Source organism: Salmo trutta, chromosome 4 (assembly GCF_901001165.1).
Source record: "Salmo trutta chromosome 4, fSalTru1.1, whole genome shotgun sequence".
NCBI lineage: Eukaryota > Metazoa > Chordata > Actinopteri > Salmoniformes > Salmonidae > Salmo > Salmo trutta.
In genome coordinates this window covers 43,460,542-43,532,180 of record NC_042960.1, presented here as the reverse complement: position 1 = coordinate 43,532,180, position 71,639 = coordinate 43,460,542, and the positions used below count along the sequence as shown (strand labels likewise).

The following is a 71,639-nucleotide window of genomic DNA, read 5'->3' as shown; positions in this document are numbered from 1 at the left end:
GTACCTGACTGTATATACAGTAACTCCTACCTCCAGTATGCTTGGTTGAAAGGGCTCCTGAGTTTGGCTCTGTGGGAAAGAGAATGACTGATTTCAGTCATTATTTTTATCATACTGAAATATTTCATGAAAATGCAATGTTTTCCAGAGACCCCCTGAAAGGTCCAAAGCAACTGATTAAAAGGTAAACTGCCCCACGTTGTGTGAAATTCGTATGAAATACATTTTAAATTTATATGACCTCACAATTGAGGCTAGCTAAATAACTTCCTACACCAAAGTTATTTTAGCTGAGTCTGTTTTCTGTGTAGGTAGTTATTGCCCACGACAAGAATTGCCTAATTTTCCCAGGAGGGGTTGTAACATCAAGTTGCTAACTATGAGGTCTATGCCAATACCTGCTGGTTATACCTACTTGTCATATATAAGTGAAAGATGAAAAAAATATAACCTCACCAGTCAGCCCAACATCCTGTTTCCAAACCTCCACCTTTCCTTGTTCCAGCAGCATCAGAATCACATGCTCCGTTTCTGCCTCCAGGAACACCTCAAAGCTGGCATGGTAGTTTGGGCCGTTGTCACGACAGTGACGGATGGTGGCGCCCCTCCTCGGCCGGGCGGAGCTCGGCGGTCGTCGTCGCCGGCCTACTAGCTGCCATCGATCCCTTTTTGTTTCACTTTCTGTTGGTTAGGTCTAGGTAGGCACGCACCTGTTTTGGGTTAGTCATTAGTAGGGGGGGTTATTTAGTTTAGCGTAGGATGTCTGTGCGTGATTGTGTTTCTTGTCCGGTTTTGTGCTATAGGAACGTGTACTGGTTTTTCCTCTGCCTGTGGTTTGTTTCATTGTGTACACCACCGCAGAATCATTTAAGGGCTGCGTCCCTATATTTTTGGCGACCACATCCAGTTTTCTTGAACAAAGAAGTGTGGTCAAGAACTCTCTGTCTCCTGCGCCTGACTCTACCTCTCCTGTTGTTTTTCGAGCCAGCCCGTGACAGCCGTAGTCATAGTCACACTCCTCACTCTGAAACAGATTCAACCGCAGCTGCAGAATGAGCAGCCCTGGTTTTGGAACAAGCTCTTTTAAAAGGGTTAATCCAGGATTTCGAAAAGGATGTGTTTACAAACAATGGAGTAAACCAAGCTTATATTTTTGGTTTGGATGGGGTACTACAGTTGAATAAAGCTCATGAAGGATTAAGTTATATTCTTCAAGAAATTATTGGCTAAATATAATTGATGTACCAATCCCTGAATAGCCCTTTAACATCTTACTGTAGCGTGTATGCAGTGTCATAATGGCATAACGAATGTGTATGTGTGACGTCAGTGTGTATAATAGGACTGTAAAAGGTTGATGTATACACCTCTGGTTGTATCTTTCCTCAGGAACACAGCCAAGAGTGCATCTCTGTCCAGGTGTAAGAGTACATGTGGGGCTGGTCTTGATGAATCTATCATACTGGTGCTGCGACTGCGAAGTGACCTTCAATCAAATCAGAGCTTTAGGTTGTCTGAAACAAGCCTTCTAATGTTATTACACGATTAGAACATACATTTTCAGAATAATAATTTAAAATATCTATTTTTTTAAAACACTACCTCTGGAAGTGGCCCGTTACTTGGCAGTAGAAAAACATCCAGTATGCGTTTCAGCCTGCCGGGTAGTCTGAGGAGCTGCAGGCCCTGACCACGTATTGGACAACGAAGCAATTTATGGAGCAGACCAAAGAGAGAGGGGTGACGTTCACAAGCACGTGCCAGTCACCGTCAGTGGCTTTAAGATCTCAACATTGTCTTGAGTCATATGGGCCACAGACAAGGCAGTTGCGACGGCGTCGGACGGGCTAGTTGCAACTGACGAATTGCGGCGGTGTCGGACGGGCCAGTTGCAGCGACCGAAGTTGCGGCGGCGGACGGGCCAGTTGCAGCGGCCGAAGTTGCGGCGGTGGACGGGCCAGTTGCAGCGGCCGAAGTTGCGGCGGCGGACGGGCCAGTTGCCGAAATTGCGGCGGACGGCTGAAGTTGTTGGACGGGCCAGTTGCAACTGCTGAAGTTACGGCGGCGGCGGACGGACCAGTTGCGGCGTCGGACGGGCCATTCCCTCCGTCTCCATTCGAGGTCGGTTATTCGGACACGTTGTATAAATGATTGGAGACAGCCGCAGGAATACATAGGGGGTTTTAATACTCCACCCAAACAATAAAAACGTGCCAAGAAAAGGCATGGGGGACGAAGCCCAAAACAAAACACTTATACAAAAACACAGGGATGTAACCAAACCAAAAGAGCAAGGTTAAACTTCTAATAAATACACGGGACGAGACCCGTAATAACAACGCACAGGACGAGATCCGTAAACAATGCATGGGACAAGACCCGTAATTGTAACGGCTGGCGTCGGATATAGACCAAAATGCAGCGGGGAAATGTGCACATCTTCTTTATTATATTCGGACAAGAAGGAGATCCAAAATAAACACGTACACAAAGAAAACACAACGACTATTCACAGGCTGGTAAGGCACAAGGCTATACACAGAACAATCTCCCACCAAGCACTCAAACACATACCTATATGTAGGACTCTCAATCAGAGAAAACACCTGCCTCCAATTGAGAGTCCAACCCCAATTAACAAAACCTAGAAATACAAAAGACTAGACAGAACATAGAATTACACTAACATAGAACAGTGCCCAAAAACCCCCTACTAAACAAACCACCACCCCGAACCACATAAACAAATACCCTCTGCCACGTCCTGACCAAACTACAATAACAAATAACCCCTATTACTGGTCAGGACGTGACAGTAATAACAATTGCACAATACTACACAGGACCCGTAATAGTGAGTACACAATACACACAGCACGAACGCCGAAACAAATCACATGTACTCACAAGACCAACGGACATGGTAACAATAACCGACCAAACAATGGTGAACAGAGGGCACATATATACAATTACTAATCAGGGGGAAATAGGAACCAGGTGTGTGTAATTAGACAAGACAGTTTGTGGTTGGTGGTAATGAACCAGTTCAGTGACACCTAGAAGCCGGTGACGTAGAACTCCGGAAATGGTGCACGGAATGAGCACAGAGGAGGGATCTGTGACAGTTCACCATTTTTGGCTTTGGAATTTCCATAAAAAAGCTCCAAAATCTTTGCAATGTAATTATTTCATAATGCATTTAATGTAAAAAAAAAAATGTTTTTTTATCTATGATTATTTTTTTTGTTATACAGACCTCAAAAAGCACAAATTGCTCAGCCCTAGCAATTACATTTTATTTGATTAACTATGACCTTTTATTTAGTGAAACTCCACGTTCAGAGATCCAACTCACCAGAGGGAATCTCACAACTTGGGAGGTGTAGCTGATGGACAGACCCGTAAGGACATTCAATGCTGAACAGGGGTCCTGCAGGAGTCTGGCCTGTGGCTTGCAGGAAACTGTCATTCAATTGGACAGTCCTGTAGAGCACCCCCCCCCCCCCCCCCCCCCCCCCCCCCACACACACACACACACACACATCAGAAACAACAGGCTGGTCAAACTACACTGGAACAGACCTGCACGGGCGCACTGGAGCCCACAGCAAAATAACCACAATAAAGTTGCACTTGATTTTCAAAGTAGCATACTCTTTTCCCCCAGGGTGGATGGTTTCTACTTGATTTAAAAATACACAAAACCTTAAATGTCTTCATTTTGACGTCATGTTACCTGGTTAAACGTGGCACTGAAGTTTGTTGAGCACCTTATACAAGCCTCTAGTCAATCTAGTGATGTGGTGCCTATATGGAAATGACATCATGAACATTGCAGAACTTTTGTTCGCCTGCGCTACTCAGGACTGTTCTTATACTGTGTACTCCGGTGATGAACATTAATAAAAGATAAGCTTTAAAAACATAATGTTGCTCCTCAGAATCAGGCTAAATCCTCACCTGTATGTGCGTGGAACCTCCATGAACACTTCAGGTGTGAATTCTATAAATGGAGTCTGGAATGCAGAAATGTATACAAAATAATACAATTGCAGTTTATCTTAAAGATAAACACCTTCAATCTAACTACGGAGTGAAACACTGAATGAATTAATCATTAGCCAATTAGTGTGATCTACTTACATGTCCCTCTGGTGTCTCTGTCTTAGTGGTAGACAGTGAAGGATCAAGTGGATTCAGTAGAAACACTGATTTACAGGGGATAACCTGAAAAGGACAGAAAGACATGGAAATGGCTGGAGATTCAAAGATATTACAGTGAGGCTGTTCTATTTAAGAGGTTCTGCTGCCCTCTAGTGGTTAGAGTGAGACTAACTAAACAGAGAAGAGGAAACATCAATAAATCCAACAGAACACATTAAAACACACCAATACTCAAACTGTCTGTAGGTCCAACAGAACATATTAAAACACACCAATACTAATCTAAAGTGTAGGAATGATTCCAGAAGAAAACAAATTATGAAACATTGCTACGACTCACCTTTGAATGTTTAGGTCATCTATCTGACACAGGGTCAATGAGGAGGAGGAAACCCCAAACCCAGGATAGAGCGGTTCAGTGAATGTGGTGTGTTCTGTGTGAAGGTGTGTCAGTTCAACAGGGGAGGACACACTATAGAAGGACAAAGTACCAGCTGGTCAGTCCAGATACATACCAAGTCTGTAAGAATCAGGACCAGGGATGGATCTGCTGACTCCAGCATGGTAAAAGTCATAACCACTGTCATAGCAGAGTAAACTCCAGGACTTGCTATTGTACCTGGCAGGTAGCCTAGTGGTTAGAGCGTTGGGCCAGGTTGCTGGATCGAATCCTTGCGCTGACAAGGTAAAAATCAGTCGTTCCGTCCCTGTTCCCCGGTAGGCCGTCATTTTAAGTAAGAATGGGTTCTTAACTGACTTGCCTAGTTAAATGACACACACACACACACACACACACACATCCAATCATACTGTCACGCTCCCATCCCTTCCTCGTCATTCCTTTGTACACCACACCAATGACAGTCACTCCACCTCCCAGTAATAACAATATCCAGATAAGCCTTCTCTGCAGAGAGCTTGGGGATAACTGTCAAATCTGTCTGGATGGTCTTCATAATGCCGCTCCTCTTCAAACTCTGCCATCTTCCTGTTCCCCTCAGACAGTATCAGTTTTGGGTGTGCTATATTTGGGTCCAGGGTGAGATGACAGGCATCTGTAGATAAAAGGAGAGTTTAATCATACGGTATATAAAATGTTGTTTTTGTAGGTACTGTACAACTATAGTTACTATGTCAATATAGTCCTGAATAGGTAGTTGATTAGAATTGAAGACTTACATTTTCTTGACCCTAATTTCAGCCTGCACTCTCCACCATGAACCACACTGTAGGAGAAACTGGTTATGAGCCACACTGTAGGAGAAACTGGTTATGAGCCACACTGTAGGAGAAACTGGTTATGAGCCACACTGTAGGAGAAACTGGTTATTGACTGACAAAGACCTAATAAAGCAGTAAACATTTAAACCAATTTTGTTGTGTTCTGGTGCGCTATACAAGTTCATTACTGGAGACAAACAGGTATTCTATACTAGCTATTGCACACAGAACGGGAGTACAATTACAACAGGATATCAGTGATGCAGAAGAAGAGTATGCATGTAGTGATGATGTATGCTGTGTTGGAGTGCTAAGGGGAGTAAACATCCCCTTAATTCTTAGGGCTAGGCCCCTTTTTCTCAATATCCCCCTGAATGACGTGCCCAAAGTAAACTGCCTGTTGCTCAGGCCCTGAAGCCAGGATATGCATATAATTGGTACCATTAGAAAGAAAACACGTTGAAGTTTGTAGAAATGTTAAAATAATGTAGGAGAATATAACACAATAGAAATGGTAGGAAAAAATCCAAAGAAAAACCAACCTGAATTTTGAAAATTAGCAGTCTATGTTCAAGTTTTTAGGCTTGTAACTTCCAAAACAAATAAGAAATATCAGTTTTAGTAAAGGGACACAGTCTTGGAAATTCGTGTGTGCGCGCGCCATGAAGACAGGACGCACCTGCTAAAATCAGTTTCCTATTGAACATGCTTCTTTCCATAAGAAATATTATAGTTTTATTACATTTTATGGTATCTGAGGAGTAAATAAAAACGTATTTTGATTTGTTGAAACAAACTTTAGGGGTAGATTTTCGGATTCCTTTCTCTGCATGTTGAACGAGTGGATTACTAAAATCGATGGCGCAAACTAAACAGACTTTTTGGGATATAAAGAAGGATTTTATCTAACAAAATGACACTACATGTTATAGCTGGGACCCTTTGGATGACAAATCAGAGGAAGATTTTCAAAAAGTAAGTGAATATTTAATCGTTATTTGTGAATGTATGAAACCTGTGCCGGTGGAAAAATATTTTGATGTGGGGCGTCGTCCTCAAACAATCGCATGGCATGTTTTTGCTGTAATAGCACCTGTAAATCGGACAATGCAGTTAGATAAACAAGAATTTAAGCTTTCAGCCGATATAAGACTCTTATATGTACATAAATGTTTAATATCCATAATTTTTATGATTATTTATTTGAATTGTGCGCCCTCCAGTTTCAACGGAAGTTGTCCCATTAGCGAGACGCCTATCCCTACTTAATGGCCTCATGTTACTGAGCCTACTACACCACCGCTGCTCACACAATTAGCACATTACTCTTCTGACTTCAGCTTCATCAGTTTATATGTGGGATCCACCAGAGCAGCTGAAATCAGTCCCCCTGCAGAGTCTCCTGGGTGATTGTAGCTCAGGTCCAGCTCTCTCAGGTGGGAGGGGTTTAACCTTAGAGCTGAAGACAGAGCAGCACAGCCTTTCTCTGTGACCAGACAGCCTACAGAGAGACACACACAACAACTGTCTAGGTTGGTGTACTGGTGTCAATCATCTGGTAGGACACTCATGTACTGTACAGCATACAATGTCATTCTAGATGATTCTGTACTTCCAACATTGTGGAAACAGTTTGGGGAAGGCCCTTTCCTGATTCAGCATGACAATGCCCCCGTGCACAAAGCGAGGTCCATACAGAAATGGTTTGTCGAGATCGATGTGGAAGAACTTGACTGGCCTGCCCAGAGCCCAGACCTCAACCCCGTTGAACACCTTTGGGATGAATTGGAACACCAACTGCGAGCCAGGCCTAATTGCCCAACATCAGTGCCCGACCTCACTAATGCTCTTGTGGCTTCTTGAAAGCCTTCCCAGAAGAGTGGAGGCTGTTATAGCAGCAAAGTGGGGGACTAACTTCATATTAATGCCCATGATTTTGGTATGAGATGTTCGACGAGCAGGTGTGCACATACTTTTGGTCATGTAGTGTATGTTGAAATGACGATATCGCTGTATTCATTGAAAATCAATGAATACAGCGATATTCATTGATCAATCTGGAGCTGGCAAACAGATTGAATAAATAGCCTATTACTGCAGTTTTTTTGTTGTTGTAGCCTTGTGTTATTATGCAATTATTAATGGCCATGTTTAGTTCATTAAATTGGAAGTTATCAATTGTGATCATGGTCATACAGCTCTATCGCAAATGTAACCTATCATTCTCTACATTTAATGTCAGTTGCATTGTGGACTTTTCCCTGAAATTATGTCAGGGGCTATAGGTTACCTGCATCTAGCTCAGAAAACCATGGCAAAGTTGAATTGCAATTATAAACCCATATTTTTCAGTAGCCTATGCCTATTGAAATAACAAGTCAATCTGGCAAATTTATAACGGTTTGTAGTCTTAACATCTGGCACATAATAATGGCACAATTGCCAGAAAATAGCCTAACATTACATTTTTCATCCAAGTGTTTCTTGCACAGAGATTTTGAAATCCTCTGTCCAACTTTCATCCTTTAAAATGTTGGATTTATCTATAGTTATGCACAAGCGCTAACAGGATTTATTTAAGCAATAAGGCCTGAGGGTTGCGGTATAGGGCAACATACCACAGCTAAGGGCTGTTGGAACGGCAGGTAGCCTAGTGGTTAGAGCGTTGGGACAGATTTTTACCTTGTCAGCTTGGGGATATGATCCAGCAATCTTTGGATTGAAAGATTGCTGGATCATATCCCCAAGCTGACAATGTAAAAATCTGTTGTTCTGCCCCTGAGCAAGGCAGTTAACCCACTGTTCCCCGGGTGCTGAAGACGTGGATGTTGATTAAGGCAGCCCTCCGCACCTCTCTGATTCAGAGGGGTTGGGGTTAAATGCAGAAGACACATTTCTGAAAACTAGTCCGTTTTTGGGGGGGCAGCAAGACAGGAGTTGCCACATTTATCCAATAACCTCTTTTGCCATAACGTTATCGAGCGAATTAAGAAGGAAAATCGACATAATTTGTAATGACATAGGCTAAGAAGCAAAAATCGGTTTTCCATCAAAATAATAATTCTTGGAGTTTAAGATTATGTCCCAAGAGAAAATATAATTTGCCTACTCAGTTGGACAACTGACGAGGTACCTCCCTTTCCCTTTCTTTTGCACGACGCCTGGATACAGCCCTTACCCGTGGTATATTGGCCCTATACCACAAACCTCAGAGGTGCCTTATTGCTATTATAAACTGGTTACCAATGTAATTAGAGCAGTAAAAAAAATGTTTTTGTCATACCCGTGGTATACGGTCTGATATACCATGGCTGTCAGCCAATCAACATACAATTATAAACTTGGAGGTTTGAGCCCAGTTTGGTGATTGGTGTAAAGCCGTGGTATAATCAAACTGTGTACCACGGGTATGACCAAAAAATAATGTTACTGTTCTAATTACGTTGGTAACCAGTTTCTAATAGCAATAAGGCACCTCGGGGGTTTGTGGTATATGGCTAATATACCACGGCTAAGGGCCGTGTCCCTTAGCCGGGGTATATCTACCACACCTCCCCGGGCCTTATTGCTTAATCATAGCAGTCAAGCAAGTTAAATCGACATCCATTGATGTTAAATTATCTGGTGACTAGTTTTCAGGCTTTGTGTGCGTGTTTGGATCATTTGAACCTGACCTGGTAGCCCTGCATGCAGCCAATAATCACGGAAATGTGCTGTCAATGGGCCCATAACAATAATACCCTACATCATAGCCCTGTCACCTATAACATCTCATTGGATAATATTGATTAGGCTAATCAAATCAACACCAAAATAAGCCTAGATTGGTCATTCTTAAAAGTTGAAATCAGTGATCAGAAATCAACTTTACAAATCTGCGGCTGTGATATAAATGTTGTCGTTATTTGTTTTCTGTTACTCGATACACAATTTGGACACCATAAACAAGAAAACGAGTTTCCTCTTGTTTGGCTTGCCGAGGTGAAAGGAAGGATTTTGAAGCCTTGAGACAATTGAGACATGGATTGTGAATGTGTGCCATTCAGAGGGTGAATGGGCAATAAAATATTTAAGACTGTGCTATCGCCGAGCTTGGGTAAATTACATTACTAAGCTGCTCCCGAATGTACTATGCCAGGACATGGAAATCGATTCTATCGTAGTCCATGTGGGTTTTAATGACATTATGAAGGGCAGCTCTGAACAGTTGAAACTGGATTTGAAAGAGCTGATTGACTCTCTGCTAGACACTAATAAAAGACCCATCATATCTGGCCCTGTGCCCTCTCTGAATCGTGGCATTGAACGCTTTAGCAGAATTCATTCTCTTCACAACTGGCTATCTGATTATTGCAGCTCAATGTGTGTAACTTTTGTTGACAATTTCGATTCCTTTGGATCCTTTCACAGCATTATAAGGCTGCGTTGAGACAATGACTTACAGTGCCAAAGGCCCAAACCCAACTCAGTTTATCCCTACCATTGTGTCGCTGAGTTGTCATAATGCTTCAGTAAATGTACATTGTAATATGTGCGTTGGTAGACACAATGTAAGTTACCTAATTTATGTCCCTCTAACTAACCTGAATGCCTCTGATGATCCTACAGCTGTTTTATGCAGTAATCATGTGCCTATGAAACAGTTATAATGTTATCACTGAGGCAGTGTGTCCTAGTAGGAAGTCCACTTTGTGCAGCTCACCCTGCGCTAACATAAATAACATGATCATGTCTACTTCTACTTAGCTTCCCAGTAAAGCAATGAAAACAATCAAGCATCCCAGAAAAGTGCTAGAAATAGCCCACGTTAACATATATAGCTTAAGGAACAAGGTTCATGAAATCAATAACTTGCTAGTAACAGATGACATTCATATTCTGACTATCTCTGAAATTCACTTAGATAATAACTTTTGATGATACAGTGGTAGCAATACATGGTTATAACATCTACAGAAAAGACAGAAATGCCAAAGGTGGAGGTGTTGCTGTTTAAATACAGAACCACATTCCTGTAAAGCTTAGAGAGGATATCATGCTAAATACTGTTTAAGTAATATGGCTACAGCTTCATCTGCCTCATCTAAAGCCCATTCTTGTGGGAAGCTGCCATAGACCACCAAGTGCTAACAGTCAGTATCTGGATATAATGTGTGAAATGCTTGATAATGTATGTGATATCAACAGAGAGGTATATTTTCTGGGTGATTTAAATATTGACTGGCTTTCATCAAGCTGCCCACTCAAGAAAAAGCTTCAAACTGTAACCAGAGCCTGCAACCTGGTTCAGGTTATAGGTCAACCTACCAGGGTAAATACAAACAGCACAGGAAGGCTCTGACGAAGGCCTTGAGGCCAATACATAAAGCTTATTAAAGAGCAGTGATACTATCAAGAGCAGTGTGAGGATTTCTTCTTTTTTCGCATCTTTTTTCGCAAACAGCACAGGAATGAAATCATCAACCTGTATTGATCACATCTTTACTAATGCCGCAGAAATTTGCTTTAAAGCAGTATCCAAATCCATTGGATGTAGTGATCACAATATAGTAGCCATATCTAGGAAAGGCAAAGTTCCAAAGGCTGGGCCTAATATAGTGGCAAGAGGTCATACAATAAGTTTTGTAGTGATTCCTATGTTGTTGACATAAAGAATATTTGTTGGTCTGTGGTGTGTAATGAGGAGCAACCAGACGCTGCACTTGGCACGTTTATGAAATTGCTTATTCCAGTTACTAATAAACATGCACCCATTAAGAAAATGACTGTAACAACTGATAAATCCCTGTGGATGGATGAGGAATTGAAATATTGTACAGTGGAGAGGGATGAGGCAAAATTAATAGCAAATAAGTCTAGCTACACAACCGATTGGCAAACGTACTGCAAATCGAGAAGTCATGTGACTAAACTGAATAAAAAGAAGAAACTATACTATGAAACAAAAATAAATGAAATAAAGTATGATAAAGTTTTGAAGCACCTTAAGTGAAATGTTGGGCAAAAAGGCAAATTCAGCTCTATTATTCATTGAATTAGATGGCTCATTTGTCACAAAACTCACTGATATTGCCAATTACTTTAACAACTTTTTTTATTGGCAAGATTAGCAAATTTAGGCATCACATGCCAGCAACAAACGCTGACACTACACATCCAAGTATAACTGATCAAATTATGAAAGACAAGCATTGTAGTTTTGAATTCCGTAAAGGGAGTGTGGTAGAGGTGAACAAAGTATTGTTGTCTATCAACAATGACAAGTCACCGTGGTCTGACAACTTGGATGGAAAATTACTGAGGATAATAGCGGATGATATTGCCACTCCTAATTCCATATCTTCCATCTAAACCTACTAGAAAATGTGTGCTCTCAGGCCTGGAGGGAAGCAAAAGTCATTCCGCTACCCAAGCATAGTAAAGCCCCCTTTACTGGCTCAAAAAGCCAAACAATCAGCCTGTTACCAACCTTTAGTAAACCTTTGAAAAGAATTGTGTTTGACGAGATACAATGCTATTTTACTGTAAACAAATTGACAGCAGACTTTCAGCATGCTTATAGGGAAGGACATTCAACAAGCATGGCAATTACACAAATTACTGATTGGCTGAGAGAAATTGATGATAAAAAGATTTTGAGAGCTGTTTTGTTACACTTCAGGGCGGATTTTGACATTATCGATCATAGGCTGCTGCTGGAAAAACGTATGTGTTAGGGCTTTAAACCCTGCTATATTGTGGATAAAGAATTACCTGTCTGAGAGACCACAGAGGGTTATTTAATGGAAGCCTCTCCAACATAATACAGGTAGAATCAGGAATTCCCCAGAGCAGCTGTCTAGGCCCCTTAATTTTTTCAATCTTTACTAATGACATGTATGCAGATGACTTATCTCTATACTCATCACCTACTACAGCGATTGAAATCACTGCAACACTTAAAGAGCTGCAGTTAGTTTTAGAATGGGTGGCAAGGAATAAGTTAACCCTAAATATTTCAAAAACTAAAAGCATTGTGTTTGGGACAAATCATTCACTAAACCCTAAACCTCAACTAAATCTTGGAATAAATAATGTGGAAATTGAGCAAGTTCAGGTTACTAAACCGTTTGGAGTTACCCTGTTTTGTAAACATGTTGATACAACAGTAGCTAAGATGGGGAGAAGTCTGTCCATAATAAAGCGCTACTCTGCCTTTTTAACAACACTATCAACAAGGCAGGTTCTACAGGCCCTAGTTTTGTCACACCTGGACCATGTTCAGTCATGTGGTCAGGGGCCACAAAGAGGACTCAGAACAATTGGCTCAGAAAAGGGCAGCAATGCTAGATCTTAAATGTACACGGAGAGCTAACATTAATAATATGGACATAAATCTCTCATGGCTCAAAGTGGAGGTTGCTGGACCCCAGGAAGAGTAGCTGCTGCTTTGGTTGCAGCTAATGGGGATCCTTAAGACTTTTTTTGTAAAAAAGTGTTAAGTAAAAAATGTAAAATAAAAGTAACAAATAATTCAACAGCAGCAGTAAAATAACAAGTGAGGCTATATACAGGGGGTACAGGTACAGAGTCAATGTGTGTGGGCATTTGTTAGTTGAGGTAATTGAGGTAATATGTACATGTAGGTAGAGTTAAAGTGACTATGCATAGATTTTTAACAGAGTAACAGCAGAGTAAAAGAGGGGTCTGAGTAGCCATTTGATTAGCTGTTCAGGAGTCTTGTGGTTTGGGGATAGAAGCTGTTAAGAAGTCTTTTGGACTGCGACTTGGCGCTCCGGTACCACTTGCCACGTGGTAGCAGAGAGAACAGTCTATGACTAGGGTGGCTGGAGTCTTTGACAATTTTAGGGCCTTCCTCTGACACCGCCTGATATAGAGGTCCTGGATGGCAGGAAGCTTGGCCCCAGTGATGTACTGGGCTGTACGCACTACCCTCTGTAGTGCCTTGCGGTCGGAGGCCGAGCAGTTGCCATACCAGTTGTTTGGACCATGATAGTTTGTTGGTGATGTGGACACCAAGGAACTTGAATCTCTCAACCTGTTCCACTACAGAGCCATCTATGAGAATGGGGATGTGCTCAGTCCTCTTTTTCCTGTAGTCCACAATCATCTCCTTTGTCTTGATCCCGTTGAGGGAGAGGTTGTTGTCGTGGCAACACACGACCAGGTCTCTGACTTCCTCCCTATAGGCTGTCTCATCGTTGTCGGTTATCAGGCCTGGCCATGCAGTCATGAGTGAACAGGGAGTACAGGAGGGGACTGAGCACGCACCCCTGAGGGGCCCTCATGTTGAGGATCAGCATGGAGGATGTGTTGTTCCCTAACCTTACCACCTGGGGGCGGCCCGTAAGGAAGTCCAGGATCCAGTTGCAGAGGGAGGTGTTTAGTCCCAGGGTCCTTAGCTTACTGATGAGCTTTGAGGACACTATGGTGTTGAACACTGAGCTGTAGTCAATGAATAGCATTCTCACATAGGTGTTCCTTTTGTCCAGGTGGGAAAGGGCAGTGTTGAGTGCAATAGAGATTGCATCATCTGTGGATCTCTTGGGGTGGTATGCAAATTGGAGTGGGTCTAGGGTTTCTGGGATAATGGTGTTGATGTGAGCCATGACCAGCCTTTCAAAGCACTTCATGGCTACAGACGTGAGTGCTACGGGTTGGTAGTCATTTAGGCAGGTTACCTTAGTGTTCTTGGGCACAGGGACGATGGTGGTCTGCTTGAAACATCTTGGTATTACAGCCTCAGTCAGGGACAGGTTGAAAATGTCAGTGAAGACACTTGCCAGTTAGTCAGCGCATGCTCAGAGTACACATCCTGGTAATCCGTCTGAACCTGCGGCCTTGTGAATGTTGACCTGTTTAAAGGTCTTACTCACATTGGCTATGGAGAGTGTGATCACACAGTCGTCTGGAATGGCTGGTGCTCTCATGCATGTTTTTTTGTTACTTGCCTCGAAGCGAGCATAGAAGTAATTTAGCTTGTCTGGTAGGTTCATGTCACTGGGCAGCTTGTGGCTGTGCTTCTCTTTGTAGTCTGTAATAGTTTGCAAGCCCTGCCACATCCGACGAGCATCGGAGCCAGTTTAGTACGATTCAATCTTAGTCCTGTATTGACACTTTGCCTGTTTGATGGTTTGTCGGAGGGCATAGCGAGATATCTTACAGGCTTCCGAGTTAGAGTCCCGCTCCTTGAAAGTGGCAGCTCTACCCCTTAGCTCGGTGTGGATGTTGCCTGTAATCCATGGCTTTTGGTTAGGGTATATACAGTGGCTTGCGAAAGTATTCACCTCCGTTGACATTTTTCCTATTTTGTTGCCTTACAACCTGGAATTAAAATATATTTTGGGGGGGTTTGTATCATTTGATTTACACATTTTTTATTGTGAAACAAACAAGAAATAAGACAATAACTATTCACCCCCCAAAGTCAATACTTTGTAGAGCCACCTTAGCAGCAATTACAGCTGCAAGTCTCTTGGGGTATGTCTCTATAAGCTTGGCACATCTAGCCACTGGGATTTTTACCCATTCTTCAAGGCAAGACTGCTCCAGCTCCTTCAAGTTGGATGGGTTCCACTGGTGTCCAGCAAGCTTTAAGTCATACCACAGATTCTCAATTGGATTGAGGTCTGGGCTTTGACTTGGCCATTCCAAGACATTTAAATGTTTCCCTTAAACCACTCAAGTGTTGCTTTAGCAGTATGCATAGGGTCATTGTCCGGCTGGAAGGTGAACCTTTTAAACAAGTTATTTTTTTCATTTCACTTCACCTTCACCAATTTGGACTATTTTGTGTATGTCCATTACATGAAATCCAAATAAAATCAATTTAAATTACAGGTTGTATTGCAACAAAATAGAAAAAACGCCAAGGGGGGTGAATACTTTTGCAAGGCACTGTACGTACAGCCACTGTGGGGACGATGTCATCGATACACTTATTGTTGAAGCCAGTGACTGATGTGGTGTACTCCTCAATGCCATCAGAATAATCCCAGAACATATTCTAGTCTGTGCTAGCAAAACAGTCCCGTAGTTTAGCTTCTGCTTCATCTGACCAGTTTCTTATTGGCTGAGTCACTGGTGCTTCCCCGGCCACTAGGAGCGCCGCCTCTGGATGAGCGTTTTCCTGTTTGCTTCTGGCCATATGCAGCTCATTAAGTGTGGTCTTAGTACCAGCATTGGTCGACGGTGGTAAATAGACAGCTACGAAAAATATAGATGTAAACTCTCTTGGTAAATAGTGTGGTCTACAGCTTATCATGAGATACTCTACCTCAGGAGAGCAAAACCTCGAGACTTCCTTAGATTTTGTGCACAAGCTGTTGTTTACAAATTGGAGAGGCCGCTGTTCTATCCTGACGAAAAAGCTTAAAACCCGCCAGCTGTATGTTAATCATGTCGTCATTCAGCCACGACTCGGTGAAACATAATATACATGCTCGTAGTTCGTCTATTTTATTATCGATTGATTGTAAGTTGGCTAATAGGACCGATGGAAAAGGTAGATTACCCTCTTGGCGACGGATCCTTACAAGGCACCCGGACCGTCGTCCATGATACCTCCGTCTTTTCCTCTTGCGAATGACGGGGATGAGGGCCTTGTCGGGTGTCTGGAGTAAATCCTTCCCATCCGACTCATTGAAGAAGAAAAATTCCTCCAGCACGGGGTAAGTACTCGCTGCCCTGATATCAAGAAGCTTTTTTCAATCATAAGACACTGTGGCAGAAACATTATGTACAAATTAAGTTACAAATAATGCTAAAAAACATACACAACAGGACAATTGGTTACGGGATCATGAAATGACGGTCATCTCATTCAGCTCCATTGTATATTTCTGTCAATCTTTTCACTGAAAATGTAAAGATTTCTGTCATCCTTTAATAACTGTTTGGATAAATCAGGATGTTCATTGGCATCAAAAACAATTCCTTTGGATCACTAGAAGAAAAAAAAGATAGATCTATTCCCACCGGTGAAATCATGGGACATATTTATCATCACAACATTACAAACTTCTGGAGTCAGATGGACAGAAGAGATGAACCACAATGCATTTTCATATTCAAACTACGGAAAGACTTGAAAGAGAAATATAGCACTAGAAATTTGATTTAAATATTCAATTTCATTTAACAAAACATTTGACAAAGTATAACAAATTACATAATTCCAGCAACACATCACAAGAACTGAATGGCAAATTAGAGTGGATTAATGTTTTACACTCTTAGGAAAAAGGTGCCCCATACAGTGGTGGAAAAAGTACCAAATTGTCATACTTGAGTAAAAGTAAAGATACCTTAATAGAAAATTACACAAGTACAAGTAAAAGTCACCCAGTAAAATATAACTTGAGTAAAAGTCTGAAAGTATTTGGTTTAAATATACTTAAGTATCAAAAGTTAATGAATTGCTAAAATATACTTAAAGTAAAGTATAAAGTAAAAGTATATATCCTTTCAAATTCCTTATATTAAGCAATCCAGACGGCATCATTTTCATGTTTTTTTATGGATAGCCAGGGATATGCTCCAACACTAAGACATCATTTACAAACGAAGCATGTGTTTAGTGAGTCCACCAGAGGCAGTATGGATGACCAGGGATGTTCTCTTGATAAGTGTGTGAATTAGACAATTTTCCTGTCCTGCTAAGCACATCATTTTCTTTAGGAATGTAGTGAAGTAAAAGTTGTCAAAAACATAAATAGTAAAGTACAGATACCCCAAAAAACAACTTAAGTAGTACTTTCAAGTATTAGTACTTTACACCACTGGCCCAATAGGGGAACCACATTTGGTGCTAGGTAGAAACCTTTGCAGAGGGTTCTACCTAGAATGAGTATTGTAAAACAATATACATCAATAAGATAAATATATCACTCTGTACTGTGTGTGTGTGTGTGTTTGTGTGTGTGTGTGTGTGTGTGTGTGTGTGTGTGTGTGTGTGTGTGTGTGTGTGTGTGTGTGTGTGTGTGTGTGTGTGTGTGTGTGTGTGTGTGTGTGTGTGTGTGTTTGTGTGTGTGTTTGTGTGTGTGTGTGTGTGTGTGTGTGTGTGTGTGTGTGTGTGTGTGTGTGTGAGGACAGACCCCGGCACCTAGGCTATTGCAGCATAGATACTAGTGACTAAGACGGGGGATTGACAGACCACTAACTTACTACCATGAGACAAAGTCGAGTATTGCCCAGGAAGATCTCGCCCACCGCATTAGCCCTAAGAGGCGCAAAACCGGACAGGAAGATTATGTCAGTGACTCAACCCGCCCATGGGAGTGGAGTATAGTGAACAAAGCCTGGCATGACGTGATGCACCCTCATAAGGATGGCATGGGAGCACACGAACAGGCCAGTGACTCGGCCTCCGTTATAGGGTCAGGGCCAGCCAGGCAGAGACAGCAAGGGTGGTTCCTCTCGCCAGTGCCTTGCCGTTCACCTTCTCACCCCTGAGCCACACTACACTCAATCATAGAACCTACTGAAGAGACGAGTCTTCAGTAAAGAAGACATATTGAAGAGGGTTGACAGAGAGGCTATAGAGAAGAGCATTGCAGTAGTCCAGGTAAGCGGTGACAATCTGACAAACTGTTCAACCAATACTATTCAGAATGCCAAATCCTGGAGGTCCATCTATGCAGAGCAGAAAGTCTTACTGTTGTGTGAAACTGAGGGAGTCAGAGAGATGGGGCTCTAATGTTGTGTTTTTGGGGAAAACCAAAGGCTGTGCGATGCGTGTCCCTAACCTATGAACAATACAAAGTTGGATTGAGGTGCCTAGGTCATGTGACCAAGGGGCAATTGAAATTGTAAGTAAAAAAATCCATAAGTAAATTAAGGTAAAAAATAAACAACTAAAAATAAGAAAACTAAGGGTGTGCAATGTGTGTCCCTACCCTGTGAACATTCCAACGTTGGTGTGAGGTTTTTAAGTCACATCATCAAGGAGCTATTGAATTTTAAGTAATTTTTTATCAATATATTCCTTTTTTTTAAATGTAGGAATCATTTTATGATAAAACTAAAGGGTTTGCAACATGCTTCTCTATATAAATGTGACCAGTTTCAGGAAACTAGGCGTATGTCGCGGGTCACTACTTCACAGGAGAGCCGTTTGAACGTAAACCTTTTTTTAATCAAAATGGGGTTTTTTTGGCAGCAATGCCTTCTCGAACATGTGAACTTTCATGTGACTTAATAACAAAATTGTATGCCATCTCTAAATATAAATACAATTGTTAAATTACGAGCCTAGTTGGTTTAGCCAAAGAAAAAGCCAGCAATCTTCCCGCTAGCCATGATTGGCTAATATAATGAGTGGGTTTGACATGCCGAGAAATGAGTTTGGATTGGTCTGCAATATAGCACGCTTCTGTCTATTTGAGCTGGTCAGTATGTCTAGGTAATCCTGTCTAAAGCAGCTTTTTTTAATGTATTGTGTATTAAAACTGCATAAGTGTTGCTCTCCACTTTCTGGAGGACTGAGTTTTGAAATCAGTGGAATTTGAGTATGATAGATTTCGGATTACATTTTCAAACTAAGGGCAACCATAGATTCATGCAGGGTAGTAACGTCATGAGTTGTGATTATGGTTCGTTGTTTACCTAGCTAGCTAGCTAATGTTAGCTGGCTTGCTAGCTAACGTTATGTGTATGACCTTATTATTCGTATCTCAGAGCTATTTGCTTAGCTAGGTATAGCCTAATGTTAGCTAGCTAACATTGAACCCTGATGGTTAGCAACTTGCAGATTCATGCAGGTTAGTAACGTTATGAGTTGTGAATATGGTTCATTGTTAATCTAGCTAGCTAGCTAATGTTAGCTGGCTGGCTCGCTAGCTCTCAACACTCTGGACAACATAACAGCCTAACCAGCTCTGCAAGTAATGTTCAGTGAGCTGTTCTCTCTCTCACTTAGATGTATGGAAATAGCTAGCATGTTAGATTGGGTGCTTGACTGCTGTTGTTAGTACATTCGGATCAATCCTTAAAGAGATGGGTGGGGCTAAAGTTAAGAGGGTGTGAACGATGCTGAATGGGTGTAGACAAAGAAAGGCTCTCCAATAGTAGTACCAAAACAGTCAAAGGCCATTTTCTCAAAAGTGAGTTTACAAGTTTATCAACTTTCAAAGCAAAAATGACTTTCCCATTGTCCCTCAACTGTAGTGTATGATATATAATTTTGTAGCTCTGAGTCTCTACTATTATCCAATGTAAAAAACACAATTTCAAATTTTGCTACAAAAGACCAATTTCAGCCGGTCGGTCACAAATAATAATAGGCAGTTGGAATGAAGTTGCTAAATCCCGTGGTTGAAGAGATATTGACATTTTAATATTGCGATCTTTCACTTTGTTGACGGTCCCTAACTAGTTGCATTGCTGGTGTGCCAGGCTGCTTACACCATTGCCATTTGATTATGAAACTCGGGTTGGAATCAGGGAAAATAACCTGTGCAATGTTGTACACCTTTTTTCCTTCACAAAGAGCCTAACCTGAGGTATGTAGCACAAATCGTAAGCGAGCTATTGACGTTTTGAAGGTCCGAATGTCTGGCGAATATCAAATCTCAAACTAATTTTACCAAGGTTGTTTTGCAGTGATACCAGGAGAGGTCAGTGAGTCACTTTTATTTTAAATAAGAATATAATATGTTTCTAAACACTACTTTAATACACAACTGAATTAGTCCCAATACTTTTGGTTCCCTAAAATGGGGGGAATATGTACTAAAAGCGCTGTAATTTCTAAACGATTCACCCATATGGATGAAAATACCCTCAAATTAAAGCTGACAGTCTGCACCTTAACCTCATAGTCATTGTATCATTTCAAATCCAAAGTGCTGGAGTACAGAGCCTGAACAACAACAACAAAATTGGACACTGTCCCAATATTTTTGGAGCTCATGTATTACAATATCAAATTAAATCAAATGTATTTATAAAGCCCTTTGTGACATCTACTGATGTAAAAAGTACTTATACAGAAACACAGCCTAAAATCCCAAACAGCAAGCAATGCAGGAACCAGGCTCTGAGGGGTGGCCAGTCCTCTTCTGGCTGTGCCGGGTGATTATAAGAATACATGGCCATTAAGGCCAGATCGTTCTTCAAGATCTTCAAACATTCATAGATGACCAGCAGGGTCAAATAATAATCACAGTGGTTGTAGAGGGTGCAACAGGTCAGCACCTCAGGAGTAAATGTCAGTTGGCTTTTCATAACCGAGTATTCAGAGGTAGAGAAAGAGAGAGAGAGAGGTAGAGAGAAAGAGGTAGAGAGAGAGAGCAGTATAAAGAGTGAGAGAGCGGTATAGAGGTAGAGAGCAAGAGAGAGATAGAGAGAGAGATCAATGAATTGTCAAGAGAACTAGAACAGTCTGCAGCACACGGCCTCATCCTACTAGAATCAAATGTCTACTGTTGGCTGATGATCTGGTGCTTCTATCCCCAACCAAGGAGGGCCTGTAGCAGCACCTAGATCTTCTGCACAGATTCTGTCAGACCTGGGCCCTTAGGAATTATGCATGGATAAAAATGGCAATCGATAAAAAAGTGCAAAGGATCACGCATGTTAAGCAAATACTATGGCTTAACAAGTGTCTAGAAGTAGCCTAAAGAGTCCTTCTTATTGTACATAATTATTGGACAGTGGCCTTGCTCATGCTTACAGAAGCTATGCGCCTTTACGTATCAGTTTGGACATCTTCTGCACTTTATTGATAGCTGGAAAATGCTTGAAGATTCACAAAATACAGTATGATAAAATGCCATGATAAATTTGAAAAAGATTGCATTATAATACCACTGTATAGTCATATCTGATACACCAACTGAAATAGACTATTCACCATCCGCCCACTGTTCATTCTGGCTAGATCTAAAGGTACAGGGGGAACATTAGGCCAGTGGAGGCTCCTTAGGGGAGAAAGAGAAGGAACCTCCTCCTCAGGGAAGCATTTAAAAAGTTATCCTTTTTATATAAAACTATTCTAAATATATTCACGCCACCAAATAATTGTTTATAACACACAGTTTTGCAATGAAGGTCTACAGTAGCCTCAACAGCACTCTCTAGGGAAGCACCATGGGGTAGCTTGAGGACAGCTAGTTTCCGTCCTCCTCTGGTTACATTAACTTCAATACAAAACCTAGGAGGCTCGTGGTTCTCACCCCATTCCATAGACTAACACAGTAATTATGACAACTTTCGGAGGACATCCTCCAACCTATTAGAACTCTTGCAGCATGAACTGACATGGTGTCCACCCTGTCAAAGGATCAGAGAATTAATCTAGTAATGAAAGCATAAGCTGCAGCTAGCTAGCACTGCAGTGCATAAAATGTGCTGAGTAGTTTACTTAAAGAGAAAGACAATGGTTGAACAGTTTTGAACAAATTAATTTCTTCAAAAAAGAAAGAGAGGCAAAGAGAAAGAAGGAGATAGCTACATGTTGTATTTTTTTTAACTTTCACTTCCACTTAGCTAGCGAATGCTTCACTGTGGGAACCTCACATGCGGAGATGATCTGTTCACCTACTCAGAGTTTCACAAAGACACAGCGGTTGGAACCAAAAAATCTCAAATTTGGACCAAAGGACAGATTTCCACTGGTCTACTGTCCATTGCTCATGTTTCTTGGCCCAAGCAAGTCTCTTCTTCTTATTGGTGTCCTTTAGTAGTGGTTTCTTTGCAGCAATTCGACCACGCAGTCTCCTCTGAACAGTTGATGTTGAGATGTGTCTGTTACTTTAACTCTCTGAAGCATTTTTTTGGGCTGCAATCTGAGGTGCAGTTAATTGCCGATTTTTGAGGCTGGTAACTCTAATGAACTTATCTTCTGCAGCAGAGGTAACTCTGGGTCTTCCTTTCCTGTGGCGGTCCTCATGAGAGCCAGTTCCATCGTAGCGCTTGATGGTTTTAGCGACTGCACTTTCCGCATTGACTGACCTTCATGTCTTAAAGTAATGATGGAACTGTCATTTCTCTTTGCTTATTTGAGCTGTTCTTGCCATAATATGGACTTGGTCTTTTACCAAATAGGGCTATCTACTGCATACCACACCTACCTTGTCACAACACAACTGATTGGCTCAAATGCATTAAGAAGGAAATAAATTCCACAAATTAACTTTTAACAAGGCACACCTGATAATTGAAATACATTCCAGGTGACTACCTCATGAAGCTGGTTGAGAGAATGCCAAGAGCGTGCAAAGCTGTCATCAAGATAAAGGGTGGCTACTTTGAATAATCTCAAATATAAAATATATTTTTATTTGTTTAACACTTTTTTGGTTACTACCTGATCCCATATGTGTTAATTCATGTAGAAAATAGTACAAATAAAGAAAACCCTTGAATGAGTAGGTGTGTCCAAACTTTTGACTGTTACTGTATATATTTTTTTTATCTGAAGAAATGTGTAGAGCACAACCACATTTTAGGCTATTTTGTCTTGTATTTTGTTTATCATTACATATGAGTGTGTTAGCTCTGGACTATACCTGATAGTTTGCAGGTTGTTTATCATTCCTAAGAAATAATAAAGTTGTATATGTACAAAATCTGAAGCTCAGCCTCAACTGTGTTAATGTACTGTATAATATTTTTTAAATAATTAAGCAATAAAGCATGAGGGGGTGTGGTATATGGCCAATATACCACAGCTAATGGCTGTTCTTATGCACAATGCAGAGTGCCTGGATACAGCCCTTAACCGTGGTATACAGTGCATTCGGAAAGTATTCAGACCCCTTGACTTTTTCCATATTTTGTTACGTTACAGCCTTATTCTAAAACAGACTTTAAAAAATCCTCATCAATCTACCCACAACACCCTATAATGACAAAGCAAAAAGAGGTTTGCAAATGTATTACTTAAAAATAAATATATATATATATAAATGATTTACATAATTATTCAGACCCTTTGCTATGAGACTCAAAATTGAGCTCAGGTGCATGCTGTTTCCATGGATCATCCTTGAGATGTTTCTACAACTTGATTGGAGCCCACCTGCTGTAAATTAAATTAATTGGACATGATTTGGAAAGACACACACCGGTCTATATAAGGTCCCACCATATGATAGTACATGTCAGAGCAAAAACCAAGCCATGAGGTTGAAGGAATTGTCCATAGAGCTCCGAGACAGGTTTGTATCAAGGCACAGATCTAGGGAAGTGTACCCAAAAATGTCTGCAGCACTGAAGGTCCCCAAGAACACAGTGGCCTCCATCATTCCTAAATGGAAGAAGTTTGGAACCACCAAGACTCTTACTAGAGCTGGCTGCCTGGCCAAACTGAGCAATCAGGGGAGAAGGGCGTTGGTCAGGGAGGTGAGCAAGAACAGGATGGTCACTCTGGAGCTCTGTCAGAGTTCCTCTGTGGAGATGGGAGAACCTTCCAGAAGGACAACCATCTCTGCAGCACTCCACAAATCAGGACTTTATGGTAGCAGCCAGACGGAAGAAATTCTTCATTAAAAGGAACATGACAGCCTGCTTGGAGTTTGCAAAAAGGCACCTAAAGGACTCTGACCATGAAAAACACAATTCTCTGGTCTGATAAAACCAAGATTGAACCTTTTGGCCTGAATGCCAAGCGTCAAGTATGGAGGAAACCTGGCACCATCCCTATGGTGAAGCATGGTGGTGGCAGCATCATGCTGTGAGGATGTTTTTCAGCGGCAGGGACTAGAAGACTAGTAAGGAGAGGGAAAGATGAACAAAGTACAGAGAGATCCTTGATGAAAACCTGCTCCAGAGCGCTCAGGACCTCAGACTGGGGAGAAGGTTCACTTTCAACAGGACAACGACCTTAAGCACACCGCATAGACAACGCAGGAGTGACTTCGGGACAAGTCTCTGAATGTCCTTGAGTGGCCCAGAAAGAGCCCGGACTTGAAACCGATCAAACATCTCTGGAGAGACCTGAAAATAGGTGTGCAGCGACGCTCCCCATCCAACCTGACAGAGCTTGAGAGGATCTGCAGAGAAGAATGAGAGAAACTCCACAAATATAGGTGTGCCAAGCTGGGTAGCGTCATACCCAAGAACACTCAAGGCTGTAATCGCTGCCAAAAGTGCTTCAACAAAGTACTGAGTAAAAGGTCTGAATACTTACGTAAATGTGATATTTCAGTTTTTTTTTATACATTTGCAAAAATGTCTAAAAACCTGTTTTTTCCGTCTCATTATGGGATATTGTGTGTAGATTGAGGGGGGAAAAAACTATTTCATACATTTTAGAATAAGGCTGTAGCGTTACAAAATGAGGAAAAAGTCAATGGGTCTGAATACTTTCCGAATGCACTGTTTTCTTCTCCAGCCATTACCACATGCCCGTCCTCCCCATGTAACATGCCACCAACCTCCTGTGGTATGAATACATAGTTATTTTATACATTCCATATAGAGAGCGTGTCAAGATGTGGGCTAAGCAGACATTTTCCAGAGAACACACAAAAAACATAAAGCAAAGTACTTTGTAAATATGTTTCAATTTTTTATTTGTCAAAAAAACGTTTTTGCTTTGTCATTATGGGGTAGTGTGTGTAGACTGAGGTGGGGGAAACAATTTAATCCATTTTAGAATAAGGCAGGAACATAAAATGTGGAAAAAGTCAATGGGTCTGAATACTTTCCCACTGTATGTATGTATGTATGTATACTGGCCATATACCACAAACCCCAGAGTTGCCTTATTGCTATTATAAACTGGTAAGCAATGTAATTAGAGGCGTAAAAAAAAAAGACTATGGCTTTTAGCCAATCAGCATTCAGGGCTCAAACCACCCAGTTTATAATTAACTTTATAAACTGTGTGGTTCTAGTCCTGAATGCTGATTGGCTGATAGCTGTGGTATATCAGACCGTATACAACTGGTATGACAAAACATTTATATTTACTGTTCTAATTACGTTGGTAACCAGTTTATAACAGCAATAAGGCACCTCGGAGGTCTGTTGTATATACTACGGCTAAGGGCTGAATACAGGCACTCCGCATTGCATCGTGATAAACAGCCCTTAGCCGTGGTATATTGGCCATTTACCACACCTCTGTGCCTTATTGCTTAATTATATGAAATACTACTGTTTGAATCCTCTAACACATACAGCAACACTTTAAATCAAAGTTACTTTTATTGTTCTGCTTTTGAAATTGTACATAATCAATATAACTTCTCATGCAGATTGTTCGAACAGGCTACTTGTCTCCTGACAATGGATGTGCTATGTATAGCAATCACAGTGAGTTTCACAGATTAGGGGCTACTTTTCATATTGGCTCCATTTGGTCATTCTATATCTCAGATTGTTTACTAACCCTCTGCCCTGGGAGTGCTTATGTGAATGCGGTTGAATTTCACTGTCCTTACCATTGATTCAGTGGAGAACAGTGACAAAGGGAAAATACTTAAGTAAATATTAAATCAGAACAATCAAATGTTTCCAGCCACAAAGGAGAAAGATAAGGAGCATTGTGAATGACATTTTAAAGGTTGAAATCAGAGATATTGCATAAGTGTATTACCTGCAGCCAGAAACCACAATAGCTCTTTATTCCTGAAATGCCTGTACCCATCTGACACAATTCTACCAGTGAACTGACCACCAGGGTGACACACCCTGGCGACCTATATATTTTTTAATAATAGCCCATTATCTTTAAGGACTTACAATCAACAAAATAAAACCTAGACAATCAGGCTCCCATTGATTTTGTGCTTTTAGATTATAAGAAAACAATTATCCATGTCAAAATGCTTAGAATTGCAGGAAATTATCTTAACTGCAAAATGTTGTTTCAGCTCCATGCCAAATGTATAGAATAGCAAGAAATTAGCTTTAGAACTTTGCCAAGAGAATTTTTCACTCATTCTTTGGTCAGTGTATGTTTTTACACCGCTCAATGGTGGGTCGTGCCTCAAGACACCTGGGTCTCAAAGCAAAAAATATTAAAAATGAAATAAAAAGTGTTGGAACCCCTGATCTAACTCACATGGGTTGCCACTTGCCAGCATAAGAACCAGTCTTCACCATGAGTGGGCACACTACATGAAGGAACTCTACAATAGCGTTATCATACATTTCTGTTTTATTAATATACATAAAATTGTTAAGAGGACCACGACCATTTTAAACTTTGTTGAATGTGTGTGGTCTCTGGTAGTGAAATGTGCAGCTGTGTGTAATAATAAATAATTTAGTAGGTGCTTATTTTCCTACGAAGGGACCTCACATCACAACAGTGAATAATATGATGTTTCTGACTTCTCTATTTTCAATAAACCAAGTAAGACTACAGTAATCGCAAATTGGTGATCTAAAACAAGCAAGTAGGAGCAGAGGAAGTGGAACTAGTCAGAAACGACAGGATACCGGTTTTACAGAAACAAATACTAGGTGCTCACATATACCATCTGCTTTTTTGCAACTCAAACGTAAGTGTAAAACAAATCACCTTCTCAAAACCACAAAAATAAGGAACCAGAATTTACATTTGCAGATACGTCATCCAAACACCCATATACTTTATTTTCTAAATTAGTGTTTCCAAGAAATACAGATAGAAATGGCAATGTCAGAAATACTTTTTACTTAACATTTCATGTAGAAACTATCTGAAGTGACAAAATACAACAAATGGCATATTCCCAGGTGAGGATTAAAGTGCAGATGAGGGGGGGGATTCATTGAGAGTAAGGTTAGGTCAAAGGTCACTCTCCAGAGCGGCAGCACGCCCTGAAGCCACACTGCAGGTTCTGGCAGCCGCTGGCCGTATCAGCATGGGGACCTGCAGAGAGAGTCCACAGTCAGAACAGTCAATCACTCACTCATAGGCCATGTACTGATGTGCCCATTCGTTTTACCTTGCCGGTACACCGGCTGGGTGGAGTTTGCACTTTATGGCCAATGGAATGGTCTCAAATTCCAGTGGCATGGTCAAGTTAAAACCAGTGCACCTATTAACAGGAAATGTAACTCTTAAACCACTCTTCCGACTGGTTTAAAAACAATGTCAAAAGATACTGTTTACACAATGGAGTTAAACATTAAGTTGTGACACAACAGTAAATGTGTTCCGCCAACCAGCTACTTATAGGCCCACTTACCTTGCACCTCACAAGATCAGCAGGACTGTTACATAAGGAACTTACACTGGGAAATGTGCTGGACAGCCAGGTGAGGTTAGGTATGATTGCAATAACAGAGGGTTATCGAAGCACATTCATTATTAGTCTTGCCAGATAAGCCCCATAGAGAGATTCTTTAATCCTGCGACCAAATTCACAATTTTTTTGTCCATTAAAATAACATCAAATTGTATTTCTGATCAATTTGATGTTATTTTAAATGGACAAAACCATTTGCTTTTCTTTCAAAAACAAGGACATTTCTAAGTGACCCCAAACTTTTGAACGGTAGTGTGTCATTGAAAGCAAGTCTAAGAAGCTTATATTTTGTATTACCATATCATGTTTGTATGATCTCTATAGTTATGTACTTGAAAATGTATCAATTGTCCAATTCGGCATATTTGGGCAGACTTGATAGAAAATATTGTGCAGTATTGCAATGCTTCACTGGATCAGTCTGAAATTTTGTACACACAGTGCTGCCATCTGGTGGCCTATCCTCCTATATGATATTATGGCCTTTCTCTTGCATTTCAAAACACATGTTTTTTTGTTTGTATTATCTATTACCAGATATGTGTTAACCTGTTGGGGCTAGGGGGCAGTATTTACACGGCCGGATAAAAAAACGTGCCCGATTTAAACTGGTTACTACTCTTGCCCAGAAACGAGAATATGCATATAATTAGTAGATTTGGATAGAAAACACTAAAGTTTCTAAAACTGTTTGAATGGTGTCTGAGTATAACAGAACTCATATGGCAGGCCAAAACCTGATAAGATTCCATACAGGAAGTGCCCTGTCTGACAATTTGTTCTCCTTCTGTGGCATCTATCGAAAATACAGCATCTCTGCTGTAAAGTGACATTTTCTAAGGCTTCCATTGGCTCTCAGAAGGCACCAGAAAGTGGAATGATGTCTCTGCAGTCTCTGGGTGAAAAACAGCAGGAGTTTTTGTGAGTGGTCAGGCAGGGAAAAATGACACTGGAGATGCGCGTCCACGAGACGACTCCATGTTTTTCTTTCAGTCTTTGAATGAATACAAAGTCGCCCGGTTGGAATATTATCGCTATTTTACGAGAAAAATAGCATAAAAATTGATTTTAAACAGCGTTTGACATGCTTTGAAGTACGGTAATGGAATATTTTGAATTGTTTTGGTCACGAAATGCGCTCGCGCGTCACCCTTCGGATATTGACCTGAACGCACGAACAAAACGGAGCTATTTACATTTTAGTCATTTAGCAGACGCTCTTATCCAGAGCGACTTACAGTAGTGAATGCATACATTTCATTTCATTCATTTTTTTCCTGTGCTGGCCCCCCATGGGAATCGAACCCACAACCCTGGCGTTGCAAACACCATGCGTTGCAAACACCATGCTCTACCAACTGAGCTACAGGGATGGCCTATTTGATTATAACTATGGATTATTTGGAACCAAAACAACATTTGTTGTTGAAGTAGAAATCCTGGGAGTGCATTCTGACGAAGAACAGCAAAGGTAATCCAATTTTTCTTATAGTAAATCTGAGTTTGGTGAGGGCCAAACTTGGTGGGTGTCAAATTAGCTAGCCGTGATATCTACTCAGAATATTGCAAAATGTGCTTTCGCCGAAAAGCTATTTTAAAATCTGACACCGCGATTGCATAAAGGAGTTCTGTATGTATTTTGTGAACGTTAATCGTGAGTAATTTAGTAAATTCACCGGAAGTTTGTGGTGGGTATGGTAGTTCTGAACATCACATGCTAATGTAAAAAGCTGGTTTTGATATAAATATGAACTTGATTGAACAAAACATGCATGTATTGTATAACATGTCCTAGGAGTGTCATCTGATGAAGATCAAAGGTTAGTGCTGCATTTAGCTGTGGTTTTGGTTTTTGTGACATATATGCTTGCTTTGAAAATGGCTGTGTGATTATTTTTTGGCAGGGTACTCTCCTGACATAATCTAATGTTTTGCTTTCGCTGTAAAGCCTTTTTGAAATCGGACAATGTGGTTAGATTAACGAGAGTCTTGTCTTTAAAATGGTGTAAAATAGTCATATGTTTGAGAAATTGAAGTTATAGCATTTATGAGGCATTTGTATTTCGCGCCACGCGATTCCACTGGCTGTTGACTAGGTGGGACGCTTGCTTGCCCAGGGAGGTTAAATTCTCCTACAACTTCACATTTCCACAAACTTCAAAGTGTTTCCTTTAAAATGGTATCAAGAATATGCATATCCTTGCTTCAGGTCCTGAGCTACAGCCAGTTAGATATGTCATTTTAGACAAAAATTGAAAAAAAAAGGGTTACTCTACATAATCGTTAATAAGGCCACAATGGAAGTACGTTGTTAAACGTTGTTGTGTCATCCCCAATCAATTTAAATGCATTGTGTCCACATGTGGTCGTTTTGTAAAATAAATTACATTCAAGAAATGTATAAAATTGTGCATCACTCATATCCTTGTATGAATACGTTGCCTGATAAGAGGGTGTTTTCCCACAGTTTTCCCTAATATTGTGCATTTTGTGTGTGCGCGCGTTACCATTGATGTTGTCGCAGTAGTAGAAGTGTTCATCATTGAGGGCAGGACAGGCTGACACCAGCTCCTGTAGCCCCACCTCAGTGATGAGGAGACATCCAGACAGGTTCAGATGCTCCAGGAGAGGAAGACCTCCACGCTGAGACAGCGCCCTGAAACACACACGCGTAGAGTATATAATACACAATCATTTGAACCTACTCACAGTCAATATCAGTAACACAAAGAAAGATTTACACAATTTATCCACCGGTATAATACATATGCATGTTTGTCGTTTCTTTGAAGAGCAGCATCCCAAGCAGTTTTACCTCAAGCCCAGGTCTGTAACCCGATAGCATCCAGAGAGGCTGAGGAATCTCAGCGAGCGCCGAGCGTCTGACTGATCAGTTCTGTTGTAAAGCTCCAGGCACCGCTGGCCCCCAGAGGAGCATTTAGTCCAAAACTCTGCCCCTGCACTGCCCCTGGTGGTGTAAGACAAACACTGCAGCCCTCCATAAGTCCTCAGGGCCATCTCACCAGTGCAGCAGGTTGAATGGCCACAGCAGGCCTCCCCAAGCCCATACTGCTGCTGCCAGTAGGAGGTGCTATAGCTTGTCCTGAGGCCCCGCTTCCTACTCCTCCTGCAGCAACACGAACCTCCTGGCTTCGTCGCCACAAAGCCTTGCCCCTCAGGGGTAGACACTCCCCCGCGGCGGTTCCACTCTGCTGCATCCTCGATGTCAGCCAGCTCCGAAGGGTCCAGGACCCAGACCCTGGAGGGGCTGCTGCACCGTCTCCCCATATGCTGCTTGAAGATCAGGGCCTGCCGGCTGGCCCCCGTCAAACGGAGGCTCCGCTCGTCCAGCAGACTGATGGGAGGTGGGCTCTTCAGAAGCTTGGCTTGCCGGTCGGATCGTTTCTGAGAGCAGGTGAGCGATGCCAGGTACCCCAGACCAATGGACAGCTTCTTCAGGGTGTGGTCAGTGATCTTCTCACAGCCTGATAGGTCCAGGTGCTCAAGAGACAGACATGACCCCAGAGATGACCAACTGACAGAAAAGAAGTGAAGAGAAATCAAATCAATTAGGGGAGAAGAGAGACAAGTTCAATAGTTAATCATACCCTGTAGTCTTCAGCATAATTGGTCTGGCTATGGATGGCATACCTGTCAAAGGCGGAGTCTGTGACATCAGTCTGAGTGAGGTCCAGGTGGGTGAGATTAGGACAGAGACTAAGGATCTGACGCACCTGTGGCAGCAGACACACATACAGCACCAGTTAACGTTTGGACACAACTACTTATTCAAGGGTTTTCGTTTATTTTTACTATTTTCCACATTGTAGAATAATAGTGAAGACATCAAAACTATGAAATGACACATATGGAATCATGTAGTAAACAAAAAAGTTAAATCAAAATATATTTTATATTTGAGATTCTTCAAAGTAGCCACCCTTTGCCTTGAGAGCTTTGCACACTCTTGGCATTCTCTCAACCAGCTTCATAAGGTAGTCACCTGGAATACTTTTCCAACAGTCTTGAAGGAGTACCCACATATGCGGAGCACTTGTGGCTGCTTTTCCTTCACTCTGCGGTCCAACTCATCCCAAACCATCTCAATTGGGTTGAGGTCAGGTGATTGTGGAGGCCAGGTGAAATGATTAAAAACATTTTTTTTTACCTTTATTTAACTAGGCAAGTCAATTAAGAATTAAATAATATTTACAATGACGGCCTACCGGGGAACAGTGGGTTAACTGCTTGTTCAGGGGCAGAACGACAGATTTTTACCTCGTCAGCTCAGGGATTCAAACCAGCAACCTTTCGGTTACTGGCCCAACGCTCTAACCACTAGGCTACCTGCCGCCCCACCATGAATCTGATACAGCACTCCATCACTCTCCTTCTTGGTCAAATAGCCCTTATACAGCCTGGAAGTGTGTTGTGGGTAATTGTCCTGTTGAAAAACAAACGATGCTCCCACTAAGCACAAACCAGATGGGATGGCGTATTGCTGCAGAATGCTGTGGTAGCCATGCTGGTTAAGTGTGCATTGAATTCTAAATAAATCACAGACAGTGTCAACAGCAAAGCACCCCCACACCATCACACCTCCTCCATGCTTCATGCTGGGAACCACACATACGGAGATCATCCGTTCACCTACTCTGCGTCTCACAAAGACACAGCGGTTGGAACCAAAAATCTCACATTTGGACTCATCAGACCAAAGGACAGATTTCCACTAGTCTAATGTCCATTGCTCGTGTTTCTTGGCCCAAGAAAGTCTCTTCCTCTTATTGGTGTCTTTTAATAGTGGTTTCCTTGTAGCAATTTGACCATGAAAGCCTGATTCACACAAAAAATATATATAATAATAATTCACGCAGTCTCCTCAACAGTTGATGTTGAGATGTGTCTGTTACTTTAACTCTCTGAAGCATTTATTTTGGCTGCAATCTGAGGTGCAGTTAATTGCCGATTTTTGAGGCTGGTAATTCTAATGAACTTATCCTCTGCAGCAGAGGTAACTCTGGGTCTTCCTTTTCTGTGGAGGTCCTCATGAGAGTCAGTTTCATCGTAGCGCTTGATGGTATTTGCTACTGCACTTGAAGGATTGACTGACCATGTCTTAAAGTAATGGACTGTCATTTCTCTTTGCTTATTTGAGCTGTTCTTGCCATTATATGGACCCGGTCTTTTACCAAATAGGGCTATCTTCTGCATACCACGCCTAACCTTGTCACAACACAACTGATTAGCTCAAACGCATTATGAAAGAAATTCCACAAATTAACTTAAGGCAGACCTGTAAATTTAAATGCATTCCAGGTGACTACCACATGAAGCTGGTTGAGAGAATTCCAAGAGTGTGCAAAGCTGTCATCAAGGCAAATCGCAAATATAAAAAACATTTGTTTAACACTTTTTTGGTTACTACGTGATTCCATGCGTGTCATTTCATAGTTTTGATGTCTTCACTATTATTCTACAACATAGAAAATAGTCAAAAATAAAGAAAAACCCTGGGATGAGTAGGTGTCCAAATGTTTGACTGGTACTGTATACATACAGATCATTAACCTACACTCTGCCATGTAGAGCCTAGTCAGTCTGAAACATCCTTCATTCACACGCCAGCTTCTCTCATTACTTAGAGAATAGGAAGCTTTGTATTAGTAGCACTGCTTCATTGATGTTCTAGGCATATGATCATGAATATTCATACCATCTTACTGGAGACCGTAGAGCTGTAGGCCAGAACGATGGACCTGACAGAGGAACCCACAGCTGGCAGAAGGTTCTGGATCATTTCATTTAGTAATTTCTTCTCCCTCTGAGCTGAGCTTATAGCCAATGAGTCTTCACAAGTCTCATCTAAACAAGGGAGAAAATGGGTACACCAGAGATGAGGTAATAGGACAAGACATCCAGAAAAATCGCCCTAACAGTTCTTCCAAATCTGTAAACACTCGCTTCAATAAAGCTATGCATTTTCCCTGGATCAATCCTTTAGATGTACTGGCAAACACAGACTGACTGGGGTTGACACCGTTAGGAGGCTGAAAGAGCTCACCAGACTCATCCACATCTGCATCCTCATCCCACTCCTGGTAGGCCTTGCCCTCATCCTGCAGACTGTTCACCCACTCCTCATCCGGTTCCTGATTCAGATCAGCTGGGGGGCCGCGATAGTGATCCCCTGGGAAACAGACAGTGTCTTATTTCATTAAGAGGAAAAACAAGTGTCAAAATATTTTATTGGCAGCTTTTACAGTGTTGACTGCTTCACCATCAGTGAGGACAAAAATATAAAAGGTCAACACTGATATCTCTGTACCTCTGGCCCAGCGTACAGGGTAGAGGTGCCTCCACAGAGAGCCGGTCTTGGCCAGGTCGGACCAGGCTGAGGACACCTGGCCACAGTGACACAGGTCCTCAGGACCCAGGTAGGCGAACAGATGCAGCAGGATCTCTGTAGGTAGCTGGGAGATGTGGGTGGAGCACAGCTCTTTCTCTAGTTCTGAGGATTGATAACCAGAGTTATTTTTTTTTTTTTTTTTTTTAAATAGTCAGTGTAGTGTACAATACATACTGAACTCAAGTGCTTATGAAAGGTTACTTAAGTAATGCTTCTCTACAGTTCGGGGTAAAAAGACCTAAGAATAATTGCTAGACCACAGCAATAACACAGCAACAGAAGTGTGATTCAGCCGTCTGTAGAAATGTTTTTGGTAAGCATTACAGCCACACCTCGAAAAACATTTGGTTCTGGGAAATTTGGCCAACTCATTTCCTAATGTACTGACCACATCCGCCAATATAGCGTAGTTATGACTAAGCTGAAGTTGAGAAGTGTGTTGCTGAAGGAGATATTAGGTAAAGGGATTGCATGGTGATAGATGGCATATGGAGGAGGCTGTGTATACTGGGGAGAATAGAGAATCATAGCCGTCACCAAGATGTAGGTGTGCACTCTAGAGAAGGCAATAAAGGGGTCTGTGACTCACCGTCAGTCTTCTCGTGGTCAGCATACTTGAAGGCCTTGTGCAGCTCCTCTGCCTGGCTCCACAGACTGAGCCCCTTCAGCACTTCTGCTGCACAGTCCCATCGCTGCTGGCTACAGTGCTGTGCCATCACCTGCTTCTTGAGGTCTTTCAGCTCCTCATAGGTGAAGTACTGCATCAGCATGGGCTGGAACACCTGGAATAGACCCCATTACATAACACATATAAAGCAATCCATTATTACGAGCTAGACAGAAAGGCCAACAGTTGAAGAGAATATCTTATTTGCTGGTACTGTTATGATATGGAGGGAAGGTTACTGTTAGGACATAGTGCGTTTTGTCTATCCAGATTACACTTCCACACACTCCATTCACCCAGGAGGCAGCAGCAACCTTGTCCAGATGCTGAGTCTGGTTGATTAGCACATCATGTGCTGACAATTAGTGTGATCGTCAGTCAGTGTCCCAGTTTACATGCCTTGAGGCTGCTGGGTTCGTTTGGCGGCCAAGAGGCTTTTCGTTTGGTTTTGAGTCTAGTTTGGGCATGCCTGTTTGTAAGTTTCTGTTTTGTACGTTATTTTCGTTACTATCTGAACAACTAATAAATCGCTTGTGCTCGCCGACCCAAAGGAGTCAAGAGAGAGCTGGGCACATACTCTTTATTTCTCACAAATGCACACATTAATTCAGGTTACAGACCATGTAACTAGGCCTAGGACCACTAAAAGTGAGTGCAACAATATCCGTAGGCTAGTTATGGGTTTTGTGACAGTACCCATTCATGGACAGAACACTATATAACAAACATGTATTAATAATTGGTAACACTTTATTTGGATAGTCCATCTAGTAACCTAAACCTTTATCTTAAACTTCGCCCTTATTCTAACCCTAACAAGCAGTTGCTTATCAACAGATCCTTTTTTTTGATAGTATGACCATATGTAGAGGATCTACAGATGGACTGTCCAAATAAAGTGTGACCTAATCATTTACACAGTAGGTCCTACATCAGAATATCTCAAGTTAATTATTACAAATGACATGATTTAATCATACCTCTTCCTCCTCCTTCATGTGGGGTAAGAAGTCCTGTGTGAATGCCTCCAGTCGCTCTTTCAGTTGCCGGGCATAGTTCAGCTGCTCATACTCGCTCTGCAATTATACCGTAATCATGACATCATACACGACTGACTGTCATTCACTCCACTTAAATAAATGCCATCAATCCTCAGCTTCGGTCAAATCAAACCACACAATCGTAACAGTCAAACAATCAAGAGTGAACAGACCAATAAAATACTCTAACAAATACTTTCACTTGGAGGATAAGCAAATTATTAACAGGGGAAACTGAAAAATACCAGCTGTAACTTTTTTTCATCCAATATTCCATTGATGAATCTGCAGAGACTTAACCAAAAATTATTAGAATTGCATTTACAAACAATTAAACAAAGTTTTGTTTATCTGAGCTGAAATGAAAACATTTCCTGTCCTGGTTGAAGACCAAGTACAGATTACCAAATTCTGCTCTTACAAAGGAAATTCCACTGTTTAGTAAGAGCAGATTATGATTGGGACAGACTCAGACAAATGTTAAAATGTACACAATTGCGCCATTCAGGACAGGCCATTTCTTGTTTGTACATGGCTACATTTGTCTCAAAAAGCTCTGGAAACGGGTCACAGGAACAATTCTGCCTGGAACCAAAATAGGCCAGCAGTCTCTCTCTCAAAACAGCTTGTGGCATCTATAAACGGAGTCTCCCTGTAATGTTCACAGGCCCATGCTATTCGTGTCCTGCTTGGTGCTCCCTACAAGCTACAAAATACAGCTCCTCCTAACACCAAATATAGGCTACTGTATACAATCAGCATAACGAGGAGAGGCTATAAGGTCATTCCTGATCAGTAAAACGACTAACCAAAATCTAAAACTGACATTTTGCAGGTCAGGAAAGTCCATACAGGCTTTTCCAACATAATGCCAATAATTTAACAGATTCCCTTTTAAGGAATTGAGGCATAATTATTATTGTTCAATCATGTGTTGTGTTTAGAAACACCAGTTTCACTAATGTAAGGGGTGAAAAAAAAGAAAGGTAACAGGAAACCTAGCTGAGGAACGCTCAACTCCGTTGTCTTGTATCGAGGCGGAGATGAGTTTGGATAACTGTTCACGGGATTTGCTAGCAACATCTTTGAGCCACCATCAGTCGATTCTTGTAAAAATGTCAATTCTGAAAACACTTACCTGTACCTATGTTTGTCCAGTACAACTGCAGTCCTTCCACGGGGTGCTGAAATTCATACTTTTAATAAACCTTTAGCGGCTACAACCACCGACTTTTTCCTTGTTGCTCGTACTACGTAAGCTGAGATGCAATTGGGTCTGTGCTATCCCGAATCCATGGGACGTCCCTACCCCATTTAAGTTTTAAATGGTTAAGGTTAGGGGTTAAAGTTGGGATGTCCCAACCCTAAACCCTAAGGATCCCGGATAGTACGGACCAAATTGCATCTCAGCTTACGTCGTACAAGCAACGAGGAAAAGGTTGGTGGTTGCATTCGCTAAATGGAAGGACTGCAGCTGTACAGGACAAACAAAGGTACAGGTAAGTGTTTTCAGAATTGACATTTTTACAAGACTCGACTGATGGCGACCCAATATTGTTGCTAGTAAATCCCGCAACCAGTTATCAAAGCAAAACTCCGCCTCGATATAAGAGAACAGTGTTGAGCGTTTCTCAGTTACAGGAAACCAAGACCTTCCTTATCCAACAACATTTAACATTTACATTTAAGTCATTTAGCAGACGCTCTTATCCAGAGCGACTTACAAATTGGTGCATTCACCTATAATATCCAGTAGAACAACCACTTTACAATAGTGCATCTAAATCTTTTAAAGGGGGGGGGGGGGGTTAGAAGGATAACATGTTGTTGTTGTTAAAATGACATGTCTGAAGGCTGAATGACTACAGGGATAGGCTATCATTTCTGTGCAGACATGACTCAGTGACACACAACACAAAGCCCAAGGAGCAAGAGGGATTATTTGTGAGTCTTTTCATAAATGTTATGTTGGTGGCAGTACTTTTGCTGATATCATTAGTGGAGTCACCTTAACACTTCTCAGCCCTTTCTCAAACAGGGACAACATCTCTGACAGCTTGTTATCGGAGTGCACATTATACACAGTGCAGCTGCGCTGTTGCAACAGGCCGATGATATACTCGTTTTCAATCTGTTCGTGCATCTTGAACTCCTTGAAGGTGGCACACAGTGACTGAAGAAATGAGCGGAAGTCATTGTTGTTGGAGAAGTTGGTCTGTGACAGCTGTGGTATAAAGGAAATAAATAACATGTCAAAGTTTCTCAGATAGCAATAGCAGACCTGCACACAACCATAGCAACAGAACTGTGGACATGCCTGTATGAGTGGAACTAAGCCTCATTAACGTGACCTTAGGTATGCTCCCTCTAATTCTCCCATCTCTCTCAGCAGACCTGAGCCCTAGGACCATGGCTGTCTGGCTGTCCCCAGTCGGCATGGTCATACTCCGATCTAATTTCTGCTGTTCTGCCTGCGGCAATGGAACGCTGACATGTTCACTGGATGTGCTAACTTGTACCGGACCTGCTGCCCTCTCCCTCCACCGCATTTGCTGTCTCGACCTCTGAATGCTTGGAAATGAAAAGCCAACTGACATTTACTCCTGAGTTGCTGACATGTTGCACCCTCTATAACCACTGATAATTATTTGACGTCTTAAAGAACGATCTGCACTCTTATAATCTCCACACAGCACAGCCAGAAGAGGACTGGTCACCCCTTAAATCCTGGTTCCTCTAGTTTCTTCCTAGGTTCCTGCCTTTCTACGGAGTTTTTCCCAAGCCAGCGTGCTTCTACATTTGCATTGCTTGCTTACTCTTTGGGGGTTTAGGCTGGGTGTCTGTATAAGCACTTTGTGAGTTCTGCTGGCGTAAAGGGCTTTATAAATACATTTGATTGATTGATAAATGCCCGCAGAACCGTTCATTCCGCTGTTCATTGCTTGGATGGGCACAAAGTAGCTTGCTAGCATATATAAAAAATAAAAAAAGTAGCTTGCTAGCTAAGTTATGCATATATTTTGCTCATGCCAAGTTATGACGTTAGGTAAAGGGAAAACAATATTAACTAGCTAGCCACACTGTAACGGTTTAGCTAGCTAGCTAAGATATCGTGTTGCATAACTACAAAAGGGCTAGAAAACTTCAGACTCGTCTTCGGCAGCCACGTAACTAGCTATAACTAAAGTGTTTGATACCTACTAAATAGCCAAGTTATCTATCCTGTCTTTGCCTTGCTAGGTTAGCTTGCTAAGAAACTGGTTGAGACCTTTCCCAACTAGCCAACGACTGACATACTGTAGCTAACTACTATGCCAAAAACACACCCATTTCTCAGACCAGCTAACGTTAGCTAGCTAAACCACTGCGTTAGCAGCAAATACCAGGCAGCAGACGATAGCTAGCTTTTTGAGTAAATTCTCAATTCGCATTCCTCCATACACACCTTCTCGCAGTAAAGTCCTACCAACTGTTTCATTCGCCAATGTGGGCCAGTAAAAACATCCACCTCGTCGGGAAAAGGTGCCATCTTCACTCCATAAAAACTAGTCAGCACTAACGTTGCACGCTAGCTAACTGGTTAGCTTAGCATTGGTGAAGTCAGAATGGGCATGCGCACTCCACTGTTATGTGACAGAATCGGTGGCGTTGGAATTAGGAATTAGAATACACCGAACAAAAATATAAACGCAACATGTAAAGTGTTTGTCCCATGTTTCATGAGCTGAAAAAAATATCCAAGAAATGTTCCATACGCACATAAATCTTATCTCAAATGTTGTGCACATTTGTTTACATCTCTGTCAGTGAGCATTTCTCCTTTGCCAAAATAATCCATCCACTTGATAGGTGTGGCATTTCAAGAAATGTATTACAGAGCATGATCATTGCACAGGTGCACCATGTGCTGTAGACAGTAAAAGGCCACTCTAAAATGTGCAGTTTTGTCACACAACACAATGCCACAGATGTCTCAAGTTTTGAGAGAGCATGCAATTGGCATGCTAACTGCTGGAATGTTTGCCAGAGCTGTTGCAAGATAACTGAATGTTAATTTCTCTACCATAAACCACCTCCAACATCTGGCTAATCTGGGACCAGTCACCCTGACAGCAGATTAAACTGAGTTTGCGCAACCAAAGAATGTCTGTACCCACTGTCAGAAACCATCTAAGGAAAGCTCATCTGCATGATCATCACTCTCACCAGGGTCTTGACCTGACTGCAGTTCAGCATCATAACCAACTTCAGTGGTCAAATGCTCACCTTCAATGGCCACTGCATGCTGGAGAAGTTCTATTTGACATTTTAGTCATTTAGCAGATGCTCTTATCCAGAGCGACTTAAAATAGTGAATGCATACATTTCATACATTTTTTTGTTTCCATACTGGTCCCCTGTGGGAATCGAACCCACAACCCTGGCATTGCAAACACCATGCTCAACCAACTGAGCCACACGGGACTGTGTGTGCTAGCAAGCTACTTTGTGCCCATCCAAGCAATGAACAGCGGAATGAACGGTTCTGAGGGCATTTATCAATCAATCAAATGTATTTATAAAGCCCTTTACGCCAGCAGAACTCACAAAGTGCTTATACAGACACCCAGCCTAAACCCCCAAAGAGTAAGCAAGCAATGCAAGTGTAGAAGCACGCTGGCTTGGGAAAAACTCTGTAGAAAGGCAGGAACCTAGGAAGAAACTAGAGGAACCAGGATTTAAGGGGTGACCAGTCCTCTTCTGGCTGTGCTGTGTGGAGATTATAAGAGTACAGATCCAGATCGTTCTTTAAGACGTCAAATAATAATCAGTGGTTATAGAGGGTGCAACATGTCAGCAACTGAGGAGTAAATTAGTAAATGTCAGTTGGCTTTTCATTTCCAAGCATTCAGAGGTCGAGACAGCAAATGCGGTGGAGGGAGAGGGCAGCAGGTCCGGTACAAGTTAGCACATCCAGTGAACATGTCAGCGTTCCATTGCCGCAGGCAGTACAGCAGAAATTGGATCGGAGTATGACCATGCCGACTGGGGACAGCCAGACAGCCATGGTCCTAGGGCTCAGGTCCGCCGAGAGAGATGGGAGAATTAGAGGGAGCATACCTAAGGTGTGCTCTTCATAGATGAATCCCGGTTTCAACTGTACTGGACAGATGGCAGACAGCATGTATGGCATCTTGTGGGCAAGTGGTTTGCTGATGTCAACGTTGTGAACAGAGTGCCCCATGGTGCCGATGGGGTTATGGTATGCGCAGGCACAAGCTATGGACAACAAACACAATTGCATTTTATCAATTGCAATTTGAATGCACAGAGCTACCGTGACGAGATCCTGAGGCCCATTGTCATGCCATTCATCCGCCACCATCACCTCATCTTTCAGCATGATAATGCACAGCCCCATGTCGCAAGGATCTGTACACAATTCCTGGAAGCTGAAAATGTCCCAGTTCTTCCATGGCCTGCATACTCATCCAACATGTCACCCATTGAGCATGTTTGGGATGCTCTGAATCGACGTGTACGACAGTGTGTTTCGAGTTCCCGCCATATCCAGCAACTTTGCACAGCCATTGAAGATGAATGGGACCACATTCCAGAGGCCACAATCAACAGCCTGATCAACTCTATGCAAAGGAGATGTGTCGCGCTGCATGAGGCAAATGGTGGTCACACCAGATACTGACTGGTTTTCTGATCCACCCCCCTACCTTTTTTTTAATAGGATCTCTATGGCGTTGCCAAAGATGGGTGTTTTTGAAAACTCTGGTGTTGCTTTGATATAATTATTTTTCTGTTGTAGATAATTCCTCAGATCTTATGGATTTTGGAAATGAACTACACTGCATCGGACATTGGTATTTATTTCAATAAATCTTAGTTTCTAAGTTTGTGCTTTTTATTGGCAAAGAGTGTGCTGGACTGACTTACATTTGCGGCGGCAGGTAGCTTAGCGTTGGGCCAGTAACCAAAAGGTTGCTAGATCGAATCCCCAAGCTGACAAGGTAAAAATCTGTCGTTCTGCCCCAGAACAAGGCAGTTAACCCGCTGTTCCTAGGCCTTCATTGTAAATAAGAAATTGTTCTTAACTGACTTGCCTAGTTAAATTAAGGTTCAAATAAAACATGTAGTTTCTAATGTGGACCAGTAGGCGACAGTCCTCCCCAACTATTCAACTACTTGTGCAGGTGAGGTGATGGGCATTTTCATTTTACTGTATCCTCATGTACTACTAGTCTAGTTTGGTGAGGCATCTTAAGTTATTAATTCTCAGCAACTCTGTCTCACATTGGAAGGTACAGTATATCTGTTTTATAATAAATAAATACATAAATAAATAAGAAGATTTATAACCAATGTTGTATAGCCTGAGGACTAAATTCTCAAATATAAGCTTTTCTTTTTGAGCATTAACATTTACATTTACGTCATTTAGCAGACGCTCTTATCCAGAGCGACTTACAAATTGGTGCATTCACCTTATGATATCCAGTGGAACAACCACTTTACAATAGTACATCTGTATATATATTTTTTTGGGGGGGGGGGGGGGTTAGAAGGATTACTTTATCCTATCCCAGGTATTCCTTAAAGAGGTGGGGTTTCAGGTGTCTCTGGAAGGTGGTGATTGACTCCGCTGTCCTGGCATCGTGAGGGAGCTTGTTCCACCATTAGGGTGCCAGAGCAGCGAACAGTTTTGACTGGGCTGAGCGGGAACTGTGCTTCCGCAGAGGTAGGGAGGCGAGCAGGCCAGAGGTGGATGAACGCAGTGCCCTTCTTTGGGTGTAGGGACTGAAAGAAGGGCACTGCGTTCATCCACCTCTGTTGGGGATTATAAATATATTATATTAAAGAACATTGACACAGATATTACCATTCATTTATTTTTTATTCATTCTTGTATGCAATTGGTATACTTCCTTCTTACTCGTACAGCATATCATTTGTATAATTTGGTGTAAGTGATTGCCGTTAGAAGTGGGTGCCGTTTATAATCCCCAACAGACAAACCCCCATACTTCTTTTCAATGTAAAAAGAGGATTTCAAACTTCCTTGTTTGCTACACTGCACGTTCTGTCTAGACTTGCTTTCACAAAAGCATCATATTTTTATAATAAGCCATTTTCATTTATTTCATACGGCACAATTTCATCCCGGACTGTATTTTTATCCAGAAAACAGGATAGAGTGGTTGAGTGAATGTAGTTTGTACTCTATAGAGGAGGGTCATTGTGTCAGTAATGTTATAGAACGTTAGCGATCCAGCCTTGTGATCCAAGTAGAGCCCTATTTTCTTAGAGGGACGAAAAGGTAGTTGTTTAGTCTGTTTAGTATTCTCCCAAACACAGCGACCAAACACATCCAAACTCCAGGTCTGTTCATGAAAGTTTAAAATCCAATCAAAATTATCATTCCTAGGACACATCTTTCTGTTAATCCCCTTATATGCAACACCCATAATAACCTGTACTCCACTCCATTCAACTTCCCAGTAACAGCGGCCTGACAGAGCCTCTCTACACAGTACTACAGCATTGTTTACAAATCTCTCTGGGTGGTCAGGATAAGGCAGCGCCACATCCTTACATACAGCCTCTTTGTTGTCTTTGGAGAGAAGGAGGTTTTTATGTGCAGTGTTTAGGTCCAATGTGAGCTGGCAGGCATCTGATGGTAAGAAATCAGATATGATGAACCCGTACAAAAAGTATTGATCTGTCTGTCTGTTGTTTGTCTTCCATACTTACATTTCCAAAACTCCTCCCTTGTTGTTGGTACTTTACTCTCCACAAACGTTTCTTTTATTTGGGGTAGAGCTAGAGGGATACAGAAATAATGAACTAAAGACAGTAAATTATGTTGCATTAGTCTCAAGATAAGCTGTGATTGTACTGATGTAATTTTAGTGCAAATGTGTGGTGAAAATCGACTCACGTGGACTGGGCTTTGATGGCTGCAGAATATGAACATCCTGTACTGTGGAAACGGATATATTGGCCTAGTGAGTATAACAATATAATTGAGCCATTCTATATGGATTCAGGTATGTATACAGAAGTCTGTTTATTTGTTGTTTACTCAATTAAATGAAGGAAAACTATTGATTGGTCAGTGGAGATGGTTTGAGTGTAACAAGGGATTTGACAAGTTTGGTCTGTTTGTTGCAAACCTTTTTTAGAGATTTTTATGAAGGTCCCTTTGCAGATGTCCTCCAATCGCTGTTTCAGTTCGGCCACAGATTTCTTCACGCCTTCAAAAGACACTTGTTGGCTGACATTGATGCTGCATGAGTCTCCGCATTCAGGGAGGGCTAGGATTGATTGACAGCTCTAAAGACACAGACAGGCAATCTTAATATACAAGTTGGATCCTGACAAATTCAAAGTGAAACAAAGTACCAGAGGAATTCTGTGTGAATTTGGCAAACAAAATCATATTTTACTGAAGAGTCATCGTATCCAGGAGTCTTGATAGTGTCAATATTACCTGGAGGAAAATAATAGAATCTTTTGTTTTTGACAACTTCCCAAGCTCAGCATCTCTCCTCCTCAACTCTGCAATCTCCTTTTGCAACTGGTCAACCTGCTCCTCAGCCTGGCCCACAGCAGCATTCTCCTGTGATCTGATCAGTCTTTTCACATCAGAGTGACACTTCTCAACAGAGCGGATCATTTCATCAAAGACCTTGTCACTGTCTTCCACGGCTACCTGTGCTGAGTACTGTAGGGAGGCACACACAAATAGAGAGCGGGAGAGAGAGCAGCAGTCTTCCTTTGAAATCATACCTCTCATAGAGCTCTGAACTCAGATGATTGGTTGGAGAAGAGCTTCAGTTGTCAGAAGTTGAAGTTCTCTCATCAATACTCACTGTGAGAGACTCCATGGCCTGCTTCAACCGCAATAGCTCCTTCTCTTTCCTCTTGATTACTTGCTTGGATTTCTTGTGTGCCTCCTTCAGTTCTTTCTGTAGATCCAAAACTCTTATGAGTGAAAATGATATGGCATTTCATTGGAATGGTGCTTTAAACCTTGGGAGGTTAGGGCGGTGTTTTGTTTACTCTCTAGCTACTGTTTAATTGCTGTGTGGACTTCAGACTAAGTCCTATCTTTTTTATCACTGTGGATACTGACGCATAGGCTACAGTTTCAAATGTTTAATTCAGGACTTTTAATTTAAAAACAATTCATACAAAACATGTATAGAAGCAGTCTCAGAGAGCTTACCTGTTTTTCTGTGCTTTCAGCTACAGCTGAAACGGTTTCATGGCCTTTGTGTACACCCATCAAACACTCATAACAGATACAAAGTTGATCAGTACGGCAGTAAACCTCCAGCAGTTTGTCATGCTGGGAGCATATCTTCTCCTGAAGCTGTATGGAGGCTTCCTCAAGCCTGTGTCGTTTTCCTGGGTTTAGCTTGTCATGAAGCTTGAGGTGTGTTTCACAGTACGAGGCCAGGCACAGAAGACAAGACTTGATGGCTTTCTGCTTTCTCCCAGTACAGACGTCACACACAATATCCCCTGGTTCAGCATAACTAGGAACAGAAGGGTCAGCTTGGAGTTCTTCAGTCTTCTTCAGTCTTTCCACTACCTCTGCAAACATGGTATTTTTGTTCAGAGCAGGCCTTGTGGTGAATATCTGTCTACACTGAGGACAGCTGTAGACACCTGTCTGGTCATTTACACTCCAGTAGTCCTTTATACAGCCCATGCAGTAACTGTGTCCACAAGGAATGGTCACAGGCTCCTTCAGTAGATCCAGACAAATTGAACAAGTGAATTGTTCTTCACCGAATAATGAACAAGACTCGGCCATTTTAGAGATTGTGGCGGAGACTAATGTTTATCTTGTGTGTCAGGGCTGGTTCCGGTATAGTGCAACGATCTGAATTCCTATTCGTTCTCAAAAATGATATTTCCTGTTTTGTCTGCACAGCTGCTGAGGGGGTGTGGTACACACTCTAGTACAGTAGGTGGCAGCCAGTGGTGTAAAGCACTTAAGTAAAAATACTAAAGTACTACTAAGTCGTTTTTTGGTGTATCTGAACCCTACTATTTATATTTTTGACAACTTTTACTCCACTACATTCCTAAAGAAAATATGTACTTTTACTACTATACATTTTCCCTGACACCTAAAAGAACTAGTTGCATTTTGAATGCTTAGGCAGGACAGCAATATGGTCCAATTAATGCACCTATTAATATAACACGTTGTCATCGCTACTGCCTCTGATCTGGCGGACTCACTAAAGTCTGAATGTTGGAGCGTGCCCCTGTCTGTCCAGAAAAAAAGAAAATCATGCCATCTGGTTTGCTTAATAGGAATTTGATGTATAAAATGTCATTTCTACTTTTACTCACGTATTACAATCAAGTACTTTTGTTTGCGGACCGCCATAATACTATAAAAGAAGAAGCGATTTTTATCAAGTTCTCCATCTGGGGCTTGAATGTGTACTAGTCGGCTATGCTCAACGACAAGTTATAGCTTTTCTCTTAGCTCTAGAAGTCAACAAAATAAATATACTGCTCTCTGACTGCTCACAGCTACCAAGAATGCTGTTCTGAATTGGTTTGTTTAATAATAGGGTCAACTTCAACAATGAAAGGTCCACAGAAACTGGAGCTGCAACAACATCAATGATGTTAATTTTAAAACCAAAATAGTAATCCCTAACTACTAGGTACAATTTTGTGTTTTTTTAAAATATTTTTGAAGTGTGTGTTTCTATTTCTTTTGTTTCTTGTTTGAAGTTCAGCAAAGTACACAGTGATACTGTATGTTTTCTCATATTTAGTTTAAAAGTTTAAAGCTAGAATCCTTAGTTGGTAGATCAATTTTTTAAAAACTTTTAACTGAATTATACATATACCCATTGATTCTTGAAGAATAGAACTTATAAATGCCTCATGAACTGAGTTCAACTGTTGAACCCAAAATGCAAGCTTGTTTTACTCAAATGTTTGTAAACAATATACAGTGGCAAGAAAAAGTATGTGAACCCTTTGGAATTACCTGGATTTCTGCATAAATTGGTAATCAAATTTGATCTGATCTTCATATAAGTCACAACAATAGACAAACATAGTGTGCTTAAACAAATAACACACATTACTGTATTTTTCTTGTCTATATTGAATATATCATTTAAACATTCACAGTGAAGGTTGGAAAAAGTATGTGAACCCCTAGGTCACCCCTGCTGGTGATTCTCTGATCCACCTCTACGCAGACGACACCATTCTGTGTACTTCTGGCCCTTCTTTGGACACTGTTAACTTCATTGGGGTAGGGGGCACTATTTTCACCTCCGGATGAAAAGTGTGGCCTAAGTTAACTGCCTTTACTCAGGCCAAGAAACTAGGATATGCATATAATTGATATATTTGGATGGAAAACACTCTAAAGTTTCTGAAACTGTTAAAATAATGTCTGTGAGTATAACAGAACTGATATGGCATGCAAAAACCTGAGAAGAATCCATCCAGGAAGTGGGATTTTTTATATTTGTAGTTTTCCATAACTGCTTATACAGATTCCATTGACTTAGGACTCAAATTGCACTTCCTATGTAAGACCACTCTGAATGAGTGGACACCGCAGTGTCCCAGAGGTTTTTCATGCGCGCGACCGAGAGCACACCTTTATTCTTTTCCTTTTATATTGACGAAGCTTTTGTCCGGTTGAAATATTATTGATTATTATGACTAAAAACAACCTGAGGATTGATTATAAACATCGTTTGACATGTTTCTACGAACTTTACTGATACGGATTTTTCGTCTGCCTGTTGTGACTGCCTTTGAGCCTGTGGATTACTGAACAAAACGGAGGTTTTTGGATATAAAGAGGTACTTTATCAAACAAAACGAACATTTATTGAGTAAATGGGAGTCTTTTGAGTGTAACCATATGAAGATCATGAAAAGGCAAGTGATTCATTTTATTGCTATTTCTGACTTGTGTAACTCCTTTACTTGGCTGGTAACTGTTTCTAATATTTGTCTCATGGGCGCTGTTCTCAGATAATCGCATGGTATGCTTTCACCGTAAAGCCTTTCTGAAATCTGACACCATGGTTGGGTTAACAAGAAGTTCATCTTTAAACCAATGTATAACATTTGTATGTTTTATTAATTTTTATAATGAGTATTTCTGTTCTTGAATTTGGCGCTCTGCAATTTCACTGGATGTTGGCCAGGTGGGACGCTACCGTCCCACACCCTCTAGAGGTTTTAACTAACCTCCAGACTAGCTTCAATGCAATACAACTCTCTTAAATGCAAGTAAAACTAAATGCATGCTCTTAAACCGATCACTGCCTGTACCTACCCGCCCGTCCAGCATCACTACTCTGGACGGTTCTGACTTAGAATATGTGGACAACTACAAATACCTAGGTGTCTGGCTAGACTGTAAACTTTCCTTCCAGACTCACATTAAGCATCTCCAATCCAAAATTAAATCTAGAATCGGCTTCCTATTTCGCAACAAAGCATCCTTCACTCATGCTGCCAAACATACCCTCGTAAAACTGACTATCCTACCGATCTTCGACTTCGGCGATGTCATCTATAAAATAGCCTCCAACACTCTACTCAACAAATTGGATGCAGTCTATCACAGTGCCATCCGTTTTGTCACCAAAGCCCCATATACTACCCACCACTGCGACATGTACACTCTCGTTGGCTGGCCCTCGCTTCATACTCGTCGCCAAACCCACTGGCTCCAGGTCATCTACAAGACCCTGCTAGGTAAAGCCCCGCCTTATCTCAGCTCGCTGGTCACCATAGCAGGACCCACCTGTAGCACGCGCTCCAGCAGGTATATCTCTCTGGTCACCCCCAAATCCAATTCCTCCTTCGGCCGCCTCTCCTTCCAGTTCTCTGCTGCCAATGACTGGAACGAACTACAAAAATCTCTCAAACTGGAAACACTTATCTCCCTCACTAGCTTTAAGCACCAGCTGTCAGAGAAGCTCACAGATTACTGCACCTGTACATAGCCCATCTATAATTTAGCCCAAACAACTACCTTTTCCCCTACTGTATTTATTTATTTCGCTCCTTTGCACCCCATTATTTCTATTTCTACTTTGCACTTTCTTCCACTGCAAATCTACCATTCCAGTGTTTTACTTGCTATATTGTATTTACTTCGCCACCATGGCCTTTTTTGCCTTTACCTCCCTTATCTCACCTCATTTGCTCACTTTGTATATAGACTTATTTTTCTACTATATTATTGACTGTATGTTTGTTTTACTCCATGTGTAACTCTGTGTTGTATGTGTCAAACTGCTTTGCTTTATCTTGGCCAGGTCGTAATTGTAAATGAGAACTTGTTCTCAACTTTCCTACCTGGTTAAATAAAGGTGAAAATAAATAAATAAATAAAAAATATTCAAGACAAAACAATTATTGCTTTGCCAAATGTTTTTGCAGTATTACTTTAGTGCCTTGTTGCATTGTTTTGGAATATTTTTTATCCTGTACAGGCTTACTTCTTTTCTCTGTCAATTAGGTTAGTATTGTAGAGTAACTACAATGTTGATCCATCCTCAGTTCTCTCCAATCTCATCCATTAAACTCTGTAACTGTTTTAAATTGACCATTGGCCTCATGGTTAAGTCGCTGAGAAGTTTCCTCTCCGTCAACTGAGTTTTTAAATCATCTGATTTGATTATTTTATATATTTTACATGTGATAAGGTCACACAGAGGGCCAGAGAATTAGCCACCTGTGATAATCTGAAGTACCCAAAAATGCGACTAGATGTCAGCTTATGAAATAACTTGAAAGCTACCAAAATTCTAGTAGTTTACTGGTAAACTTCTGAAGTTTCCAGTAATATACCCTCCCTTTGCAAGCCTAGGCACGCATAAGTCTTAGCCTAAGCTAAATTACAATTGTTTGTTTTTATCTTTGAACAGCCCCAGCATGAGGAGTCATCTGTTTCAGAGACATGGACAACTATGAAAAGGTGAGGAAGATAGGGGAAGGTTCCTTCGGGAACGCAATCCTCGTCAAACCCAGGGACGATGGAAAACAGTATGTCATCAAGCAGATCGGCATCTCCCGGGTAAGAGAGAACACACATGACATGTCACATTTTACATGTTATGGAAGTCTTATTCCACCCATAATATGCGATATTTCTGTCGCTATCTCTTTGCCTTTTCCTCCCCCTCTCTCACTTTCTATGGCAGATGTCCAGTAAAGAGAGACAGGAGTCCCGGAAAGAGGTGGCTGTTCTGGCCAACATGAGCCACCCCAACATCGTCCAGTACAAAGAGTCCTTTGAAGGTGAACAACAACCTGCGCACTACACAGTCCAGGGGCCCCAGTTCAGAGGTCAATATTCAGCCGTGATGGCCAGAATACCTCTGGGCCTATATCCATTTCCTTGAGACTTGTGAAATAAATAATGTCATTTAGCATACACTTAAACCATAGCAATTTAGTCCTGCACGCATACATTTTACATATTGGTGGTCCTGGGAATTGAATCCACTACACTGGAATTACAAGCACTATGCTCTACCAACTGAGCTACAGGGCCCGTCACCTGTGGTGTGATTGCTAATGACCCAACGTGATGAATCTCAGTGGGTGTGTGAGACTTGGCAGAAGCCTCCAGAGGCGAAGTAGAGAATCCATCTGGCTCATTAATTACATTAGACGGAGGATGGATGACCTCACACTGTCCTCTCCCTCCTGGTTCAATCCTGCAGAGTCTGTTTAACACCTGTCTGGCCAAGGAGATCGAATAACGGTGCTTGTGTGTCCTGTAGCACAGTGTAATACATAGACAGGGGTTAAACCAATCTTTGTGTGTGTCTTTGTGTTTTCTAGAGTGTGGATGTCTGTACATCGTAATGGATTACTGTGAGGGAGGAGACCTATTCAAGATGATCAACTCTCAGAAAGGAGTGCAGTTCTCTGAGGAGCAGGTAAAAAAATACAATGGAGGCACCAAGCAGGTGAAACTCACATGAAAGCCATGGTTCAGATGAATGAAGCACAAAAAAGACTTACGTTTCCGTAGCTACAGACTGATTTTTGTCATGGAGGGAGGGCAGGAGTATGAACATGCTCTTTGTTTGACTCTGTCTGTGTCTTGATAGATCCTGGATTGGTTTGTGCAGATATGCCTCACCCTGAAGCATGTACATGACCGTAAGATCCTCCAGAGACATCAAATCGCGGGTAAACAGGAAGTGCGCATAGACCCCACTTTCCCCTGAATATTGAGCATGTAGTAGTATACATTATTCATCGTACTAATATGGTTTTAAACTTTTAGAACATATTTCTGACCGAAGATGGTACCATAATGCTAGGAGACTTTGGGATTGCCAGGGTGCTGAATAGGTGAGCAAGTCAACATACTAAAGAAGCTAGCCTGTGTTTTAGTGAAAAAGGGGGCAACTTCTTTGCAACGGTAATCTCCATTTCAGTAACTCCACAATCTTCTTTCTCAGTACTGTGGAGCTGGCCAGGACATGTATCGGGACGCCGTACTACCTGTCACCTGAGATTTGTGAAAACAAACCGTACAACAACAAAAGGTAACCATGTCTGCCTGGCTGAGGGGACATTGCCTCACATTGGGCCGTGAACTTACTTTGAGGATTTGGTCTTTGTGTGAATGTCAGTTTGTAAACACTCATTTTAAAATTTGTAGAGTTGAATTACCTTAATTAGTCATTGAGGTGCGTTGAGGCAGCGGCCGCTGCCACCACGATGATGAAATGGTGTCATGTATAGCCTTTATTGAGTCGACTTACTGGCTGGTGTACGTCCAGAGAAGGAAGCCTGTGTTGATTCGAACCTATTGAAATATACTTCATGTACTGTAGTCTAATCAACGGTCATGCTTGTCTCCCAGACCCTGATGCGGTGAAGAGAGAGCTACGGAGGCTAGAGCAAGCTCATGTTAGCAGGTCCGTGGTTGGTCACAAACTATTCTAGAACACACTGTTCTGTCTCTAACTGGCAGTAAAGCTTTACTAGATTTTTTTGGTAATAGTTCTTAGTCATGATGTACAATGTTATTTCAATACTAAGTAAATTAAAGCGTTTCCTCTACAACTGTTTCCAGGCATTGGGGTCATGCGGTAGGTGAATGGGTCAATCAGGTTCAGGAGTTCCTGCAGCGTAAAAGAGACGCCATGCTGAACAAGGTGCGCCCTGAGGGCCAGTTGGTACATGGTCGCCCCCCCCCACCCCCCCGCCCAGCAGTAGTTTTACGGGCGCCCAACCAATTGTGCTATGATGTGTTTTTTTTCGCGTTATTTGTAACTTATTTTGTACATAATGTTTCTGAAACCGTATCTTACGACAAAAAAGAGCTTCTGGATATCAGGACAGCTATCACTCACCTTGGATTAGACAAGGATTTTTTCTTCAACAAGCAAGACGCACAAGACATTCTCCAAACACCCGACAGGGCCAACATCCCGTTATTTGCAAGAGGAAGCGACGCAGGTACAGAGGACAAAGAGCCATACTACCTCAATCAGCCTGACTAAACATTTACATTTTAGTCATTTAGCAGACACTCTTATCCAGAGCAACTTACAGTAGTAAATGCATACATTTCATCTCCATACTGTTCCCCTGTGGGAATCAAACCCACAACCCTGGCGTTGCAAACACCATGCTCTACCAACTGAGCCACAGGTAGAGCATATGTAGAGCATATGTAGCCTCACTACTTTTATAGCCTCACTACTGTATATAGCCTGTCTTTTTACTGTTGTTTTTATTTCTTTACTTACCTATTGTTCACCTTACACCTTTTTTGCACTATTGGTTAGAGCCTGTAAGTAAGCATTTCACTGTAAGGTTTACACCTGTTGAATTCGGCGCACGTGACAAATTAACTTTGAATTGTTAATAACCATAGTTTCGATCTGGAATCAAGGTTGAATTGAATGCTTACCGGTGTTTTGGACTAAATGCAGCACATTTTATACATCTGAAATGTGATTGAACTGAACTGTGAACAGGGTGCCCGGCAAAACCTGGCAGCCATCTATGGTCAGTCCAGCTACAGGAGAGTCAAGCCCAACAAAGAGGAGGAGGTAGGAGCCCAGCTTTCAGCTCTGGATGTCCAGCCAGCCTCACTCCATCCGATCCCTCACTCATAACGACATGCCTGGGTTTGGCTTCCCCGTCTTCTGTTGTGTCTGCATGGTGCTACCCTCAGACACATCCCCTCAACTCTGCAGTCAAAAAGTGACCCAGCAGCACCTCCCAGTGTCTCACTCCCTGTACTGCATGTTTCTGTGTGGACAGGTGTGTGTAACGTCATGTCAATGCACAAGTCTGTGTCAGAGCTGCCGTTCATTCATTTGGTGCACCAGTAAAAGCTTTTTTTTTTACCCTTTCCACACATTTTTGTGCACATTATATTTTGCCAGGGGTTTTTTGTTTTGTTTTTGACTGAAAGAAACTCATCTCAAATAACACCAGTGTGTCATTTTTAGGCGTTTACGTGTAACTGAAGTGAACACACTAAAGTGATTGTCTTTCTTTTGTCGTGTCAAATGTGTTGATGGCTAATTCAGTCAATGTTCTCCTTGTGGAAATGGTTATGATGTTAGTGAATTATGTTGTGTTTTTAAATCATCAGTTGGTGTTTGTTGTATCAGGTGAAAACGTGTCTGTGATATGTGTTACCTGCTAAGGTGATCTGCGCTGTAGTCTCACAGAGCACTGTGTAACTTCTTAGTTATCTCTTTGTGTGTGTAACATCTGTGTGTCTGTTCTCAGGAGTACCTGTCCCAGCGGAGGCAGATCAAGCTACAGAACTTCAACGAGCGCCAGCAGATCAAAGCACACCTCAGAGGAGAGAAGGTATCCCTCCGCCACCAGAGATCAGATTATGACACTGTATTTGTTGGATCGTTTTTGTGTGAGAGGTTTATGACATCCTCTCGGGGTCATTCTGGTGTCCCTTCCAGTACGACAGTGATGGCTCAGACAGCCAGGTGTCCTGTAATGAGGCAGAGCTTAGGAGAAAGAAGATTGAGTGCCGCTCCATCGGCGCTCCAAGTGATGCGCCCAGAGCCAAGCCCAAAGGTCAGGAAGTGGGGGCGACCTTAGTGGAAGTGACAGGTCAGGAGAAGAGGCAGACTATGTTAGAAGAGATGCTGAAGACGCCACCCAAACCTATAGAGAGAGAGTGAGTGGGTTACGTACTGTACAGGTTATCAGTTACTGACACTCTTTATCCAGAGACATACAGGTAGTAGAATATATCAGCCCATCTAAATCACTCAGGCAGATGTTCTCGTGTTCTTTCCAGATCCAGCAGACTTGGAGTCAGTGGTCCTGGAGGAGGGCCAAAAGCGGGCTGCAAATCCCCCAGCTGGCGTAGAGCAGGCATTGGAGAAACAGGCCCTGCTGCTGAGGTGAGGGTTTACTACCTCCACTGGAGCGGCATGACATGCATCTACTCCAAGTATATGCCTATTCCTAGTGACCTAATGTGATTTCCATTGACATTATTAACATTGGATTAAAAAGCTCTTGACTAAAATGTGACTTGAACTGTAATGAAGTTTAGCCATTTTCTTGGATTATTTAGGACATGTTCATGAAACTCAATTACAAAGAATTATGTCTTGCAAAACCAGCCTTATGAATACAGAATTCGTAATTGATACTTGCATTGTATTTTGTGTGTGACTTCCCTATTAGATCACCAGAGGGCAGAGTAACACCAGCAGAAACCAAGGGGGTTGGGGAGAGGGCAGAGAAACAACCCGAATCGTCAGGTAAACTGAGAGAGACACTGCTATAACTAGACTGCCTTTTCGGTGAAGCTGGTGTCCCATGCTCAGCTGCCTTTTCCTCTTTCTTTCCCTCCCTCTGTCTAGCTATAGTGCCAGTGTGTGAGGAACCTCTGTTTGTGAAGCTGTCCTCCTCCTCGGCCCACCGCCGTACTGCAGCTCTGGTTCTTATGTCAGCCCAGTCGTCCATGGAGGACTCGTCCTCCTCTCTGGCCTCTCGCTTCGTGTCTCCGCTCCTCTCCAAACACCACAACGCCCTCTTCATCGGCCTCTCCGCGGGCCAGTTCGACGCCAACAACCCCAAGGTGAATAACAACACTTCTCCTCATGGAGACTGGGGATAATAACTAAAGAGAATGGATGGATGTGGAATTATAAAGGAAATATTGTGAATAACAAAGTAATAACATTCTCATAATCGCACTAATATTGTAACCCTGTCCCTGAACATCCTTCTATAATAGTACACAATCACAAGTAACAAGCATATTTCCTCCATAAAATGAATAAATTAAATGGTTCATTATTATCAGCCAGTATAATATATCAATCACAATTTAGTCATTTAGCCGACTCTCTTATCCAGAGTGACTTACAGGAGCAATTAGGGCTAAGTGCCTTGCTTAAGGGCACAACGGCTGATTTTTCACCTAGTCGGCTTGGGGATTCGAACCAGCGACCTCTCGGTTACTGGCCCAATGCTCTTAACAGCTAGGCTACTTGCCACTCCCGTAAGTAAGTAGCCTTGAACGAGCCTTGACTTGTGCGAGCCAGAATGGCTCGTAGGATCAGTCTCCTGTTTCGGTAGCGTGAGGCAGCTTGATGTACAAGTACACCCTCTGGACAGGACGCTGGTCTATTGCAGGGTCTTCCATTCATATGACATCTATTATTCTGTCCTCTACAGTGATGTGATGCACAGCTGTGGTAGATGTTCAGAAAATGTACTCGGACCTTTCTGCCTGTGCCTGATGAAATGCGGAGGTTCTGTGGTATTTTTAGGCTCTGATTCAGTCTTTAATAATAAAGGGCTCTGGAATGGAGCCAGCCCTATTAATCACGTGTCCTGGAAGAGAGCCTGATGGGAGAGAGAGGACATTTATCTTCCTGCATCTTTCATAACCTCTACCGGGGAGAGAGGGAGAGAGGCCCAGGGAGAGACAGGCGAAGTTCCCTGTTATTTTTGTAGGGACTGTGTGTGTCTGTGCAGAGTTCCAACTTGGAGCTGTGTGTGTGTGTGTGTGTGTGTGTGTGTGTGCGTGCGCGCTCAGGTCCAGGTCGGAGCCCTGCATGTGTGTTTTCAGCGATGGCTCTCCCTGGACACAGCGTTATTAATGCGATTCTTCCACATCCCTGATGTGTCATCATACCAGAGGCCACTCCACCGGCCTGCCTCACACACTCACTCACTCACGCATGCACACACACACACACTCACATGCACACCCATGTCCTCAAACATGATCGGACCGATCATCTCAATTTCCGCCTAATATGATGTCCCGGAAAATTGGCTTTTGTTTACAATGCCATTCTAGTCAAATATCGCATATTGAGCAGCAACTGTCCTGATTTCGGATGCTGATCCCGTAGTTAAAGGCATTTTTCACATATTACAATTCTATTCGGTTTCTTGAGCTTCTGGGCACCTGACCTGGCTGCACTACAACTTATTTAAGGCAACAAAAGAAAATCCTGGTGTAACAAAAAAAATCCTGGTGTAAACTTTTGAGTTTTGAAAGTCTTGCGCTAAGAATTTGCATGTGTGATATTTAGTTAGTCATGGTGGGTGTATAGGAGTGTGACTTGCTGGCTGTGTTGTGTGTGTGTGTGTGTGTCCTCAGATGCTGTGGACCTGTTCTCTCCCAGACATCAGCAGACTGTTCAGCTCATTGCAGGAGGCAGGAGGGGTCAACGGGGCTGTTGCCCCCGACAACGACAACAACAACAACCTGGAGATAGAGACAATGGAGGAAGAAGAGGCCAAGGAGGATGAACAATCAGAGAATGAGGAGTAAGACACTGCGACACACTTGCACTACACACACACAAACACCATGAGTATATGTTTGATATATAGACACTTAAGTTGACTTCTCTGTGTCATGAGGAACGTGCTTTGTGCAGTATGAAACCATGTGTATAATGAAGCTGTGAGTAATATGACCTGTGTTCTCTCAGTGTGTATCAGGATGATGACCTGAGGGAGCTAAGGGCCTCCATGGAGAGACTCCTACAAGAGGAACGCAGCGAGGAAGAGGGGTGATGAAGATGGTGAGGGGGGGCTCTGGCTCTTAACGGGAGCCCTCCAGAGGAAGAGGGAGGAGATTGCTTCAATGGCAACCCTGCTTTGGATGATGATGATGGTGATGATGATGCCGATTCTGCTGAGGTAGAGGAGGAGCTGAACGGGATGGCTGAGGATGAGAAGGAGAGTTCTAATGGGAATCCAGGTGATGAGGAGGCAGGACACACACTCACCAACGGACTGGAAGAAGAGGAGCACCACAGCAGTGAGAGCCAGCTCCATGAAGAATGGAAGAAGAGGAGCACCACAGCAGTGAGAGCCAGCTCCATGAAGAATGGAAGAAGAGGAGCACCACAGCAGTGAGAGCCAGCTCCATGAAGAATGGCAATCAGGTACATTTAGTAATCCTTCTTTTATCCACATGCACAATAGTTACAATGCACACAGTCAGAACCAGATTCTCAACAGGATTGTGTGTGTGTGTGAACACCAGACGACAGTGGTGAGGAGGAGGATGTTGAAGCTGAACAGCAGGACAGCATCTACAACCGTCTGGAGGAGCTGCGTTTGAACCTGGAGCAGGAGATGGGCTTTGAGAACTTTTATAGAGGCCTACAACAAGATCAAGGTATGGATTGGACCCGCTTACCCTCTACCCTCATGATGTAATTATGATCTATCGTCCAGAAATTACGGATGGTAATTGAATGTTCCTGTCATTGTACCATTAAAGGCAATTCGTGAGGTTGAGGATGAGAACATCGACATGTTACTGAACAACATCCTGGGGACTGAGAACCAGCACCTGTACCCCAACATCCTTCACCTGGTCATGGCTGATGGAGCCTACCAAGAGGGTTAGTATCAGAGACCTTTTCTCTCTCTCTCTCTGTCTCTCTCTACTCTGCATCCCACCTTCACTTATTTGCCCTTTGTTTTGACAGATCTATTTCCCCTCATGTTTAAATCACAGGCATGCATGATGTGTTCTTCTATTAATTGTTGTGTTCAGCGAGTATGCTGAATGCCTCTAAAACAGGTTCTCCCACAGCTCTAGACTGTGTGAGAGAGCCAATAAACCCTTTAATCTAATCTGCCCAATCTGCTATTCTCTCCTAACGCCCCCACAGCTCTACCCAGTCACTTGGACTGTGGCAATGTGAAACACACCCTAAAGACCCCCCCCCCCCCCCCCCACACACACACACACACACAACCAGACTCCTGTGCCAAGTCAGCTGTCAGACACTGGGGAGGTGTAGGGGGGAAGAGTTTAATTTGTGTCTGACAGAACGGAACGGAACTCCCCCAGGACATGAGAGCAGAGGCTTCAGACAAAGCTTTTAGTCTCTCTGGACTGTCTCTCTGCTCTCTGTGTTTTGTTCCCTCTTCTTACTCTTTGGATAAAATAAACACTTGTCTTTCTCTCCCTCCTTACCACGCTGTCTAGACTGTTCTGTCTAGACTTCCAGTGCTGGCCTGTTTGTCTCTAGCAGCCTTGCTGATCGATCCATTATTATTTGATCTTGTGTGTGCCTCACGCCCTTTCATTTAGGCAATGAGAGCAGAGAGGGGAATGTTAATGGAGCAGGAGGGTGAAGCTGATTTCCAACGCTTTTACTCTGCTGCTTTTAACTTGTCTGTAATGGGAATTAGTCTAACCTGTCGCTGAAGATTAGAGCAACTTGTCTCCATTTATGCTTAAATGCAGGGAAACTTAAATCAGTTCCACCAAATTTCCATCAACATGTTAAATGTGCAACCAGAGGGAAAAACATTCACCAAGATCACCTGTACTCCATACACAGAGACGCGTACAAAGCTCTCCCTCACCCCCCATTTGGTAAATCCAACCACAACTCTATCCTCCTGATTCCTGCTTAAAGCAAGAAGCACCAGTGACTCGGTCTATAAAAAAGTGGTCAGATGAAGCAGATGCTAAACTTCAGGACTGTTTTGCTATCGCAGACTGGAACATGTTCGGGATTCTTCCGATGGCATTGAGGAGTACACCACATCAGTCACTGGCTTTATCAATAAGTGCATCGAGGACGTCGTCCCCACAGTGAGTGTACGTACATACCCCAACCAGATGCCATGGATTACAGGCAACATTGGCACTGAGCTAAAGGGTAGAGCTGCCGCTTTCAAGGTGCGGGACTCTAACCCGGAAGCTTACAAGAAATCCTGCTATGCCTTGCGACGAACTATCAAACAGGCAAAGCGTCAATACAGGGATAAGATTGAATCATACTACACCGGCTCCGACGATCGTCTTATGTGGCAGGGAAGCACAGCCGTGACCTGCCCAGTGACACGAGCCTACCAGATGAGCTAAATCACTTCTATGCTTGCTTCGAGGCAAGCAACACTGAGGCATGCATGAGAGCATCAGCTGTTCCGGACGACTGTGTGATCATGCTCTCCGTAGCCGATGTGAGTAAGACTTTTAAACAGGTCAACATACACAAGGCTGCGGGGGCAGACGGATTACCAGGACGTGTGCTCCGGGCATGTGCTGACCAACTGGCAGGTGTCTTCACTGACATTTTCAACATGTCCCTGATTGAGTCTGTAATACCAACATGTTTCAAGCAGACCACCATAGTCCCTGTGCCCAAGAACACAAAGGCAACCTTCCTAAATGACTACAGACCTGTAGCACTCACGTCCGTAGCCATGAAGTGCTTTGAAAGGTTGGTAATGGCTCACATCAACACCATTGTCCCAGAAACCCTAGACCCACTCCAATTTGCATACCGCCCAGACAGATCCACAGATGATGCAATCTCTATTGCACTCCACACTGCCCTTTCCCACCTGGACAAAAGGAACACTTATGTGAGAATGCTATTCATTGACTATAGCTCAGCGTTCAACACCATAGTACCCTCAAATATCATCACTAAGCTAAGGATCCTGGGACTAAACACCTCCCTCTGCAACTAGATCCTGGACTTCCTGACGGGCCACCCCCAGGTGGTGAGGGTAGGTAGCAACACATCTGCCACGCTGATCCTCAACACTGGAGCTCCCCAGGGTTGCGTGCTCAGTCCCCTCATGTACTCCCTGTTCACCCATGACTGCATGGCCAGGCACGACTCCAACACCATCATTAAGTTTGCAGACGACACAACAGTGGTAGGCCTGATCACCGACAACGACGAGACAGCCTATAGGGAGGAGGTCAGAGACCTGGACGGGTGGTGCCAGAATAACAACCTATCCCTCAACGTAACCAAGACTAAGGAGATTATTGTGGACTACAGGAAAAGGAGGACCGAGCACTCCCCCATTCTCATCAACAGGGCTGTAGTGGAGCAGGTTGAGAGCTTCAAGTTCCTTGGTGTCCACATCAACAACAAACTAGAATGGTCCAAACACACCAAGACAGTCGTGAAGAGGGCACGACAAAGCCTATTCCCCCTCAGGAAACTAAAAAGATTTGGCATGGGTCCTGAGATCATCAAAAGGTTCTACAGCTGCAACATTGAGAGCATCCTGACTGGTTGCATCACTGCCTGGTACGGAAATTGCTCGGCCTCTGACCGCAAGGCACTACAGAGGGTAGTGCGTACGGCCCAGTACATCACTGGGGCTAAGCTGCCTGCCATCCAGGACCTTTACACCAGGTGGTGTCAGAGGAAGGCCCTAAAAATTGTCAAAGACCCCAGCCACCCCAGTAATAGACTGTTCTCTCTACTACCGCATGGCAAGCGGTACCGGAGTGCCAAGTCTAGGACAAAAAGGCTTCTCAACAGTTTTTATCCCCAAGCCATAAGACTCCTGAACAGGTAATCAAATGGCTACCCGGACTATTTGCATTGTGTGCCCCCCCAACCCTCTTTTTACGCTGCTGCTACTCTCTGTTTTATTATATATGCATTGTCCCTTTAACTATACATTCATGTACATACTACCTCAATTGGGCCAACCAACCAGTGCTCCCGCACATTGGCTAGCCGGGCTCTCTGCTTTGTGTCCCACCCGCCAACCCCCTCTTTTACGCTACTGCTACTCTCTGTTCATCATATATGCATAGTCACTTTAACCATATCTACATGTACATACTACCTCAATCAGCCGGACTAACCTGTAGCCTCGCTACTTTTATAGCCTCGCTACTGTATATAGCCTGTCTTTTTACTGTTTTATTTTTTTACCTACCTATTGTTCACCTAATACCTTTTTTGCGCTATTGGTTAGAGCCTGTAAGTAAGCATTTCACTGTAAGGTCTACACCTGTTGTATTCAGCGGACATGACAAACTTTGATTTGATTTGAAATGGTGATCCTGCTGAATGCTGTTGTATGGCTGTTTTGTGTTTTGCATGTGCCAGATTGAAGAGTTTAACCTCTATCCCCCTCTGTACTTTAGTGTTCAGGGTCAAAGGTCACTGGCTTGGGTTAATGGGAATGGCAATTTAGTAATATGACTGCGAAAGGGATGTGCTCAGTTTCTCGCCCATCCCGTCAAATGAAGAAAGATGATTTGACCTGTGACTCCTGGGCTCTGAGTGAATTCAACGACTCTCTCGGGCTACTGCCAATCTAATGACTCTTTGGTTTTAACATGATTCCCATCTCTCCCCTCTTCCTCTCCGTCTTTTAGATAATGATGAATAGGGGATGTGTGTCCAAGCCGCTGGCAACTTTTGACAATCTACTAGCCATCTGATGTCTTCCGATGGTGCACTGCGTATGGTAGATGACTCTCTGCATGGAGGGTTGGGGCCATAGATGGATCTGAGAGGGGTTGGAGCCAGGCCCAGGCACACTTGCATGATTTGAATAGGCTAACTAGTACACTTGATGTCTGTTTTTCCTACTTCCACTTCCAGCACCTGACACACTTTTGTCTAACTTAATGTTCATATAAAAGGGTATTATCAAGTAATACTTTCTGGTAACCAAAGTTAAATGGAAGGTTTCATCAAATGTATATCTTTATGTCTGTATCTGTTGGAATATATTCATGGACCAGTACTTAAAGGAACATTTCTAAAAATGTTCAACTTCATATTCATTATCCCCAGCATCACCCCAACATCAACATATGTGAAAATTGCGCGTTTCTATGTTTTGGAGTACAAAATGCAGAGGAAGATAAGTTTCCAATGACATCGTCAACCAATTAGTAGGCAATTCCTACTCATAATTGGTTAAAATCCCACGATGTCATTGGAAACACTTGTCTTCTATCTTTTTTTACTACAAAACATAGAAATGTGCAATTTTCACATATGTTGAGGTTGGGGTGGTGCTGGAGATGATGCATATGAAGTTGAGCAATTTAGAAATGTACCTTTTAATGGTTAATAGTACCATGTTAAATGGTCTGTTAAGGGTCTACTACAGCAACCTGGTCAAACAGGTGATTATACCTCCGAACGTCGGGTGCTCTTCACAACGCTGAGTTTAGGACCACCCGGTCACCATCCTCAATACAAACCAGGTCAACTTCTACATGCAAAACGTATTTTCAACCTTGTTAAGATTCCATAAAAACCAGATGGACCTCCTTTTCTTACTCACTTTTTCATTACAGTTAAAGATTCTATTATTTTTTTAATTTTTTTTTACCAGTTCCGTCCGTCTTCAGCTCAAAATGTAAAACTACATTTTGTGTGAGGATGTTGTGTAGCAGCTGTACCGGAGTGTTACTTGTTATGCGGTATGTCATTAGATTGCTACTCTGAAGAGAATTGTAAAGATATAAATGAATGGTAATGATATCGATTTTAAAGCATTCTTATTTTATAATTAAGCAAATATTGTACATCTTTATAATATAAAAAAATAAATGCTTAACTTTGTATAATCTTTGTTGTGTGGACCTGTGTTGTCTTGTCCATCAGGGACTGGTGTGCGTCTGTGTTCAGAACACAGTGGGAGAACCCTAATGTGGATTTCACCTGATCAGATATTCTCAGGCAGTTTACAAATAACAGTATGCGACAGCTATGTTTCACAGGGAAACTAAATGTGTTGGATGCGGATATGAAATGGTGATCAGTGTACAAAACTACTGGCTTCTGTTAAGGAGTAATATGATACAGTACGCTGCCTCAATCACTCCCCATAGCTTCTGTTTTCAAGTGCTTTTGAGATTGTACTAGCCACCCTTATTGTCCTATAAAAATGAGGATGCCGCTTCTAGTCTATATGTTACTGTATATTCAGAGCCATATCCCTGTAATGCTTAGAGAAGATCTGATCAAGTGTTATTGAAGTGTTGTGGTTGCCGGTTCACCTGCCTCATCTAAAGCCTATTATTTTAGTGTGTTGCTATAGGCCACCAAGCGCTAACAGTCAGTATCTTGATAATTTGTGTGAAATGCTTGATAGTGTATGTGATGTAAACAGACGTCTCTACTTTCTTGGGGATCTGAATATTGACTGGTTTTCCTCAAGCTGTCTGCTTAAACCCCTACAACTCATCCAGAACGCCGCAGCCCGTCTGGTGTTCAACCTTCCCAAGTTCTCTCACGTCACCCCGCTCCTCCGCTCTCTCCACTGGCTTCCAGTTGAAGCTCGCATCTGCTACAAGACCATGGTGCTTGCCTACGGAGCTGTGAGGGGAACGGCACCTCCGTACCTTCAGGCTCTGATCAGGCCCTACACCCAAACAAGGGCACTGCGTTCATCCACCTCTGGCCTGCTCGCCTCCCTACCTCTGAGGAAGCACAGTTCCCGCTCAGCCCAGTCAAAACTGTTCGCTGCTCTGGCACCCCAATGGTGGAACAAGCTCCCTCACGACGCCAGGACAGCGGAGTCAATCACCACCTTCCGGAGACACCTGAAACCCCACCTCTTTAAGGAATACCTGGGATTGGATAAAGTAATCCTTCTAACCCCCTCCCCCCTAAAAGATTTAGATGCACTATTGTAAAGTGGTTGTTCCACTGGATATCATAAGGTGAATGCACCAATTTGTAAGTCGCTCTGGATAAGAGCGTCTGCTAAATGACTTAAATGTAATGTAATGTTAAATGTCAAGAGGAAACTGCTCACTGTAACCAGTGCCTGTAATCTGGTTCAGGTTATTAATCAACCTACCAGGGTGTTTACAAACACTAGAGTAACTATATCATCCACATGTATTGATCACATGTTACTAACACTGTAGAACTTCCCTGTAGCTCAGTTGGTAGAGCATGGTGTTTGCAACACCAGGGTTGTGGGTTTGATTCCCACGGGGGGCCAGCACAGAAAAAAAAATGTATGAAATTGTATGAAATGTATGCATTCACTACTGTAAGTAGCTCTGGATAAGAGCGTCTGCTAAATGACTAAAATGTAATGTAAATGTAACTTTTCTCCAAAGCTGCATCCATACCCATTGAATGCAGTGATCACAATATAGTGGCTATGTCCAGGAAAACTGTCACTTATCCCCCCGGTACTGCTGCTCACTCCGTTCACCAGCTCCGGAGGTCAACGTCACCGGCCTTCTAGGCGTCACTGAATTGGATCATTACCACCATCATTCCCATTCCCCCTGATTAGTATGTGTATAATTTTGCCCTCTGTTCCCGTGTATTGTTATTATGGGTCTCGTGCCGTGTATTTATTAGAGGTTTACACCTCGCTCTTTTGTTTGGGTAACATCCCTGTGTTTAAATATATATATATATATATATATATATATATATATATATATATATATATATATATATATATATATATACGTGTTTGTTTTGGGCTTCGTCCCCATCATTTTCATGACGTACTATATTTTGGTTAGGGAAATAAAAACAAATATTTTCATATTCCTGAGCCTGTCTCCTATCACTCCTATCATACAACGTGACAAAAGCCAAGGTTCCAAAAGTTGGGCCTAAAGTAGTGTATATAAAAGATAATACACAAGTATTTGCTGTGACTCTTATGTGGATGATGTTAAAATATTTGTTGGTCTGATGTGATTGATTATGAGATTCCAGATGCTGCATTAATGAAATAGCTTTTTCCAATTATTGATGAACACCTGTTAAAACCCCCAAAGGTCGATGTCCATGACCCCGCGGAAATCTAATTACCTTAAAAATCTGTCTGTTTAAACTAAAGATATGTTTTTTTTTCCATTGGATACATCTCAATCCACCACATCCGCCTATGTAGCATTTCCGCATCTGTGGTGAAAGGTGAAAAAGCTAGAGTGGTGTTTGTCAGATCATGAGACATCCTGAAAATCGGTCTTCTCACAAAATCATTTGTAGCATCCAAACAGTTTGGGCGAAACACTAATATGACCCCTCTGTGCAAAGGTGAGACTCTCCCGAACACGTACATGTTGTTTTGCTCTAGGACTCCCACAGGACTCACGAGACTCATCTGAAGGTCCCATGGTACCAGTTGAAAAAATTTATGGAAGTACAGTACCATTCAAAAGTTTGGACACACCTACTCATTGCAGGGTTTTTCTTTATCTTTACTATTTGCTACATTTAAGAATAATAGTGAAGGCAAAGCTGTCATCAAGGTAAAGGGTGGCTATTTGAAGAAGCTCAAATATAAAATATATTTTGATTTGTTTACAACTTTTTTGATTATTACATGATTCCATATATGTTATTTCATAGTTTTGATGTCTTCACTATTATTCTACAATAAGTGTTCTAAACCTTTTGACCGGTAGTGTATGTGTTTTGGCTTTTCAACCTCTGCCATATCGTGGATTCAGAGCTATTGACTCAAATAGAACTCAGAGGGTTTTCTTTAATGGAATCTTCTCTAATGTCAAACATGTAAAGTGTGGTGTACCACAGGCCAGCTCACTGGGCCCTCTACTCTATTCTATTTTTACCAATGACCTGCTACTGGCATTAAACAAAGCATGTGTGTCCACGTATGCTGATGATTCAACCATATACACATCAGCAACCACAGCTATTGAAGTCACTGAAACCCTTAACAAAGAGTTTCAGTCTGTTTTGGAATGGGTGGACAGTAATAAATTGGTCCTGAACATCTCTAAAACTAAGAGCATTGTATTTGGTACAAATCATTCCCTAAGTTCTAGACCTCAGCTGAATCTGGGAATGAATGGTGTGGCTGTTGAACAAGTTGAGGAGACTAAATTACTTGGTTACCTTAGTTTGTAAACTGTCATGGTCAAAACATATAGATCCAATGGTTGTAAAGATGGGGAGAGATCTGTCCGTAATAAAAATATGCTCTGATTTTTTGACACCACACTCCACAAAACAAGTCCTGTGAGCTCTTGATTATTGTCCAGTCATATGCAGCTGGCCCAGAACAGAGTGGCACATCTTGCTCTTCATTGTAATCAGAGGGCTAATATTACTATGCATGCCAGTCTCTCTTGGCTAAGGGGTGAGGAAAGACTGACTGCATCGCTTCTTGTTTTATAAGAAACCTTGTGTTGGGAATTCCAAATTGTTTGCACAGTCAACTTACACACATCACTGACACTCACACTTACCCCTACCAGTCATGCCACCAGGGGTCTTTTCACAGTCCCCAGGTCCAGAACAAATTCCAGGAAACATACAGTACTATACAGCCCCACGATTGCACGGAACTCCCTTCCATCTCATACAGCACAAGTAAACAGCAAACCTGTTTTCAAAAAACAAATAAAGCACAACGCCTCTCCCCCATGTGGCTTACTTTTTGTGTGAATGTACTGACGTGTATGTGTAACTGATATAGGCACACTACATTATGTTTTTAAATGTATGTGAATTGTCAAAGATTTTGTCTGTAATGTCTTTTTTGTAATGTGTCAGACCCCAGTAAGACTAGGTGTCACAATTCCTCTCACCCATCCTCTAACAAACTAATGGGGATCCTAATAAAAATAAAGTAAAACATGTAATAAAAATTCCATACAGCCCTGTTCCTAGCTCATGTTCTACACCGTTTAATGGTGTGATTTATCTGTGTATCACAGAGCCAGAATGTACATTGTCCTCACTCCCCCAGTCCTCTCACCCATCCTCTAACAGAGCTTTATTCCAGTGCCAGGAGCCAGGAGCCAGGAGTGTGATGGAAATTGCTATAGATTAGTGTGCTGGCCACCAGCAAGCAGCGCTTTCAATATTTATACTGTTATCATGTTTATTTGTTTGTCATCCCATTTCTAATTTACGAATTCCATTTCATGTCTGCTGCTATCTGAATTGCATTAGGTGGTTGTTTTATCTTCCCAAGTTAATTACATTCCACGAGCTGAAGTGGCAAATAAGTACCAAGTGGGTGTTACACAGAGTGGAAGAGGAGAACTCCAGTGGCTATAAGAGTCAGGCTGGTTCCCAGACTTGCCCTCTACAAGATCATCAGCATACTCCATCACTTTCATCTACCATCCTCTGACCAGCTCTCTCCGCTCAAGCCATGAACTGACCCTCTCCGTCTTCAGAGGATGCAGCTTTCAAAGAGTTGGTTGACCTGTCATGATATATTGCTTGTTTGTTTTTTGCTCTTGAAGTGCTATAGAAATTAATAAATTATTATTATAATAAATGGAGATACAGATGTTGGATCTTAATTTTACATATATTGTCACAGCTAAATAATCCTGCAGCAACAGGATTTGAACGTGCTATTAGCTGGCCAAAAGTAGGCTACATAAAAAATGCAATACTGTTACTATAACCGTGTGTTGGTTTGGATTTTCAGGGAATTTATGTAAATCACGAAGCTCATCTGCATTTCCTGCGGTGCAGAAAAATGATCAGGACCAAAAGGGTGATAAAATTAAGATCCTACATCTGTACCTGTTCATTTGCCAAATGCAGCAGCAAACTATTGGAGAATTTATTGTGGAAAGGTGGATTGCTGAAGGAGATAATTTGAAGGGCAATTCTGACACTTTTCAACCTCTTATTCATTATCTCCAGCACCATACCAGTGTCTATATCCACTATATATACAAAAGTATGTGGACACCCCTTCAAATTAGTGGATTTGGTTATTTCAGCCACACCTGTTGCTGACAGGTGTATAAAATAGAGCACACAGCCATGCAATCTCCATAGTTAAACTTTGGCAGTGGAATGGCCTTACTGAAGAGCTCAGTGACTTTCAACATAGCACTGTCATAAGATGCCACCTTTCCAACAAGTCAGTTTATACTGCCCCCTACCCAAGAGAGGTTATAGCAACAAAGCAACCAACTCCATATTAATTCCCATGATTTTGGAATTAGATGTTCGACGAGCCAGTGTCCTGATTCCTTTGGCATGTAGTGTATGTGAAAACTGTACATTTCTATGATCTGTGTAAAAAGTTGAGAAGATCCCCCCCAAAAATGCTTCTCTGTGACATCACAGAGGTAGGATTAAAAGTTACGTTCAAAACCTGCAACAAGTTACTAGCTAGTTGGAGAGTATTTTCTTGCTCTCCTCATCACTGCAAAGCTCAGTGTTTGAAATTCCCTATTTTTATTTTTGAAATGTTTCAACTTTTCATGATATCCTCAGGTAGAACGTTTTTTTTTAAAAATGTTCTTCTACAAAACAAAGACATGCACCGTTTTCACACATGTAGACATTGGTATTGTGCTGGAGATAATAAAAATGAGGTTGAAAAGTGGTGGAATTGCCCTTTTAAGGGTTTATTGAGGAGCACACATGAGGAGAATATCCCCTTCCATCAATCTGCATTGTCTATTTGATAAATGTGTGTGTCTTGATTTTCTGAAAAGAATTCCATCCAAATTCACACCCACCTTGATATCTCCTTATTATCTCAACAAATGAAATTCATGTTCAGATTACAAACTGTTTTGTATATGTCTAGGATTCTTCTTTATACTCTTTGCTATAGAACTGCAGGTGGTAATTTAGTTGTTTTATGTCTATGATTGAATTAATATTTATTCTGTGTATGTCTATCATATATAGCCTTCAAATGCAGGCATTTTATTACTTGAAGTCCAGCCAACACCTGCTGTCATTTTACCCCTTATGGCAATAAAACCATGAAACTATTTCAAGTCCGAGACTTGAAAGAGGGGCCCCTGATGAGAACTATAGATCATACTCCTGTCCAAGGCCCCTCAACAGCTCCACTAACTCTATCCTGCAATGTCTACTATTAGGGCAAACTTTATCTCCATACTAGAGGGATTTCTAATAGTACTAACACAGCCCAAACCTTTAAGATTAGGGTTGATTTATGAGGAGATCAAAAAGACTGATAAAGGGAGTTATTGTTACTAGGTTGCTGTCCCATATTCACCTATCCCATAATTGACAGTATCACTGGAGTGAAGTTAATTGATTTCTTGGTTGAATTTCCCACAAGGCCATTGATTAGCTGAGTCTCGGCTCTCAGAGGAGAAGCTAATACACTGACACACATGTTCACACACACATCCAGCATTCATTGACATTCAGCTCTGATCCCAAATCTAATTTGAAAGCTTTTGCCCCAGGATGTGATTTTGAGTTAGAACGTTTTATCAAGTTAATACAAATGGAGATCTCTTAAAAGTGATCTTTTCGCAAATAAATTAATGTTGGATATTTTTTTGTTAAACCCAACAGATGTTTAATGAATTTTAGTACTGCATTTCAATTAACCTCTGCTCTAGTATAAATTAATCTACACAGACCTTTGCGTCAAATCTGTACTACTAATTTTCTGTTGGAAATTACCTCTGTGTTGTATGAATAAATAAGTGCACTATTGAGTTAAGGATATCATTTGATAAATGTTATCCTCAAAATTCAAAGAGCATTTCCCCCAAATGAATGAATTAGCTATTCATCCATTTAAAGTAATCTTGTATGTAGTTCTCTTGCAAAAGTCGATACATTTTGACAGTGCAAGGTGTAATGTGTTTGATACTCCACCACTAGTTCTAGAAATTATTCAATTTTCCATCACTAATGATGAATAATATATTCCTTACTTAAGTTATGTGAAATGTTGTGATATTGCTTTTCACATGTTTATATTTGTCATGAGAACTAGTCGGCGGCAGGTAGCCAAGCGTTTAGAGCATTGGGCCAGTAACCGAAAGGTCACTGGTTTGAATATCCTAATCGATAAGGTGAAAAATCATGCTGTGCCCTTGAGCAAGGCACTTAACCCTAATTTGCTCCAGGGCTGCCATATGGGTGACCCTGTAAAACAACACATTTCACTGCACCTATCTATATCCTTATTCACATCCCTGAGTCAATGCTTTGTAGAAGGACCTTTGGCAGCGATTACAGCTGTGAGTCTTTCTAGGTAGGTCTAAGATTTTCCCATTATTCCTTTCAAAATTATTCAAGCTCTGTCAAATTGGTTGATGATCATTTCTAGACAACCATTTTTAGGTCTTGCCATAGATTTCCAAGGAGATTTAAGTCAAAACTGTAACTCAGCCACTCAGTAACATCCACTGTCTTCTTAGTACCTGTAAGCAACTCCAGTGTAGATTTGGCCTTGTGTTTTAGGTTATTGTCCTGTTGAAAGGTTAATTCATTTCCCAGTGTCTGGTGAAAAGCAGACTGAACCAGGTTTTCCTCTAGGATTTTGCCTGTGCTGAGCTTCATTCCAGTTCTTTTTTATCCCCAAAAAACTCCCCAGTCCATATTGATTACAAGCATACCCATAACATGATGCAGCCACCACTCTGCCTGAAAATATGGAGAGTGGTATTCAGTAATGTGTTGTTTGATTTGCCCCAAACATAACACTTTGTATTCTAGACAAAAAGTTTTGCAACATTTTTTGCAGTATTACTTTAGTTCCTTGTTGCAAACAGGATGCATGTTTTTGAATATGTGTATTCTGTACAGGCTTCCTTCTTTGCCCTCTGTCAATTAGGTTAGTATTTTGGAGTACAGTACCTACAAAGTTGTTGATCCATTCTCAGGTTTCTCCTGTTTGAAAGTCATCATTGACCTCATGGTGAAATCCCGGAGTTGTTTCCTTCCTCTCAGGCATTTGAGTTAGAAAGGATGCCTGTATCTTTGTAGTGACTGGGTGTATTGATACACCATCCAAAAATGTGATTAATAACTTAACCATGCTCAAAGGGATATTCAATGTCTGATTTTTTTTAACAATCTACCAATAGGTGCCCTTCATTACAATGCATTAGAAAACCTCCATGGTCTTTGCGGATTAATCTGTGTTTGAAATTCAATGCTCTGAGGGATCTTACAGATAATTGTATGTGTGGGGTACGGAGATGAGGTAGTCATTCAAAAATCACATTAAACACTATTATTGCACAAAGAGTGAGCCTATGCAACCTAATATGTGACTCAAGCAAATGTTTACTCCTGAACTTACAGTATTTAGGCTTGCAATAACAAAGGGACTGAATACTTACTGACTCAAGACATTTCAGCTTTTCATTTTTAATTAATCTCTAAACATTTCTAAAATAATTCTACTTTGACATTATGAAATAAAAATCTCTATTTAATCCATTTCAAATTCAGTGTGTAACACAAAAAAAATTGGAAAAAGTACTAGGGTATGAATAGTTTCTGAAGGCACTGGAACGCAGACTGCTAGCCAGGCCAAATCGCCCAACATAAGTGCCCAAACTCACTAATGCTCTTGTGGCTGATTGGAAGCAAGTCCCCACAGCAATGTTCCAACATCTAGTGGAAAGCCTTCTCAGAAGAGTGGAGGCATTATAACAGCAAAGGGGGGGACCAACTCCATATGAATGCCCATGATTTTAGAATGAGATGTTCGGCGAGCAGGTGTCTACATACTTTTGATCAAGCAGTTTATATATAAAGTTTAAAAGTTTGGGGTCACTTAGAAATGTCCTTGTTTTTGAAAGAAAAGCCATTTTTTGTCCATTAAAATAAGATAAAATTGATCAGAAATAGTGTCGACATTGTTAATGTTGTAAATGACTATTGTAGCTGGAAACTAGAGGTCGACTGATTATGATTTTTCAACGCCGA

The 71,639-nt window shown here is 41.9% G+C and overlaps 4 protein-coding genes and 1 long non-coding RNA gene across 5 annotated transcripts; 3 read left to right on the top strand and 2 right to left on the bottom strand.

The window, feature by feature from the left end:
- Positions 1–25,523: 25,523 nt before the first annotated feature.
- On the bottom strand, positions 25,524–39,296 carry LOC115192402 (F-box/LRR-repeat protein 5). The gene is made up of 11 exons (XM_029750874.1): positions 39,137–39,296; positions 37,700–37,915; positions 35,632–35,727; positions 34,574–34,766; positions 33,904–34,086; positions 33,640–33,765; positions 33,292–33,440; positions 31,227–31,309; positions 30,391–31,110; positions 30,083–30,231; positions 25,524–27,196 (listed from the first exon to the last, which is right to left on the bottom strand). The coding sequence occupies exons 1-11, from the start codon at positions 39,218–39,220 to the stop codon at positions 27,120–27,122; spliced, it is 2,076 nt and encodes a 691-aa protein (XP_029606734.1). The 5' UTR covers positions 39,221–39,296; the 3' UTR covers positions 25,524–27,119.
- A 3,262-nt stretch (positions 39,297–42,558) lies between these two features.
- On the bottom strand, positions 42,559–45,563 carry LOC115192405 (tripartite motif-containing protein 16). Its single transcript, XM_029750879.1, has 7 exons — positions 44,912–45,563; positions 44,556–44,651; positions 44,174–44,407; positions 43,857–44,016; positions 43,622–43,663; positions 43,435–43,503; positions 42,559–43,354 (listed from the first exon to the last, which is right to left on the bottom strand). The coding sequence occupies exons 1-7, from the start codon at positions 45,503–45,505 to the stop codon at positions 42,819–42,821; spliced, it is 1,731 nt and encodes a 576-aa protein (XP_029606739.1). The 5' UTR covers positions 45,506–45,563; the 3' UTR covers positions 42,559–42,818.
- Positions 45,564–49,683: 4,120 nt separating this feature from the next.
- Positions 49,684–54,665, top strand: LOC115191538 (serine/threonine-protein kinase Nek1-like). Its single transcript, XM_029749338.1, has 13 exons — positions 49,684–49,777; positions 49,905–50,001; positions 50,551–50,648; positions 50,823–50,904; positions 51,002–51,069; positions 51,180–51,266; positions 51,587–51,641; positions 51,800–51,881; positions 53,476–53,559; positions 53,667–53,887; positions 54,011–54,116; positions 54,406–54,482; positions 54,585–54,665. Exons 8-13 carry the CDS (start codon positions 51,870–51,872, stop codon positions 54,601–54,603), a joined length of 519 nt encoding a protein of 172 aa, XP_029605198.1. The 5' UTR covers positions 49,684–49,777; positions 49,905–50,001; positions 50,551–50,648; positions 50,823–50,904; positions 51,002–51,069; positions 51,180–51,266; positions 51,587–51,641; positions 51,800–51,869; the 3' UTR covers positions 54,604–54,665.
- Positions 54,594–57,123, top strand: LOC115191539 (serine/threonine-protein kinase Nek1-like). The gene is made up of 3 exons (XM_029749339.1): positions 54,594–54,802; positions 56,342–56,511; positions 56,679–57,123. Exons 1-3 carry the CDS (start codon positions 54,668–54,670, stop codon positions 56,761–56,763), a joined length of 390 nt encoding a protein of 129 aa, XP_029605199.1. The 5' UTR covers positions 54,594–54,667; the 3' UTR covers positions 56,764–57,123.
- A 144-nt stretch (positions 57,124–57,267) lies between these two features.
- On the top strand, positions 57,268–61,750 carry LOC115191537 (uncharacterized). The gene is made up of 3 exons (XR_003877729.1): positions 57,268–57,373; positions 57,479–57,602; positions 61,358–61,750. It is a non-coding gene; the product is annotated as an uncharacterized LOC115191537 (long non-coding RNA).
- Positions 61,751–71,639: the final 9,889 nt, after the last annotated feature.

Coding starts and splice junctions, on each gene's coding strand:
- LOC115191539 (XM_029749339.1), top strand. CDS start 54,668: ATGTCAGCCCAGTCGTCCATGGAGGACTCGTCCTCCTCTCTGGCCTCT. Junction 54,803..56,341: donor TCGACGCCAACAACCCCAAG/GTGAATAACAAC, acceptor GTGTGTCCTCAG/ATGCTGTGGACCTGTTCTCT. Junction 56,512..56,678: donor GAACAATCAGAGAATGAGGA/GTAAGACACTGC, acceptor GTGTTCTCTCAG/TGTGTATCAGGATGATGACC.
- LOC115191538 (XM_029749338.1), top strand. Junction 53,560..53,666: donor CACACCTCAGAGGAGAGAAG/GTATCCCTCCGC, acceptor TGTCCCTTCCAG/TACGACAGTGATGGCTCAGA. Junction 53,888..54,010: donor CCCAAACCTATAGAGAGAGA/GTGAGTGGGTTA, acceptor TGTTCTTTCCAG/ATCCAGCAGACTTGGAGTCA.
- LOC115192405 (XM_029750879.1), bottom strand. CDS start 45,505: ATGGCCGAGTCTTGTTCATTATTCGGTGAAGAACAATTCACTTGTTCA. Junction 44,652..44,911: donor CTGAAAGCACAGAAAAACAG/GTAAGCTCTCTG, acceptor TTGGATCTACAG/AAAGAACTGAAGGAGGCACA. Junction 44,017..44,173: donor ATTCTATTATTTTCCTCCAG/GTAATATTGACA, acceptor CTGTGTCTTTAG/AGCTGTCAATCAATCCTAGC.
- LOC115192402 (XM_029750874.1), bottom strand. CDS start 39,220: ATGGCACCTTTTCCCGACGAGGTGGATGTTTTTACTGGCCCACATTGG. Junction 34,087..34,573: donor TGACCACGAGAAGACTGACG/GTGAGTCACAGA, acceptor ATCAATCCTCAG/AACTAGAGAAAGAGCTGTGC. Junction 30,232..30,390: donor GTTACAGACCTGGGCTTGAG/GTAAAACTGCTT, acceptor TGTGTGTTTCAG/GGCGCTGTCTCAGCGTGGAG.